At 36.3% G+C, this 72,089-nt stretch overlaps 2 protein-coding genes across 2 annotated transcripts; both read left to right on the plus strand.

Annotated features, from left to right (window-relative positions):
* Positions 1-18,878: 18,878 nt before the first annotated feature.
* On the plus strand, positions 18,879-30,887 carry LOC145782577 (MAP kinase-interacting serine/threonine-protein kinase 1-like). The gene is made up of 11 exons (XM_082594389.1): positions 18,879-19,069; positions 21,013-21,354; positions 21,738-21,811; positions 21,984-22,166; positions 23,061-23,217; positions 25,722-25,882; positions 25,982-26,178; positions 26,405-26,512; positions 26,953-27,100; positions 27,298-27,438; positions 27,745-30,887. The coding sequence occupies exons 2-11, from the start codon at positions 21,219-21,221 to the stop codon at positions 27,901-27,903; spliced, it is 1,464 nt and encodes a 487-aa protein (XP_082450515.1). The 5' UTR covers positions 18,879-19,069; positions 21,013-21,218; the 3' UTR covers positions 27,904-30,887.
* Positions 30,888-42,510: 11,623 nt separating this feature from the next.
* LOC145782411 (histone deacetylase 11-like) lies at positions 42,511-47,402 on the plus strand. Its single transcript, XM_082594193.1, has 6 exons — positions 42,511-42,667; positions 43,112-43,212; positions 43,894-44,130; positions 45,455-45,627; positions 46,110-46,275; positions 47,250-47,402. The coding sequence occupies exons 1-6, from the start codon at positions 42,511-42,513 to the stop codon at positions 47,400-47,402; spliced, it is 987 nt and encodes a 328-aa protein (XP_082450319.1).
* The last annotated feature ends 24,687 nt before the right edge of the window (positions 47,403-72,089 follow it).

Here is a 72,089-nt window from a genome sequence, read left to right on the forward strand (position 1 = left end):
ACTTTCAGAGCTTGTTCATTTCACAATAACACATTAAATAATTTCTATCAAGTCTTCTTGTGATAATATCATAGCATAATAGCCTATAGCTTATACTGTAGAAAGTATGGAAGACAGTTATGTTATGATATGTACTGTACACTGTAGTTCAAGATGATCATTTGATTGCACAAGTCTTGCAGAGAGTGATGAAAGATGACAAACAGTTTGAAATATTGGCAGATGCATAGTTCATAGGCTAACATTCTGCAAATTGCATTTATAGTTTAAATTTCTTGCTGCTGAAGTAATACGATATAGCATTTAACTTAGATATCAAATGGTGGAGTACGCCAAGGATGTGTACTTTCTCCATGTCTTTTTAATTTATATACAGAAATGATTTTTCGATCCATTGATGATATGAGAGGAGTAAAAGTTGGTGGCTTGAATATAACAAATTTACGCTATGCTGATGATACTGTTCTGTTGGCTGAATCACAAGAAGATCTTCAAGAAATATTGGACAATGTTAACTCAATTGGTAAAGAATTTAATATGAAATTAACGCTAAAAAGACTAAATCAATGACAATCTCAAAATCACCAGACACTTCAGTACTCCAAATTATAATTGACAACGAAATTATACAAAAAGTAAAATCTTTTTCATATCTTGGTCATTTAATAACTGAAGATGGGAGGTGTGACCATGAAATTCTTAGACGGATAGAAATTGCAAGAACTACATTTGGAAAAATGAAAAATATTTTAACCAATCAACGTTTAAATTTATCAACTCGTCTCAGGATATTAAAATGCTATATTTGGTCGACCCTATTATACAATTCCAAAACTTGGACAATGTCACAAAAAATGGAGAAACGGATCGATGCCTTCGAGCTCTGGACATACAGGCAAATGTTAAAAATTTCATGGAAACAAAAGATCACTAACGATGAAGTACTCTCCAAATTCAATTCAAGCAAAATGCTCTTACAAACAGTCAAAAGAAGAAAATTGAAGTATTTCGGACACACAATAAGGCAAAATTCATTACAAAGATCATTAATAGAAGGGAAGATAAACGGTAAAAGAAGTAAAGGCAGACCAAGAATGATTTGGACAACAAACATCACAAAATGGACAAAATTAACTTAGGAATGTGCAGTACGCACAGCTCATGGTCGAAAACAATGGCGCATTGTATCCAACCCTCCATACGAGGAAGGAACAAAATGATGATGATCAAATGGTAAATAAATGTGTTGTTTACGAATGCAAGTCTTGTTATGACACAGGCGAAAATGTTGCATTATTTCGTTCTCTTTTCTTCAACAATGTCCAAGCATACCAATTCGTGCTGCTGCCCAGTTTATTTTGCGTACCCAATGCAACAATGCTTGTTTTACCTGCGCTGCTCACTCTTCTTGGGGCAATCAGTTAGCACAAAAATCGTCATCAACATATTTTTTAACAATAAACAAAACATTGTTAATAGTTCTATAAGAAAAAAAGCTGTAATAGCATTTAAAAAGTGGCAAAGAACGAAAGACTTATAAATGTGAGGCGGTGGGATAGCGCAGCTGGTAAGGCGCTCGCTTTCCAATTATGCAATCCCGGTTCGACTCCCGGCTTATGCTGGTTGTTGACAAACACCGCTCACCTCTACCCAGGGTGTAATAAATTGGGTGGGCGTAGTTGCTGAAGTAAAGGCTGCCGAGAGAAAGGAACTGGCCACCTTACTCTGGATATTGCCGAAGGCTTTGTATACTGAGAACCTTATCTTCTCATCCCCCGATTCTTGGATTCAAGTGTGGGACTCAATCACCTTTACTTTTTTTTTGTCCCATCTCGTGTTATTCTCCTGTTCTAATAAGAGCGGTTGGCACTATATATAAGACGAATCCCCCCAATCTAAATTTTCCAATTGATTTTGATATCTTCCCAATTAGTACGATTTGATAGATTATGTCAAGCATGCATAGATATTTTGTAAAAGTGGTGAAAAACGTCTTACCCATGGATGCAACCTCGTGACTTAAAATGAGCAGAACTAAAAACATTCAGTCTTTAAAGTATTGTCTGTTGTAAAAAGAGATGCTTTAATACTCTTTTTGGCCATTGATCATTATTCTATATTTCAGTGTTCATTTCAATGCGAAATCATCATTTGTGCTTTTGGTGTTTTTGATTTACAGTGCAAATATGTATCAAGAAATTAATAACGTAGGATTTTTGGATAAACACTATGAAAACTGATTGGTTTGGTCGTTTGTGGCATTTTCCATCCTATCACGACAAAGAGAGGGAGGGATTATATTTAGAACTTGTACTTGAAAGTGTTATCCGAGGACACAACAACGGCGACTTTGGTGCGAGTTTAACCAAGATCTTTGAATTGTTATATCATTAAAGCAATATTGCAGATTTTTTTGTTGTGGAAATATTCAGCAAATGGCTCCCTCAACAAATATTAACGTTTGAAGGGTTATAAAACACATTTTTGTATGGAAAGCGAAATGCATAAATCAGCCTCGTAAATTTTGCCTCTAAAATGCGACATATAAGGCCGTATCTTAAGTAGGCCATGTTCTATCTCATTTATATCAGGAAAGCCAAAAGAAGAACATTTTCTGTTTAACATGAATGATTCAAAATTTACATTTGAATTTGGAATTTTAGCTGCCATTGAAGTTCCAATATTTGTGAAGTAATTATTTAATAAATTAATGAATTCATTAGAATCTGTTTTATAGCTTTTATCATTTATAGTCATAGTTGAAGGAAGCTTTTTATTATTCGAATTTCTTTTCCCCTCTATCATCTCATGAATGATCTTCCATGTTTTCTTGGAGTCACTTTTTGTTTCTTCAAACTTTTTTTTACAATGTTGATTTTTCAGTGATTGTTTCAAATGATTCAGCTTATTGCAATATGCTTTGTATTTCCTCTTTGCTGATTCATTTTTATTTTTTATCCAATATCTAAATAGTCTGTTTTTTGTTTTGATAGATTTATGAATGCCTTTTGTTACCCATGGTTTGTTAGAGAGCTTAATTTCAGTTCTCGACATGTTTCTAAGTGGTGCATGTTTATGTAGTGTTACTTGAAATCGCATAATAAAAGAGTGCATCAAGTTGTCTGCATCATCACAATCAGTATTTACTTCATTCAAATTAGACTCTAATCGCATAAGAAGCTGTCAAGACAAAAGTTTTTTAAGCTTCGAATTTTTTTAGTGGGTGAATTATACACTACATTTTTATTTTTAACACATAAGAAAATAGGTAAATGATCAGAGATGTCATGTAAGCAAATGCCATAGGCATTTTGGTTACAAGTTATGTTTGTGTAGATGTGATCTAGTAGGCTTGGATTAGATTCTCCACAAAATCTAGTTGCACTTGTTATCAATGACTGGCAGCCTGCAGCTTCAAGGGCTTCTTTATAATTTAATACTGCAGGAGACTTTGCAGCCTTTAACAAGTCAATATTTATATCTCCACAAATTATGTATTTACATCGAGAGTTTTCTAATTTATTTAAAGAATCAATTATTTTGTCTTTGAATGCAGAAAAAGCGTAACTAGAATGACGATATATGACTCCTACAATAATACTTGGTGAGTTTTTTTGCACAATTTCAACCCAAAGATTTTCACAATTGGGTATATCAATCGAAAGGTCTTTTCGCTCATTAAATACATTGCCTTGTTTTAAGTAAAGTGCAACACCACCAGCACTGCTACAAGAATCCTTATGTAGCATGACATAGCCTGGTAAGGAATAATTAAAGAACGAGTTAGGACCAATTTTTGTTTCTGAAATGGCAAGAATATCAGGAGAATGATTGACAAGTTGAATAAATTCTTCAATGTTTTCTTTGTTTTTCCCTAGACTTCTTGTATTAAAGTGAAACAAAGACAAACTACTTTTGAAACTTGTAACAGTTTCTTGCAATTGTTTATAGTTAAAATATTGAGTATTTGGTTCTGGTTTTAATTGGTTTGTTAAATTTTTTGAGCATTTTGGTTGATTATCCTCAACATTTGATTCCAGGCAGTTGCTGTCGTGTGATGTGTTGCACTTCCCTTCACAATCAACATCAATGTTAATTAGGTTTAGCAAATCATTATCAGAAATTTTTTGAAATGGTAACCCATCCTGTAAACAACTTGCACAAAAAAAAGGTTGGTTACTGTTCACAAGTATAGAAAACTGTTTAGAAGTTAAACCAATGCATTTTAAATGTAGCCAATAATCACAAATATCACATTGGACAGATCTTTGCTTTGGTTTACATAGTTTGATACAAACTTTACAAGAATTTTTGGATGCCATAGTTATCAGAAAAGGAGATTTCAGGATAGAATCACTAATTTCAAAAAATTTATGAGTTCAAGTTATGTATGAGTGGCTCATAGTTCAACAGTTTGAAATCAACATCAATTTTCATTTTAAACAAATCATCAGGAGTTTCAATAACATACCATCTGTCTTCGCTTTCTTCAAAAACAATTATCTTTCCTTTAGGTTGTTTTCGTTTTTTTACGTTTACAACAGTAGAATGAACAAAATCGGAAAAATGTTTACTTGATTCAGTTGGCAAATTGGTCCAGGATTTCTTTGGGCGATGTGCGAGATTCCCACCACAAACACGATAACAACCTTTAAGCAGATATTTTGTACGTTTTTGATTTACCACGGAGCTAGATAAGAATTTTGAATCTCTCGTGTGGTGAACCACAAAGACCGCTTGAAGGTTTTTTGTCTGGTTAAAACCTGTTCATACCAGTTTGGACGTGATTTCCACGAATGAAATGTCGCTTGCATTTTCATCATAAACTTGTCAGCTTCTCCAGAGCACTGTTGACGCAGTCGGATGAGTGACAGTTTTGAAGTTAGATAATTATGATTTCATAACTTTTGCTTTGCTTGACTCTATTTTAATACTTTTCAAGAATGATAGTTTTCAATTGCTTGAAAATTCTATGCCAGTCAACTTATATGCTGAGCAGCAGCTTATAACTTGGCTTATGGAGTAAAGTAATCCACCCAAAAAAAAAGCAACTTGTTTTTGATTTTGACTCTGATGGGCTAGGCAGGGCAGATCCAATAAGTAGCTTCAGAAGCCGCAATTTTAACAAAACATTAATCTTTCCTTGCAACTACAAACTGAATAAAGTTACTTTTCTGCGTTTCCGGGGGGACATCACCCCTCTCCTCTTAGATCCGCCACTGGGGCTGAGTTACTGTTAACGCGTAAAATGTAATTTTTTACGTTGATAATAATTTATTGTGAAAGCGTCGTTCATTTTAGATACACAGTAATTTGTTGGTAAGATTAACTTTTCCTTACTCCTCCACGTTTCTCATGTCATGCTGATGGCTGTTGAGAGTCTCAGCTGGCAAGCTTGCAGATGTTGGCCACTGGGTTGACGCCGATGGTTTGCTCGCATTTCAAACTTTCACTGAAATGTTGCATTAGTTTGCTTGAATTCTAACGTTGCTTTGAAAAAACGTTTTTGCACATATCAAACCAATTAGCGTTATATGTAACATTTTGCAACAGATACGGTTTTAATGAACTAGATTCCGAGGTTGTTCATGTCAACGTCTTCGTTGTTGTGCATTGTTTTCTCCTAAAGTGTTATTTCTTGATTGTTTTTTTTTATTTTTTATTTTTATTAAACTAAACGGAAATCTTGTTCTTTGTCAACCACAGGCACATCTCCGAAGGAAGTCGTCAGCGAGGCAAAGATTCTGATACACTTCTGACGATGTGTCCTAGGAATTTAAGTGTTGTTGAGCTATGGTGTTCATAAATTACAGGTGCCCTGCCTTGTTTAACGCTGTTCTTAAAACTTGATCTAATTGTTCTTGCCATATGCGCAAACTAAATGTTAATTCAAAGACAAGTAGCCTACTAAATGCATACGTCACTTTGCTATTTCAAAGTCATACATTATGAAATCTTTGCACACAGTTCAATTTTTTTTCAATTTTACAGAGGATGTTACGCAATGGAGTATTTGTAGAATGCCAAATTTCGAAAATGTGTATTTTTGCTACAATTCTGCAAAAGCAAATACGTCAGCTTTTCCTGTTACTTCTTAATGACGAGGTCTGACATCGAATACACGTTTTTGGATGGTTCGTAACTAATATAATCAATATTTGAATCAGCCAAAGCTTTGCGGCATTGGCAGCATAAAAAATCGTGCTTTGTGTGCAGACCACAAATATTGCAGTTTTGTTTATTTTTGTTTCGTTCAATGAATTTTGTAATGTTTTTCTCTCACCAATCACGACTTTTTTCTAAAAATAACCTTTTCAGTGTTTTTGTCAAAATCATCCTCTCAACAGCCCTGGTTCCCCATCGGACCTCTTTTCTGATTGAGCCATCGTCCCTTGAAGAACTTGAACTAAGCCAATCACATCTTAATCTTTACTTGGCGCTGTCTAAACCGATTCCTAGCAGATGTGCCTCATTGGAAGATGGATCGATTTGCTTGCTCTTGTGCCAGTGAGTCTCAATCTCAACCTATGGACCTTATTTTTGTGTGCTTCCAGATTACCACCCAGTGAAGCAAGAGGGCCTCTTTGCTCTGGTAAAAAAAAATAATGTATCAGCATGTAAAGCACATATGAAATTTAGAAGACTCGTCATGGAATGAAGTTGGGCTTTGTGTTTGTTCACGCAATCAATGAATTATTCTCATTCTGTTTTTCACTCAATATTGCAACAATTAACAGCAAACAGTAGTAACAATAATAATTATTTTATTTTTTTAATTAATTATTTATTGACTCTGCAAATGCAAATACAGTGTTTTATATTGACTGGCCATGTTCCCATTTTAAACCATTGTCGTACGGACAACCAGTGGTGTTGACAGGAGATTCAACAGATACTTTGGACTCGGGCACTGGATAATTTTAGGGGTCAGGGGGCAGAAGCATAAAGAAACCACAGAGTATTCGTTGGATACAGTGCGATTGTCTTATAAATGTCTTGAATTGGGGACCAAGAATCTCATTGGCACAGGGCCCAAAATATCTTCAACGGCCCTGCAGATAACCGCATTGTTTGCTTTTAATCAACAATCAACACAGCGTCAGCTGCGTAGCCGAGTGGTGGGAACGTCTGCGCGACGTTCGAAAGGACGTGGATTCGACACCGCTCCAGAGCACGCGGCTGTGTCTCGGCAAAGACACTTAATGGCAAGCCAAAATAAGGGAAGCAGCTGACTCGAAGACTATATGTCACTTCGCTGCTTCCTGTCGTCTGCTGTATCGCATCTGTGATCGCAGTGTACTGTATGTTACCGCAATGGGCGCAAACAAAAACACGATTATTATTTACAATATTGTACTTATTGTAAGATTTACAATATCATTCAGGCTTGGTTTTACTCCACTTAATACAATGCCCAGACCTGACAGTAGCAATGGTTGGGCAATGAGCAACTCTCTCACTCTCTGAGATAATTTCAATTACTTGGTGATGAAATCTAGACATTGCAGGGATAAGTTTTTCGCTGGTTGTCATTTTACATAACATTTTGTCACATTACTTTGGTGTGCACTTCCATGTACTCTTCAATGGAAAACTGACAAGATGTAGTTTACACTGATGGACTGCATAATCTAATTAAAAAAAGAACCGTTACGGGATTTTAATCCATAAGCACCTCATGAAGTTTTACCAGCGGTCTTTCACCACCGTTGTAAACTGGTAAAGTACCATCTTGTGGCTATTGTGGCCTGCAACTTTCAAAGACTAACCACTTCCTCTTTGTGGAGAAGAAACAAAAATGTTTTTAATGCTATTTTTATTGTTTATGTTTATAAATAACGTTGAAAGTGCGTTTCAATTTTTTTTCAAGAACATAAACGATTGTAAAAACAATTTTTGTTTTGCTTTCATTGCAACATATCAAAAGAGTTATTTTTAGTGAATTGTTGCATCATCTTTATTTTGCTAAATCGATTTGAACCAAAAATAGTAAATTAATTTGGCTGAATACAGTTGTACGTTGGAAGCAGCCTATAATAAATAAGTCGAAAGGTTATCACTAAGATCTGCGCAATTCGTGAAACGCCTGTTTTGCTTATATGGAGCTTCACTCAAAACCTATCACAGTTTATAAGAAATATCTGCCAAGCATCATGAAATGAAAATATTAGTGGAGAAATACATGTATAGAGTTTCTGCACTGATTATTATCATTACGTTAGTTTTTGTTACGAAGTTAAACCTGCGCTGAATGCTCAGTTTCTTAGTATTGGTAGTGTGTAGCTTGGCGTGATCAGTAAGTCCGGAAACTGTAGCCCACATGCAATTGAAGTTGAGGAGATGTCTGTGTGTGACATGACAGCAAATGATTTGGCGCCGTTCAACTTTTTGCAGGGATAAAAGGTGGTCAACTGATCATGACTATTGCCAAAAAATGGCGCTAACGACAATGATTGACCGGATTTAGGTGCAATATCATCTTTTTCTAGACGCGACTAGATTCGATCAAGGATTGTTATTTTTATGCCATCGCAACGTCACCAGACATGAAGACATGAAACTGATGTAACAACGACATCACTACTTGGGATCTTCGTAAAGCTTTGAGAAAAAGTATATCCAGAACGACTTCAAGCCTTTAATTTGAAAGCAAGAAATGTGCAAGGCCTGCAACTGTGTCTCAAGCAACCTGCAAAACAAATTGTTCACCAATTTCAGTGGTTTCATTGGCTGTGCAAGTTCTTACAACAGTTATCTCATCGCTTTTCCTTCTTGCATCTCCACCAGTTTGGTGGCCGAGTGGTTTTGCCTTCGGCTCTGGTGCTCATATAGCCGTAGAAGATGGCTCTCCTGCTGAAAAAAAACATCGCGAATTTGGGCAAAAATGTTCAATTGTTAGGGCAAATTAATCTTACCGCGATGTTTCGACGTCTCACCAGTTTACAAACTTTACATAATTGTTATAATTTATGAGATACATTGATATTTTCCAATGAATGTAAAATGTATTATCATGGAGTTTGGAAACAATTCATGTGGTATTGCAATTTGGGCAGAATGATAAGTTTCTATTCAACATTTGCAAAACGTAAGTGTAAAAGAGGAGAATTGGGGAGCAACGGAGAACGGTAAGCGTATTCACTATAGGCTATAGCATGTAAGCTTCACGAGTAGAATCCAAAAGCCTGCTGGATAGGCTACTGGTAACCTTAACATTTTTTTTTCTATATTTTACTAATGCAGTTATTAATAAAATCATTTGGGCAAAAATGTTTAGCTATTTGGACAAATTAATTTTTACCATTAGTTCAACATTTTACCAGTTTAGGAACTTTGTATAGTGTTATATTTTGAAGTATATTAACATTTTTCTTAGAATGTAAAATTTTTACATCATCAATTTTGGAAGCTTTTGTATTTTATATTGCAATTTATGCTGAATGGCTTCGATTCAGTATCTGCAGAAATTAAATGTAAAAGACTGCAATTGGTAAGCAGATGAAAGCTTATTTCAGATATTCATTAGGATTCTAGCCTACATTTCTTCATCCATACAACATTGAAAGCCTGTTAGGTACTGGTAACCTTACGAGGTTTTTCATTTAGCATTGGAAACCTGTTTAGGCTTTTTAATTTGATTGTCCATATCCTACTAACGCAGTTATTTATAAAAATATTTGAACAAAAATGTCCAGTTATTAATGTAACAATGGTACTAAAAGAACATTGATTATAATTTCATTGTAATATTGCATCAAATAATAAAAATAGTTTTGTTCAAAGGTGCAAGTTTGATGCAAGAAAGGTTTAATTTGATGGTTTATTTAAGGTAATTGGAACACAGACAGGTCCATGAATGTAAATTAAAGTTAAGTTAACCTTGCTAGTTGTTTACCTAAGTTGAACGTTTTGTTGCCTGTGTTTTCGTACACTGCCAAGTTGATGACTGTGGAGTTATTAAACCAGGGGTCGAGAACCCATGACTTGCAAGCCGTATAGCCAATGGCTCTTCGTGGCGGCATCTGGTTCACAGAAAGTTTTATCGTAACTTTTCATTACAATTTAAAGCTGAAAACACGCTCAGAATGCACCAAATTAAACGCATTTTTTCAAGAAATAAAATTGGGGAAAGTCCCCCAGACCCCGCTTTGTTTTTCTCATATTCAAAAAACACAAATGCTAATGCTGCATAGCAAGGAAGTGCAGTGAGTGGTCAGGTGTTGCTTCTTATACTTCGTCTACCTGCAAATCATAAATAAGTTTGACATTGAAAATGTAGCCAAGGATAGAGCAATGGATAATTTCATCGCAATTTCCAGCATATGTTTGTTCGCTTAATTCAGCAAGCCGTCTTTTTTTTAAAACCATATTGCCACTTAGGCTAACCGCTGAGCCTAGTTTCCGCGCTACTTGTAAAACTTCCGATAAATGCGTTGCATATTTCATGTAGGCTATAGCTTACACACCATTGATGCGTGTGAGCACTGAGCAGTCTTTAGTCAACTGCAGTAAAAAGTGTGCAAAAGAAAACTATTTATGTTAATTCGGACCTCTGAGCAGCCCATTCGTTCTAACTTCTAACTATCGTAAATCAGTCTTATAAGAATTAATTTCTCTTGTAAAATATGGTATGCCGATGTGTTTTGCTGGCACATCCGGTATATCAGGTAATAAATTAAGTAGGCTAAACGGATTGTAAATTAAATCGTTTTTGAAGTAGTTACCCAATTTTAAACCACAAATACGTTCTGTTTTCCTTTTTTCAGTTCTAGTCTTTGTAGAATGTGCAACATCCGATTTATTCATACGATTCATCTTCATATGCTGAGATTTCTAAATATATCGCCCTAAGTCAATTGGGAATAGATCGAGAAATCATTATACCCATGGGGCCGTTCAGAGGGTAATTTGGGTCCAGTGCCAATAAGATTTTCAGGTCCTAAATCAAGACAATTTTCAGAAAAACGCAGTGTATCTAAAGAATACGCATCGGTTTCTTCTCGTTTCCAGGCTCATGGGTTACGAGCCATTGAAGTCATTCCCAAAAGTAGGCTACCTCTTGGACCCCCGTGCCAACGCCACTGCATACCCGTACCGCTTTTGCTTTTTGTAAAATTTACAAGATAGAGTAAATGCATGACCATAGTGGTCTGTAAGCTATATGGCTTAACCAAAGTGATTTTCAATGTGCAGTGCCAGTGAGTAAGATCTCACCAGTTGCTATAAATGTTCCCCATAGGAAAAGCAAATGAAACAGGTGTTTGTCTGAGCGGTTGATTTACTTCTTGTAGTCATTGATTTATGCCAACATCAACGAAACACAAAGAAAATCAGTTTATCATTTCAATGCCTTTTGATTTTTTATCCATGAAATTTGTCAGAAGTTTTCTCTAGGGCAAAACTACATTACTTCATCAGCACTTTTCCTGATGCCGAGTTACCAACCTATTTTTCATCTGGTGAATCATAAAATAACCAACGTTAGAAAACTAACTTTTTATGTCGATTTACGTTTCTTGATGTCAAATTCGCATCGATGTAAAAGAATCCTGCTGAGTTGATTTTGAAACTGCGGAGTTTCCAATCAAATTTCAAGTCCCACAGGTGAGCCATCGACATTATTTGCGTTCCAGATCATGAAACGTCTGTTGATGTTCAATTAATGTAACAGCGTATTCAGTGACTTTTCAATACCTTTGGTTTGTTGAATGAAGCAATATTGTGTGGAACAGTAACGGGCTCGTGGGAACAGAAATAAAGAGGATATATATATCAAGTTTCCACTTCTTTGTCTTAGCAAATTGTATTACGCTTCAGTTTATTAACTGTCCCAAACATGCTTTATTTTGCTATGTGATAGCACTTGAAACGCATAAACACGTGTATTGTGAAGCTAAGCAGCGAATCTTGTAAGTGTTACATGGTTTCATCGTCTTTTGAGGTCAAATCAATGAAAAGTTTACAAATTCAAAATTAATTAGTTTCGCAGAGGGGCGGAAACACTTTTGCTAACGTCTGTGCTTAGTTGAACTGTGTTTTTGTTTACCAGCGCAAAGATTGGGAGATTGGGAAGAGAAAGCTTCAATGTTTGACTTTCTTTGCTTTCATAGTCATGAATAAGAGCTTTGTCTTGCAAAGGCATTGCCGACATTGACTATGCTATCTGTAGCTCTGTACTTTAGTAACCTCAGTCAACCCAACTTTGGCCGAAAAGTCGAACCTGACACTTTGATTACATTGTGACGTTAATGAACGTCTTTGTTACGATTTTGGAATGTTGTTTACAAGATCGCATGATGTTGTCACCACGAAGAAAACATGAAGCCGTTGGGTTAAAAAAAAAACTTTCAAGAAACGCTATTCTTTCAACATGTATGTACGTCAAATTGTTGAAAATTGCAATTTATTGAAATTAAGATTCTTTTTGCACTAGCGGTTTGCGGTTTAAATGCCGCTCGGCTATCTTTTGCTTTTGATCTCCATGAAACTTAATGGCTCAGCAAATCAAATCGTTAGTCACGTGTTTAGGTCCGTGGTGTGTTATTTATTGTTTGAGCAAACCTTCTTCGCGTGTTTCCACTTTCCGGCTGTATTTTTCCATTCCGATCAACAATACCGCACAGTGCGTGATTAAATATTTTCAGCTATCAATTGTGTTTTGTAGGGAGTTCTCCCTTTGCACTGGCAAGCTGAATGCAAACAATATTTTATGATTATGGACAATAACATGGTACGTTCTTCTGGTGTAAACTACGCTAAACTATCACAAGGTGTTTTGTGCGATCTGTATTTGTTCCGACTTTTCGTCAGACAAAACTGACTTCATCAGGGGGACTAGATCAGGCTATGACTACCTGCCTGGCAAGTCAGTCGTGCCGGGTTGACGAAATGTTGGAATAAACGCAAATTATCATCTCATACATCTTGTGATAGTTTAGCTTAGTTTACATCAGAAAAATGTATTACGTTGTTGAATTAAATGCCCGGTGAACAGCCTCATTCAATTTTTTATCTTATGGACAGTTTGAAATTAAACATTTCTTTGGTGGTTGACGCATTTGTTTTGAAATACAAAAGGTTTGCTTCGTTTTTTTGTGCTTTTATTTGTTTGGTGTCTTCAGGATGAAACGCCTGCACATTGGCTACCATAAACAGTCATGCAGCCGCTTGAATGCAATCCTGTGGGTGGTCAGGTAAGCGGGGTTCACAGCATTTATCTTGTTGTGGTTGCTTTTTTACTCATTTTGTTGCCCAGCCATGCTTTTTGTTATCGCGTACACTTCGCATTTAACATCATCCATCAAATCAAACTAAGATTTGTGTAAAAGTTGGAGTTATGACGAAAAGATTTCCATCACTTCTATTTTAGACCCAGTTTTGCATAGTCTGATCTTGTATTGTGTTGCAGGCTATAATCTATATAACCGTGGTGTCCCCAGGTTTGTTTGATTTATTGGAAACTATCGCGATCAAATGAGCAAGGTTTATTTGGTCTACGTTGTTTCAGGCTTACTGTAGCACTGCTTACAAAAGATAGTTTTAGCTCCTGGAAATGGTACTGCTATTTTGCATTCATCAAATGCTGGCATTTGCACAATGTCATTTTACTGTCGCTATGCGTTTTTTCTGCATCTCATTGTGGACTGAAATCCGTAAATCAACAGCTCATTTTCGTGCACAGTTCAGAACTATATTGTAGATTACAAGTTATATCTCAGACAACATATCAATCGTTTTTTACATTGATTCAACGTCTGCAGACACTGCCTGGGATAGTAAACATGCACGATTGCACGTAGATCTCATATTACTGTATCCTGGCATTCGAAAAACTTTCGAAACAAAGCGCAATTTTACTTCATCGTAAAAAATGTTTTGTCTCTAAATCGTTGCGTTCCCACTTCTTGTGAAGAAACGAAGAACGGTCGCCAAAAAACTCTTGCTTTTGTAGAAGAACATTTGGCAAACTACCATAACGTTATTATTCTGCATTTGAACGATGGGTTTGTGCTTCACTTGAGAAAATCTCGATGTAGGTTATTAGCCGGGTGATTTTGATTTGCGATTAAAAAGCATCGAGGTATGTGATAATGATTGTTAGGTAGTGTCGAAAGAACGTGACCGATATAGAATGAACTGGCCGAACTGGCATGTTATTCCAAGATAGCAGTGAGATCGTGCGCAGCGCGGTAATTCCAAAGTTTAACGTTTTTCCAATGAACTAATTCCATGAATTGTCGTTTTAGTTCCTTGCTCAAACGTTCAACTTTCACAATTATTTTCAATCTATTGCAGTGCTAAAGTTATTGAAATGGATGCACACCGTTGCGGGAATAAGCACCAAAAAGACACCTAATTGTTGCACCAAAAAGACACTGGTATTGTAATGAATGATTCGTTGTCGAGGCTGGCTGTTTGTTGCTAAACAGACAACTATTATTATCATAGACATTAAATATGAACCATAGGCATACGAAGCCGAGCAACGTTATCAAGTTTAACATATTAAAGATTATTTTATTTACAAAAAACACAAAACTACGCAACAATTAAATATCGAACGTTTTCGACATCACAAGATGTCCTCTTCAGGAATAATATACATACAACTTAACTACATCTGAATAAAATACAATGGATAACTAAATCTATAAACAGGAAAAAGACAAAAACTGCACAGTATTTCTGACTAGCTCAAACTCAACAATAGGCTCCACGAGAATCAAAGGTAACTGCATCAAAAGGTGTTAAACAGATCATATGATATGGTAGAAAGGCAACGTGCGAAAAAACTAATTTTAAAATACAGAGAGCAAGAAAGACGAGCCGCAAGCATACAATTGTCTGTTCAAAAGTGGATTGTAACGTTTTATGTATAAGGCTTCCAAGATCTTAGTTTGATACTCAGACCTGCCTCTAGACATGATCTCAAATTGCTTGATAGAAACGTTGTTTTTGACATTCTGTACATGAGAAAATGTGATCTTTAAGATCACATTTTGTGTGATCTGCAGTTTTTGTCTTTTCCTGTTTATAGATTTAGTTAACCATTGTATTTTATTCAGATGTAGTTAAGTTGTATGTATATTATTCCTGAAGAGGACATCTTGTGATGTCGAAAACGTTCGATATTTAATTGTTGCGTAGTTTTGTGTTTTTTGTAAATATAATAATCTTTAATATGTTAAACTTGATAACGCTGCTCGGCTTCGTATGCCTATGGTTCAACAAGACAAACTCTCTACCGAAGCTGTAACATTAAATATGCCACAAGAAAAGACCATTTTGTGATGTGTTGCAAAACATTTCATTGCATGTTGGCCATTCTTTGCTGTTTTGGCTGTGTTGCCACTGAAGAATCTAATCTAAAAGCTTACGTTGTCCTCACGAAGAGTTTTGACAGAGCCCTTGGATGGTGCTTCTAACTGTAAACAAATTCTGTCAACCCTTCATATCGTACATCAAATGGACGTAATATTACACAAATTGTTAATGTTTGTTAGTCTGCGAGCAAAAAGGAAACGTCATCGTAAACACGTCGCCGACTTACGTGCCCAACTCTCGTTCTCGGTTCCAACGATTGTGATGCGGCGTGACTTTCGGATTACTCATGTGACATAACGCTCGTTCGGCCCAACTCAAACGGTCACACAGACTCCATTTTTTTTTCAGAACAAGTTGTTGAAAGAAACAGTTGGTTGAGAAATTGATGCAAATCAGTGAGTTGACTGAACATCAACCGTAACTATTGTTTGTTGCATTGGGTCTACTATTTTTAAGCCTATTTAAAAATATTCTTGATAAGTGAGTTTGGATTTAGAGAAGAAGTAGGCCCAGACACAGGCCATACTTATTTTTTGACTATTCCCTGAGCTTTTATCTAGCTTTTCTAAAAAATGTGTACCAGCTCATTGAATTAGATAGGGTTTTGCTACAGCTCCTGATGGACTTTAGTTTGACTTTGGGCCTGGCTACACTAAAAATCAAACCGAATGTGCTTATTCTTGCATGAAGCAGTGACAAGTCAGATATGGTTAATTTTATAAAATGTTGTGGTCTTCAAGCTTGTATTGTGCAAATGGTTGACGCAACCAGGGACGAAACTTTGCGTCTCGGTTTCGATGATCTCGAAACAAAACTTAAAAAACAAAGCTGTATATTTACACTGACACTAACCAAAAGATTTCAAACAGGGAAAAACTTACTTCTTGCCGCGTAGGTCTCATCTACCAAGAGGGTAAACTTACAGCACTACAGTTTTCACCAGAAAATAAAAGTGAGGATGATGAAAGATGAAATAGAAATGAAAAGATGAATGCAAAGAATGACGACCGAGATTTGATAGAAAGTCATGATATACAACAAGTTGAATTTTTCTATCCTAGCCTGGAAGACGAGAAAGATTGGTTCTGACCAAGTAGCACAATGCAAACTCACGACTTTTCAAAATCACATCATGAGAAGCATAACCAAAAAAAGGCTAGGCTTACTTGAATACACAAAAACGGAAAATCTGTTAACTATGACAAAGCTACATCGAATTGCATCAAGAATAAAATCGAAAGTTCTAAAACTGTTCGGCCACACTAAAAAGATCAAAATTCGGAACTAGCAAAGTTTGCACAGAAGGTAAAGTCAAAGAAAACATGGCAGACAACCAAAACAATGGCAAGACAACATCCAAGACTTCGATCGGACTCAACTCAGCGACACTGGGAAGTTAGCTCAAAATTGCCACTCCTGAAACAAATCATCCATGTTGATGTGTAATCTGCTGCGAGCAGAGATGGAGGTTGATGATGAGCCATGAAAGCAAGATCAGAGAAAATTGTAAAAATACCATGGGAAGAAAAAGGCAAACTTCAACCGTTCTAGGAGACCCTACAGCTACAGTACACTGACACCATCTACCTTTTGCCGGATGATTTTTCCAAGCTGTGTTTTGACGAAAACGTAGCCTATCTCATTACAACTGAATCTGAGGAACATTCATACAAAACAGAACATCAATTAAGTTATTTATTTACACTACCGGATGCAAGTTAGTATTTTCATGGATAGGCTACGGTACTACTTAGCGGTTATAACTCCCTCCATCAAACACGGCTGTATTGGTCAAATGATGAGGATGTTGGCATTAATTTCAAGTCAAAAAAGCAATGTTCAGGCACAGGTTTCAAGAAATAATGCAAGCTACTTGCATAAGTTAGCAAAAATTGACAAGGTGACACAATAGAGTAAGACTAAGCACCAGTGACTTTGAACAGCCTACTTCGGACTTGGGAACCCTACCGTTTAACAAAAACTAACAAGAAATTTAAAAAAATCTAACATGTTTAGTGTGAGTAGTTACTGCAAGAACATTTAAGACATTTTTACATTTTACCTGTATCTGAGTTTGGAAACTCAGGGGTTGCTATGAACAAAGCTTACCTGTATTACACGGGTAGGTATTTTTTCGTTATGTACTGAAAAAGTAGACGTCAAAAGTCTTTATGATGCAAGAATTACGTGGTGCTGGACACTGTAAAAGGTAGGCCTACTACTTATGGCAGGCGCAACCTAGGATACTTTGCACAAATTCGTGATTTCATTAAAATTTGCTCGTTTTCAGCGCAAGCAAGCTTTAAAGTTGTTTGCAAAAGATTTGCAATCCTTGTAAAATCATCATTTCATACAGATGCTTTAGTTTTTACTAGAATTGTTATATGATAAGCACATTTCCTGCGCTGTTTTTCAACAATGCATAGAATGCACAGTGCTAGCAGCGGAAACAACAAGCTCTGCTGAAAGGATGTTTATCACGTTAGGCTAATTTTAGACCCTAGTAGCCCACTCATAGTAAATCTGATGCAACCAAGCTAGCTTAAGAGGCCTGTTCATTTCGAAAATGAAGTTTTATGATGCTATATTATAAGCTAAGGCTAAGCAATAAATTAAGAATTAGTTTTTTTGTCAAATTTTTGTTACAACGTTGAAGTGGGCCTACATCTTTAACCTATAGGCGGCGACTTTTATCAGTATTGCTATTCTTCACTCAAAACCGGTCATAATCACTTTGCTATTTGCAATTCGCCCGTTCGATGAAGTGTTTATTTGATGGATAATTCTTGCAAAAAGTTATTTTTGTTGCATGTTGTATTTCCTCTATGTTTGATTAGCCTACTACTACCAAAACACATACATCAATCAAAATACGGTGAAATCAATCAACGGGTCAACGTATTGCACTAGTTGATAACTTTTTGTCGAAATAATGATTGATTGCTGACGTAATTTTGTGAGATGTGTTTTCAACCAACTTTCGTGCAAACAAATTTCATTTGTGTTGTGATTATTTCAAGGAAAATTTGAAGCAATTACAAATGTTACAAAACAGGTGAACTTGCAAGAATTTACGGGGGAAGGTCCGTTTTGGATTTTGGTATTTAACCAGTGTTATGATTCAATATTGTCTTCATACTTTTGATACAGTAACTTATGTATAAGGCCTATTGGGCCCTACTCTAGTCGTTTATGTGTAATATTACGCTAGACCTATATCTTACCCAGCTTGACCGAAAAATCAAGTCTTGTCCTGGGTATTCTGCGATATATTTCTGCTTGACAGCGGTAACTTACTGGCCTGCTTGCATTTGTGAAAGGTTTTTGAAAACAAAAAAGTGGAAAAAATCGCGTTTGGCAGTTTCAGAAGAAAGAGAATTTTTTTAATCAGAAAAAAGTATTGAGCTCGCCGAGGTATTCACGTTTTTCTGAAGTGGACCGGAAATATTCGGAGGAGAAAAGATAATAAAAGAAAGAAACTTCCTCTTTTCTCCAAATAAGAAAAAGGCAAATTGATGAGAATTTGAGTTGATTGGACTGGTTCGACGTGTCGCTTTTCAGTTCACTTCAGTTGTTTTCAGTGCTGTGTCTGGCAGAATGTATGGACAAAAAGATCAGGTCTAGATGAAGGACTGCGCTGGCACGAACTTCCGTGCTCAAACAACATAAACTTTGGTACTGTCTCAAAATCTGGCAAGACGTTTAAAACATTTATTCCGATTCTACATGCATGAACTTTCATAAGGTAAGTCTTTCATGTTTGGCCTAGTTTTTGCCAATAGCATAGCATTACTAATATTGCACAATTAGAAAAGTGTGTTGCAACGCACGGACTCAGCTTTAGAGTGAGTAGGTGAAACTTATTGCACCACACATAGGTAAAAATTAAGTATTAATGTAACAGAAGTGACTGGAAGCACCTTTTTTACACAAACAGTCATCAGGACTTTTAAACTACCTTCAAGTGTTTGACTATGCCTGAGGAGTGAGGTTATAGAATGTAACCAACAATAGATGCATATCATTATACCGTACATCACTGTATATCTTTTGCACTAAGATTTATATTATGTTCTAAAAATGTTTTACACTGTAATGTGTAAGTTTTAATTTTAGATGTTATCTGTATATTTTTAAAGTTATTAATGTTGTTAATGACGTTAAACGCGTTAATGACGAAAAATAAAATGATTGATTAATTGATTTTATATCGATTTGTTAACTAATTGTGGAATTGGTAAAGTTTACAATTGTTAACTAGACTTATGCTTGTAATGTCTGAAATGCGCCACAAAAATCACAAAACTGTTATGCAATATTTAATTGTCAATGTATTGGTGAAATTGTCACAGTGTGCAGATGGAATAAGTTTGAAAGCCCACTTTGTTTTAATTACAGTAGCAAAGATCATCATCATCATAATCCATCGTCGGTTTGTTCCCCACTAGTGGGGGTGGCCGATTGTTTCCGCGCAGCAATTGTTTTAATCCCCTTTCTCCATTTCACCCTGTCCCTTGCATCTTCCTCCTTCAGTCCGACTTTTTTAAATTCCTCCTTCACTTGTTGTTTCCACGTTCTTCTTGGACGACCGCGTTTCCTCTTCCCATCCACCTTTAGATCTAGTGCCTTTCTAAGAAAACTTCCTTCCTCCCTCCTTATCACATGTCCATGTCCATACCAAAGATAGTATCGATATTTCAAAATTGTTGTCGATTTAATTGTACCAAATGCAATCAGGTTCATACAAAAGAGATAGCCTAAATGCAAGTACATATGCTGAAATTGGTCATGACATTTCACCAATTTCCAAAAAGTAGTTATATTTCTTTGCTGGTGTGAAGTTTGGTAATTTCTTAGCTACCATAACATGAAACACATTTTTTTCGATGCTGCAATGCAATGGAAAGTTGAAAATCTACAAATAATTTTGCTGTATTTATGCGATATAGGAATGGCTTAAGCAAAACATAAGTAAGCTTCTAGATGTAGAATTTAGCATTGAAAGCCTGTTAACAATGATGACTCAGTTCGAAAGAGGCAGAGTTGGCTTTCCTTATGCTACCAGTGTATTGAATTATATTGTGTTGTATTGTGTTAGGTTGTTGAGTGATGGTATCAATTAAAGTATTGTTTGCTTAACTGTAGTGATTAAGCTTTGATGCAAAGTTGTGAGTAAAGCCTTAGAAAAAAGGTTTCAAAAGTAATTTTTTTGCAGCTATATTAATTCTACACAATACAGCTCATTGAAAATATTGAATGGGTTTACCCTGACTATTGATAAATAAAATTACGTTCACATGTGATGCCAAATGTCCATTTTTGCAGCATAGGTACTGTGCATAATATTCTTAAAACTATAACTGTCCATCACACGTTTGGTGTACAAAAATATGAAGTTTTGTTTGTTTTTGATTATTTTTATTGTTAACTGATGTATAATACTTCCTCAATAAGCCTTTTATTGTTAGTGTAAATAGAATATGGTTGACAACAAGGTTGTTTTATGTTTGTTTGACATCTTGAAAATTGAAGTCAGTACACAAAAAGTGCTTGTGTCTACCCCTACTGTAGAAATATTGTTTATGGTTGTGTGATTTTTATGCTGTTCAAGAAAAAGTTAGAAAATTTCACTTATAATGTATATCTGAAACATATATTAGGCCTAATCATTGCCTTTTATTTTTGCAGTGCTGCATCTTCCTCATGATAAAAACTCTGTATGTCTAAAGAAACGTTCATTGTCAAATTCAACATTATCAGTGTTCATTGAACCATTCAAAGAAACTGTTCTGTTCACAATTGATCATTTGACTAATCAAGATACCAAAGTCACAATTGTATTTTTACATGTGATTTGCAATCAATTTCTTCTCATCCAATATCTGCTTTAAAACATGAAGATGCAAGTCAGTAATAATTCAACATCGACAACAAGCCCAAGCGAACTGAGCAGTGATGAATACTCTTTAAAGGAAAGTTTAAACAGTGATGATCCATCACCAGTGCTAAAGCCATCTACTTCATCTGCAGGTGCATTTGCTTGAGTGTATGTAATGTTGTACTAGTTATAATAGTATTTTTGTTTAAATATAAAAAATAAAATATATTAAATTTGTTATCAATCATTTGTGTATGTCGGCTGCATTGCCGAGTAGTGAGAGCCCTGGAATGAAAGGGCGCCGGTTTGACACCGCTCAAGGGCTATGTCTTTGACAAGACACTAAAGGCATGCCTGAAGGTAGTTCACAAAGATTGGCTTCCTTGTCTTCCCGTCCACTTAATCTAAATCTTCAACCACTGGGCATAAGCTTGGATATGACAAACAAAAAATCATTTGTCTATAATATATGAAATTTTTGATAGAATATATAAATATATATATTATGGCAAGTAATGTGTGTTGCACTTTTCAGAGGACGATGTGATCATGTCATCAATATCCAGCATTAGCAAGCCGATTGAAATCAACCAAACTTCAAGGATGCAGGTATATATATCTCACTAATGTCAAAGCATCTTTGAGTTCTTGTTGAAAAAGTTTGTCTAGTTGTATTTCAATGAGCCAGTTTCACATTTGGTGTCAAAAGTCCCTCAATATTAGTTTTGCATGATACTAACAACCTACATGATGCATAGTACCTTTAATGTTATTTTACCAGGTTGCTGCTCAAGCTGCAAGACAAAGACGACGAAAAAAGAAAAGAACAAGAGCTGCCGATAGCTTTTGCAATGGTAATTTTGATGATCTGTATAATATCACTGAGGAATTGCTTGGAGAAGGTGCTTATGCAACAGTGTGGACTTGTGTTAACAAATTCACCAACAAAGAATATGCAGTTAAGGTAAACAGTACATATATAGGTCAGGGATTCATAGTATAGGGATCGCCAACTCGGTTGAATATCCGACAACCGGAGTGTAAAAGTGCTGCCAGATAGTTTTTATATTTTTAGAAAAAATATTATTTTGGCATTTTTAAAGTAGTAGTTGCCCAAAACTTGCCAGTAAATAAATATTTTAAAACTGATCTAAAGCAATTTTATTGTTCACTTATCAAACTATCATATTTTTGGCAAATTTACCTTCTCTTGTACATAAAACATATTAAGCCTACTTGAAAAATAATTACCGGCTTCCAACACTTAAAACATGAAGCCATTTATTCCTGAGGTGTATTTTAATTTTCTCAATTTTTTTTGTTCTTAACTGGTTTCTAATAATTTTGTTTACACTTGCAAGTTTTATTTAAGTTTGGTACATAAATTTAGAACATTCTTATTGCAAAGTTACACAACTACAAACTACTTTAACTCAATCTTGTGCAACTTTAAACTTCAGGTTAGTTTTAAACGGACAAGCTTTGGACGACCACTACTCTTTTAAAAATGCCAAAATAATAATTTGTTCTAAAAATATAAAAAATATCTGGCAACACTTTTACACTCCGATTGTCGGATTTTCAGCCGAGTTGGCGATCCCTATACTATGAATCCATGATATAGGTAAAATAAGATTCTATTTGAATAAGGACCTTCTGATGATCCTCCTTTAAGTGAAACAGGCTGTCAAGTGTTTAGATAGTAATAGCTATATTTGATTTAGATAAAATAAGTGTGTACTATATACATAGCTAATTTATACAGTTTGATATTAATACCTGAATTTGTGGCTCAACTTATTTTTATGAAGTAGTGGATGAAATGTACTCAACCTACTCGTGTTTTATTTATATATAGGTTATAGAAAAGCATGTGGCAGGCCACAGCCGTGTGAAGGTTTTCAAAGAAGTTGAACTCTTGCACCAATGCAATGGATCTTCAAATATTCTTCAGTTGATAGAGTATTTTGAGGATAATGACAAATTCTACCTCGTTTTTGAAAAAATGTATGGAGGTAAGAAAGGATCAACATCAACTCAAATTTTAAAAAAGCATCTTATTACTCAAAGCTTTCTAATGTAGAACTTTGAATTTAAATAAATTCATAATTGAATGAAACATGTAAAAAATACATAAATCATCAACAAAGTAAAAACAAGTTGATTACCAACTTTTACATAGCTTTTAAATACTTCACAAACCATCCACAACCAAGGGTTTTTGTACAGTATTTTGTCTTATGAACTTGAAATCAATGAAGAGTCCTTTTGTTGAGTGGTAGTTGTCATTTGTCTGAGAGCTATTTCTTCTTGCAATAAGTCTCCATATAAAAGCTTAATTGTTAGGTTGAGCACACTTGAACCACATGATATGCCAGCTAGGCTATTCAATTTGCTTTGTGAAGTTGCCTTATTCTGTTTTTTTTTGTTATTTCAAAGCTCATGTATGAGATAAAGAAATTTAAATGGACAATTGTTTTATATTTTATGATAAGAGTTTTGATAAATGATTTAGTGTGGTATGTCGGTTATTGATTGTTGGTTTATGTGGTTTTATTTTTCAACAGTTTTAATCCGTATATTTTTTTATTTTAAATGCCAAAACATTTTTTTTTTTTTTTTGAAACGTTAGCAAATCAACATGAAACGAATTCGTTAACTAATCTAATCTTAACTAGCCTAATCTTTATGTGTAGAATGTGTCAGCCACAATTTCTTGTAAAAAAACGTTCACAGGATGTTTGTTTACACAAAATAAATGTTCACATTATAGACAGTGCTTGATGCAATCGATTTAAGTCATTTAACCATGCCATGTAAAAGCATGGTCTTTTTCTTGTCAAGATTTGAGATGAAACCATGCTGGGATCAACCATTTTTACATTGATTTAACAACGTCTGCAGACGTTGAATCAATGTAAAAACGGTTGATTTACTGTGTGGGTTGCAACTGCAATCTCAAATCTTTTCTGAATTATACGCCTCTACTTCTTTAGCCAATGAGAGCCTCAATAAAACGTGCTATTCAAGTGCATAAAGAGCATAGAAGATTATAACCTTGCCTTGTAGAGAATAGCTTGGAGCTACATTCTTGCTGAATCAACTTCCTTGTTTTCTCTTCAGCCTTTCTTTAATATATATCTTCACTTTTGAGCATGGGATAATTAATCTTTGCAAGGTTTGTTGCTTTAACGTTGATTCAATGAGGAAGCAGTGTTCAATAGCACTGAAGATGACAAAACAGTCTAGTTTTTAAAACGTTTGCTGAACATTATATTTCGTGTCCAACATTTACCAGACGTTCCAAACAGCATTGCAATCCGCTTTTGAAAAATCACATTGTTTCACCATCCTACCGAGATGTAATATTTTTGGCTGTGTTGCGGACGTTTAATCCATGCGAAAGTGACAACGTTTCCTCATTCATAAAATCAATGCAGTGCAGTTTCTTATCGTTATTTCTTGTAACGTTTCTTCATGTGACGATGTATTTTTACCATCGTTTTGACGTCAAGTTTTGACGGTCTGAAGGGGTTACATTCCAACAGCAATGTGAGTTGTGACGCAAATTTACAACTCAAACAACAAAATAGAAACAAACATTGCACCATTGCCGAACAATCCCCAGTGTATGATTTGCTCCTATTTCTGCTGTTTCCTTTCTCTTATTTACCAATCTCTCTTTTTGACACTTTGCAGAACTTTTACAGCACCGCATGTCTGAGACCCGAAGACATTAAATCGATATAAAGCAATTTTTGTTTCTTTATTCATTCTAACATCTCATCCCATTTATCAAAGTATCAATTTTACATTGAATATCATGCGATGGTATGTCCGATTTTCTTTTATTAGTGTGAAGGGTCCTTTAGCTGTCGCCTGTTTTCTCTCACATTTTAGTCTCAAATCAGCTCAATCTTTGCGTCATACTTGTTTTTAGAAATGATAAACAGAAAGAAAAAAGGAAAGGAAATAAGAAGAGAATCACCTCACATGCCCGAACACGTTTCTTGTTTTCAAAACAAGATCTTGAGAGGTTTTTCTCTTTTGAAAGACTGCCTTCATTACAAGCGCTGTTTTTATAGGAGTCTTTGCACTATGGTCCTCAACGGCAGTTGAATTTTACCTGTGATTAGAGAATATATTACCTTCTGGAAAATAATTAAACAATTTGTAAATTGCTTGATTAAAGTGGCGTTGTGCAGCAAGACTATTCAACAGACCTACTCAAATTTACACATGCAACTGAACAATAGGAACATACCAAACTAACCTTTCAAGTATTTGTTCATTTGATTACTCTGAACAAATAGAAAAAAAAAAAATTAATGACTAGTTGCAAATAACATCAGTGATACGTCCCCGTAATTAATGATCTCAGCCAATGTCTTTAGTTGTGTTTCATTGGTCGCTTTACATTTAAGCAATTGAACAGGCCTTCCTCGGTTTAGCTTCACGGAAAGGTTTTGCAGAAAAACTTGAGTTTTACTTGCTAACAACATGAATGTTTTCTTTCTAGGGACCTTGCTGCACCGGATAGAGAAATGTCAGCACTTCGACGAATGCGAGGCTGCGCGTGTAGTTAAAGATATAGCAACGGCTCTGGCGTTTTTACACGACAAAGGCATCGCGCACCGTGACCTCAAACCTGCAAACATTTTATGCGAAACCGCTGACAAGGTTCGTCTAGAAATTCCTTTGTAGAAATGTTGTTTGAAGAAATTTTAGTTTGATGCATGTTTGTGTGAAGCAAATAAATTCAGCTTGCAAAACTTACAGGTGTCTCCAGTCAAAATCTGTGACTTTGACTTGGCGTCTGGTTGCCGAAGCTTTATAGAGCCAATCAAAACCCCCGAATTGTCGTCGCCTGTTGGCAGTGCCGAATACATGGCCCCTGAGGTTGTGGACACCTTCGTTTTCGAAGAGGCGCTTTCGTACGACAAGCGGTGCGATATTTGGAGCTTGGGTGTTATCACGTGAGTGTTATGTGACGTCATCAATCTTGCAAAACATTTCGCTTGGGTTATGCCAAGGCAAACCAATCATATCTGCATGTAATTAATCATTAACTGGCGAATTGTGTCAATCAAACTCGCGACGACTTGTTTGAAAAGGAAGCGACTATTAATTCGCAAACACTCAGCAATTTAAAAAATGTGATTCCGAGCGATCATTTTATAAGTTGTCTCCATTTCATTGCAGATACATAATGCTGTCAGGCCATCCCCCGTTTGTCGGTGCTTGCGGTAACGACTGTGGCTGGGACAACGGCGAGGCTTGCCAAGCCTGTCAGGATATGCTGTTTAAAAGGTAGCCTCTTCACGCTTGCGCTGCTATGCATTTTTTTACGTTAGACACAATTTAAAAAACGCCTTTAACACGTTTCTGAAGTACAAGCAGTGGTGAAACATCGGGGAGTAAAATATACGAAGTTGTTTAATTAAACGGCTGATTCTTTTTTTTGTCCCTTCCTGCCTGATGACACACGATGCAACAAAAATAACACGCCATCGATGTTAGTTTAATTTTGTGTGACACTTGTGAAAAGCCACCAATGTTATCCTCGGTCTACATTATATTGTTTTTCTTTTTTTCTTATGGCCTATGTATACTTCCGTTTTTTACTACCAAGTGTGAGCTCAATGCGAAAAACGCCAACTACTGCGTGCAGTGCAGTATTGATGAAATACCACCCACTCGCTTTGTTCACAACGAAGTGTATATTTTTATACAATCTTGCAATTTTCTAGCATAAAGAGCGGAGAATATACCTTTCCTGAGAAGCAGTGGGGAGGAATATCCAACGACGCCAAAGACCTCATTTCAAACCTGCTTGTTCGTGACAGATCTCTTCGTTATGACGCCCACCAAGTGCTGGCCCACCCCTGGATTAAAGGGGTGAGTACACTTGAATGTGTTTTTAAAACTACGTCGCTGATTGATTATATGAACCAGTCACTGCATCATTCTTTGTGATAAAATTAGTATTTTCTTACATCAACACAACGCCTGTATACGTAGAAAACGTTGTTGAAAAGATGTTTCGCTCGCGAAGCTTGGAATATTATTAAGTTGGCTGTTGTTTTTTTTACCAGACCGCTTCAGAAACTGCGCTATCCACCCCCCACCTTCTCTGTCGAAGAAACTCCTCTGCACATGACCTCACCCAGTTTGCAGCTCATCTTGTCGCGTATGAACGCAACCTGGCTTGCAACGACAACAACTGCGTGGCTAAGGTGAGTTAGTTAAGCCTCAATCATGAATAGTTTGCTGAATTGATGCTAAGTAAGCAAGTGTGGTACAACAAGAGCTAAAACGGCTTTGTTTTGTGGGTTTTTTGAATCGAAACGTTGCAGTTGCGTTTTCTTTTTTTTTTAATACAATAAAACGCGTTTGTAACTTGCCGAATGATGAATGAAGTGTGTTTGAGTTTTTCAACGCAGACTGCAAAATTACATTCTTGTACATTTCGTGCAATGCTCATTCTATGTCGGCGAAGTCATACCAGACCGTCCCATAATGAAAACTGTTTGTCTGTTCAGGGTCTGGCAAACCTTCGGCTGACCACCCCTGAAAGTTCAGCGCTGGCCAAGCGCCGTACAAACGTGGCGCACGGGAAGTCCAGCTTGTCCACTATCTTGGATGTGAACATGAACGGCGATGCGCCTACAGACGAGTCGGTCTTTTTCAGCCCCTTTTAGCAATTCCGTTCTGGACTTGTCACAGAAACACTGACTTTGAACTTGGCTCTTTTCCCGATTGCAAGATGCAAAAGACTGTAAACTCTGCCTGCTGCCCCGTTTTTGTTCCTACTATTCAGCTTCCGTGGCCAAAACTTGTATAAACCATTTTTCTCAATTTTTTCTTTGCTTTTTTTAAGAGCTTTTTCGCATGCGTGGTCGAATACTCCGAGACGTTTTTCCATCTAAGCAAATGACTTGAGAGCTGCAAGCGATTCCAGACAGCAAATTAATTGTCTTTTTACATTGATTCAACGTCTGCGGACGTTGAATCATTGTGCAAGAAGGATTGATTTTCTGTCTGGGGAGTTTCGCATTAACGAAATCTCGTAGTGATCGACAAGTCATTGCTGTTTAACTTGCTCCTGTGCACAAATGTACATACGAAATCTTCGCACGAGGTTATAGGGAATGCTTAGGCATCTCTGCATCTCATATGTGATACGTCGTTTTGTAAATTCAAAGTGGTGAGAATTCCCGTACCGCGTGTTAAAAGCCTATCCAAGCTAGAAAATGTTTAGCGACGTTGAATCGCTGTAACAACGGAAACTTTTGCTAGCTGGTAATGCTTTCAAGTGTACGTGTTCTTTCGCTTCAATTTCTCTCTGTTTCAGTGAATTCATTTTCGTCGATTGCGGCGCTCACTTGCATTAACTAGCCTTTGCTTTTGTACCCCAGCCAATAAATCCTGTTAATTTTTTGTTTTATTCAACGTCTTCGCATGTAAAACCGACTGGATTTGCGGCTGGCTGAAGCGCGTAATTTTTGTGGCATAAAAATAAAAATTCTCGGAAAAAAAAAAGTCAGAATATCGTTTGCACAAAAGTGCGAAACATAAGTTCAGCCATTTCTTTGTGATTGTCTTTCCGCTGCTACATTTTGTATATTAGTGGGTACTTGTGATTATTGCTCGCCGATCCAGCACAATTTGCCTTTTTCTGCATTAATTTAACGTCTGCAGACGTCGAATCATTGTAAAAAAAAAGAATGGATTTTTCCAGTTGGACATCACTAAACAGCATAAGCAAAATGTTCAAACGGCTTTTCGAACGTAATGCCCAAGAGAGGTGGGTCCCGTTAATTTACCGCAGTTACTTTTGCTTGATATCAATGCGTTAGGATGGTCACCAGTCTTTTTTTGTGAAATGGCAACACCACTTTGGTGCTAGGGTTACAAGTCGCTTGAGACATCCAGTTGTTTTGAATTTATTTTTAATGTCTGCTTTTTGTCTCTTAAAGGTGTAAATTGTTTGCAATCAATCTTCGGCTCTGAGCCCGTCGGTGCTCGAGGCTTGTTTTAGTTTCATTCTCGAATTTTTTGTTGCTTTTTTATCGCCTGTCTTGTCTCCATTTTTGGACAATGCCCATGGTCCACAGTTAGCAAATTAGCCTTTTTTACATCGATCTACAGATGTTGAATCGATGAAAAAAAACGGCTGGTGTGTTGGTTGGAGGAGAGCTTCGGAGTTTTGTTTGAATGTTATGTTTACACTCCTTGACCGTGAGTCGACGTGATAAGACCGATATTCTAAAAATTGAGCTCTTCATTTACTTGTACTGTACAGACACTGTGTGAAAATAGCATATGCTACCGCCAGTACTCGGATAGTACCCAGTTTTCAAAAAATTACCTTTTTACATCTTTTTTGCGTCCGGAGACGTTCAAACGACGTAAAACTGGCAACTTTTGTTTGCTGGATGCTGGAAACCCCACTACTTTAAGTTAGTAGGCTATGTACATCAGCTCCATAAATTACCGTTGTGATATGAATTGCGGTTTGTCTGACCAGATGTCTAGAACCATCACAAAAATGTGCTTTTTGGTTAATTATTTTTTAGTTTCATCAAAATATGAACGTTTTTTTACAATTAAAGACTTTTTTGTTGGAAGAATTTCTCCAGAAATGTGATATCTGAATATGTCCACTGGCTTAATTCGTCCACTTTTGCATCGTTTTAACGTATTGTGACGGTAATGCAATGTATAGGTGATGAAATCAGCCAGTGGAATTTAGCAACACTCTTAATCGTCACTGTGTTTACAGGCAATTTTGTTTAAAAAAAAACACACCTTTGTCAATTCGTGTTGTTTTCACCGATCATTTGTGTTCGTTTTGTTACTTCGTTATAATTCGTTTAAGTTGAGATCCCAAGTTCGTAATTTGAACACTTCTGTTTGTCGTGCGCTTCAACTCAAGTTTCTTGCCCAAGGGGAGGGGCTCAAGCATATTTACAGAACGGAAACGGGCCGTTATGTAACACTTTTTTTTTTGACCATACTGGTTTTTTATTGTACATTACTGTCCATTTGTACAAATTATATATAGGCCGTGTTGGTAGAAATTTTTTACATTTGTTTGCTTTTTTTCACCAAAACCAGCAACTTCAAAATCCAACACCGACTAGCAAGCTCCAAGAATGTTTTAGCTTTCAAACTACAGCGCAAACAGCAAATCAATGTCAAAAGCGGTTGATTTGCTCTCTGGCGAAAATAGAAAATTCAATTTGAATGTTTATTTTGAATAAGGTGTGTTGGTTCGAATACAATGCGTTGCTGTGTCGCCCCATATGCTTGGTGATTTTTCATGGTCGTCTTAATGATCAAGTCGCTTAAAAAAGTTAATTTCACGTTTATTCAACGTCAATCAGTGAAAAAAACTTGATTTTTTTTTGTAAAATTTTAATTTGCCCACTTTCAAGTAAGACTCAATCATTTCTCCCGGAATCAATTGCACTGTGTCCATTGTTCACTGTAAACAACCATAAATGTTTTTCTCCACCATACGGGATAGTGCCTTCTACCAGATAGGAATATCTTCGAATCAAGCTCAATGGAATGGTTTAGTTCGTCGAGTTCCATTTGTAATTACAGTATCAGGATAATTTCACGTTTTCTATGTTACAATTGCGTGCATGCAACGATAATAAAGAGTTTTTAAAATGGATACCACGTTTGTGAATATTTATCTGTCTAGTTTAATGCTTAGCCAAGGAGCTTTAAGGTATTTCCTGAGCAATTTTGTATTGACAAATTTTCTCGAAACGATTGTATAAAGAACAGTAACACTTCATGTATGTGAAGTACTGTTAACTCACACGGAATGGCTGCACGTCCAGGAGCAAACAGACGGCCTCTTAGGGTTGAATGTAGAAACTAAACTTAACCTGTCTTTAGCCATAAGAACTACTTAAGTACTAATCATGTCTTAAAACTGTATGCAGAAACTAAACTTTTGACTAAGCAATACTTAAGTTCTTATCAAAATGTTCAAAAGTTAAGACTGCTACTGACCAGTCTTAAGTTGTGATTATTTCTGGCAATGCCTAAAGTTATGGTAGCCTACACGTTAGGCTGATACGAGGTGATGGGGGGATTGCTTTTATACTGGTAGAGTTGCTCCGTTCGCTTTTGGTTGATTTTCTTTGGAATTTTTATGGTTTTGAGAAAACTACAGGAAATTTCCAAACTACCGACGGCGACCTCATGGGATTGCGCCAAAGCACAGTTTGCAGAGCAGTTCACAGGATTTCAAAGTGTATTGCTAAAAGAAAATCTAATTTTATGAAGTTTCCTACCAACTTGGCGGAAGTCAAGCAAGCTTTTTTTTCTATTGCTGGGTTTCCTTTAGTTGTGGGTGCAATCGATTGCACGCACATACCCATAAACTCACCAGGTGGAGACACCGCCGAAGTTTTCAGAAACCGCAAAGGTTACTTTTCTGTAAATGTGCACGCAATCTGCACAGCAGATCGCATTTTTACGAATGTTGTTGCGCGATGGCCTGGGTCAACTCATGACTCCAGAATTTTTGAAAACAGCGTCATACGGGACAGACTCGAAACCAATGAAATAAACGGTCTCTTGTTAGGAGACAGTGGGTATGCAATATGCATGTAAGCATTACATAATGACGCCAGTGCTGAACCCAGCTAACGGTAGGGAACGAAGATACAACAGGAGTCACATTAACACACGTGTTCGAATCGAACAGTCATTTGGTGTCCTGAAGCAACGCTTCAGGTGTCTTCGCGTTCCACTGCGGACACATTTCAGTAACTCCTTGGTAATAATAATAGCAGTATTCTGTCTGCACAATTATGCAGTTAAACGTGGACAACCACTTCCAGAAGATGTTGTTGAAAAAGATGACCACAATCAAGGACCCGAAGTAGATGATGCTGCTCCTTTATCTTCCTCAGCAACAAGCTTACAAGGACGTGCGGTTCGCTTGCAGTTAATAAACCAATACTTCCAATAAACCAATACTTTCAGTTAATAGACCCTTTGGCAAGAGTATATGCGACTATGCATGCTTGAAAAAACTCAGATTCATGGTAATAAAAAACTGGTATCAGGGAATTGAAGTGATTTATTATCATCGTTACCTTTAGAGGTTACAATGATGGTTCAGCAAAGTTGACCACATTTAATAATGAGGCATGTAAATTCACTGCAGGGGGTAACTACAATTTGCAAAAATGCACAAGTATTGTAGACTTCAGTTATGTAAATACAAGAGGAAAATACTTCACCGCAGTAAATTTTAGCGCGCTAATCAAATTGGAGGGGGGGCTCGAAAGCGCGCAAATCAAAGTGGGGGGGCCCTGAGCAACTGCCCAATTTGCCCATTCTTATATCCACCACTGCAAACGGCTGTCGCTCCCAGTGACCAGTATGTAATTTGCAGTACTATGTCAAAACTGGATTGCTTTATACATTATTTTTAATTCTTGTTATTAGAAAGGGTTATTACAGCATACAAATGACCAGAATTAGAAGTTTCGTATGCGCAGGTGCTGCTTTGCAAGTCTAGTGTCGGTGATGTATCAGCGACGACGTAAGAAATTCTTACGCAATGCGACACGTACGTAGACTTAAGTCATTGACTGAAAACTTAAACAGAACTTAACTAAGAAGAGATTAAGAATACTTTCTGCAACAGGAAATCGACCAGGACTTAAACAATGCTTAGCTAAGTTCTTCTTAGCGTTAAGCAGTTCTTTAGTTAAGTTTAGTTTCTACATTCAACCCTAAGTCTCGTTTTTGAACAATACGTCACAGCCTCGCTACGGCAACCGCAACCCAGACAGCAATGAGTAGACATCAACAGTAACACTGCCATGGTAAGGGGTGAGTGAAGTCGGAGATGAGGGGCAAATATAAACAACTCTTGTTGTTCGCAGAGCCATCTTCAATCTACGCTATTTTGTTAGAGTTTCTGGGAGACGGACCCCCCCAGCAGCCTACAGAGCTTTTAAAAAAGCCCCGCTCTCCCTTATTTATGACCTGACATAGGCCTACAGCCTACACTTGGGTAACTTTGCAGTGTACTCGGTTTAAGAGCATATAGCCACAACAAGAGAGACTTGAGCCGTAAGGAGAATGATCAACGTCTAAAACATAACTTTAAAGCCTTGGAATGTTATATTAGGATCCCTTAACAGTAGTTGCAATATTATGTAACATTACTGTCAGGACTGTGTTACCCGCCTTCGTAACTGGGGTAGGGGCAGGGCCGGATTTAGCCTAAGTGCTGCTCTAGGCAGATAAGAAAAGTGCTGACCCCAAAAAAATTTTTTCGATGGTGATTTTCAATTTTTCGATACATCACAGGCACGTGTCCTCATTTGTCCTCAATGCCACCATTTTTATAAAACTTCATGGAACTAAAGTTCTTTCGTATACTAGTCCTACTTTTTGGCTTGTTTACATACTTTAAGCATCAAGGCAAGTACACAAAATAGCCTGCAACTTTTCCATCAACCCAACATTGACTAAAAACATTTTTTCTAGGCTCCTTTAAATTTACTAACAGTGAAACAAACCGAACAAAGATTAAAAAAAATTGCACAGACAAAGCCAAGTCCTCCATACCCAGTGATGGCGATATCGGCGATATCGGCGATTATCGGCGATAATTTATCGGCGATAAATTTGTATCGCTTATCGTTATCGCTTAATTATTTTTTCAGTTATCGTTTATCGTTATCGCTAAAGGCAATATTTGATTATCGCCGATAATTAATCGCCGATAAATTTTAAGTGGAAAAGTGGAAAGACCATGAAAAGTAATATTTTTACTAGCCACCTAGTTCATGAAATTAAAATTGAAACCAGTTCTTCTTCAGTGCCTGAAGTGTGTGTGCACAGGTCGTTGTCATGGGAGGGGCACGCCCCCTGCAACGACGGCCCTGACAACACAACAATTTTTAGAGTTGCAAATTGCAATGCAATAAAATGCATGCAACAAGTCTCTTGTTGTTTTGCTGCAATCGGCAATCGCGAGTGAATTTTACAATTAAAATGTAAGCGCACATGGGGTACAGATTCCTTTGAAGCGAAGCGAAAGAAATTGGCAAGTGGTTTATGAAATTGTCGCAATACGAGGCCGCTTTTACATCGGAAACATGGTCTTTCGCGCCACCATCACTGAAACAAGTCATTGCAGAATATGATATTGCTTGAAGCATTTGACATGCAGACCGACATCACACTTTTTGCATCTTGTAGTAGTTTTTGCATGACAATAGGCGCATCGAGTTGCGTGGTAAAATTATGCTAAGTACAGTATAACTTTTCTCATTTACCTATGCTGCATAGCCGAGTGGTGAGAGCGCTGGAACGGCAATCGAAAGGGCAGGACACTGTCTTTCGCAGGACACTTAAAGGCATGCCTGAAAGTGGACATGAAGATTGGCTTCCTTGCCTTCCCGTCCACTTAATCTAAATCTTCAACCACCGGGCGTAAGCCTAGATACGACGACGATTTACCTATGTGACATAGCCAACGCTCAATCAATTATTTTTATTCCCACTAATAATACAGTGCCTATATTGTAATTCTTATCTCAACAACTCAGCGTTCTGCCATTGCTTTAATGATGGTGTTCACAAAGAAAACAGAAAAAATTATCTGAAATTATCAGTAAATTACGATAATTATGTTATTGTTCTTGAACAAACACGACTAATTTGACAAGCTTGATGGATTTCACAGTAGCCTATGCACATTTTTACTACTAATAACGCTTAAGATTACTGATAAATTTTCAAGCATTTTGCGTTTTTTGGATTTTTTCAATTATTGCTGACTTTGCTGTAAACAGCCTGTAGAAAGCAAAATACAAAGTTTGGAATTTTTTAGGGTATTTTCATTTGATTTAATTATTTTGCCTACTGCACGTAAGCGGCAGTGTAACTCAATTGATAAAAACACCCAACTGGTATCTGAAGGTATAATTATAAGCGGCGGTTACCTCAGTGGTTTGATTCTGGATCAAGAGGTTGAAGATTCGATACCTACTGCCGCTGTTGCGATTCTATTCATGCATAACTTACAAAAAAGTTTTGTCCCTTTACAGCAGTGTTTCTTAACCGGGGGTGCTAGCACCCCTTGGGGGTGCTGGAATAGACTGTAGGGGGTGCTAAATGCATGCAATATAATATCAAAAAATTCCATTTTACTTTTCTGCATTTTTTCGTCTTTCTGCCAGTATCAGCAGTTGTCACATGAGTTGCTGTTATTGTAGTCATCTCCTAGTCAAGTCCTCAAATTGATCCTGATCGAGTAGATTGTGCGAACTTACCTGGTGGGTGCTTTGTTGTAATATTCTTGCTCACCTCTCGCTTCCAAAAACCACCATGGAAAAATACGTTCCCACAAATCACTCATATCCAGAGTGAATACAGCAGCCCTTCTTGGCAGTACATGAGTGATGATAATAGACTAAAGGAGGAGCTGATTGACATGCAGGTGAATCAGAGTTGTCAACCCTAACCTTATTTCTTTTTTCACCAATGATGACAGTAGTTTTGAAGAATAAACAAAATGATCAGTTTGTGTCGATAGTGCAGGCCAAAGTTTAATAGCGTTGCCGAAATTTTGACATGCTTTTTGATCGCTTGCGGTATATTTTGTATTTTTTGTCGCCTAACAAACTGTGCTGTTGTTTTAAGAGAGTTGATTCACTTATATATGGTTATAATTGAATTTCTGTTGGTGAATGAAAGCCAAATACCAAATCTTGAATCAACTTCATTAAAACAATTGCACAGTTTGTTAAACAACAAGAGACTTCATCACAAAATATATCGCCAGCGATCTAAAGGCATGTCAAAATTTTGGCCTCTACTAAACTTTTGGTCGGCACTGTAGTAGCCTAGTTGTGTGGCAACGATAGTTAGGAGGTGCTAGACTGTTCAGGCCTATTTACAGGGGTGCTAGAGTCAGAAAAGGTTAAGAAACGCTGCTTTACAGTATATTATGTTCGATTTTTCGTCATGTTGATGAAAACAGTTTGTGCTGCATGGGATGGGGCAGCGCTAATCAAGAAAAAAAAAATTATCGTTATCGGACATTATCGGCGATAATTTATCGTTTATCGTTATCGCTTTAGGCATTTTTCGTTTATCGTTATCGCTTAACTGAAAAATGAGTTATCGCGCCCAACACTGTCCATACCAAGCGATACAGATAACTAAAAGAAGCGCTAAGCAGCACATATTGTTGAAAACCAATCAAGCGTGAAGTGATCTAGGGGCGATGACTTGCCGCACTGTTTATAAATGTGTGTGATGTGATAACATATTCATTAATTGCTATATATTTGAATATATCTGTTGTGAATTATTATATTCACGTACAGTATTATCATTTATCAATGTAATATATTCGTATATTTTGCGACCCCAATAATTTGCCGCCCTAGGCAACTGCCTACTCTGCCTACTGATAAATCCGGTCCTGGGTAGGGGACATGGTTCTTTACGGACCTACTCATTTCAGTTTGTGTCGTGTTTTTAACTATTTGAAATAAAATTTGATGTGAATAGCCTACTGCCACAGAAACTCACTATTTAATAAATTATATAAAGTCGTGTTTATCGTTCCCAAAACTCTCAGTTGGGGAGCTCACGTTTGTTTAGGATCGAGCTCACCCATGTTTAGTTGGTCCAGCATTTTTCGGCTACTTGACATAAAAAATGTGAAAACACTGCTACAAAACTCGATATTTTGTAGCTTTGGCTGCATCAATTGGGTTTTGTATTGTTGATTATCATTATTTTGGAATGACCAGTAGGCCTAAATCTATGTTATTTTGTTTCTCGGCAGCCGATTGTTTTCTCGGCAACTGCTCGCTGTACTAATGAGTGCTCAACCTTGCGCTGATGGCCGGGAAGAACGTTTCTTCACTCACCTTCACTCACACTTCACCCCTTTCTTCACTCTATGTTATTTTGTTAGAGTTTGTAAAAGAAGAAACAATGGGCTACTACCCTCACGCTTTCTTGAAAATGTCTTTCAACGATTGATAGAGTAGAACTTGTTTAACATTAAAAACTCGTGAAATGGCGATGATGTTCGATATTGGCAGCCAGTAGCGTTGGAAGGGTTGTCCAAGGTAGCCTATGCTTTTGCATCCGATTCCGAGATGATATTATTAATTTGGAAATATTTAATGACGACTTGCATTCGAAAGGGAACTCTACAACCATGGGAGGATCTACAACAAATAAGGTTAGGAGCGGGGGGAGGATTTCAACAAAATACAATGATGTGTAGGTCAACATTCATCCGACCTTGTGCATCTGTGTAGGTCTACATTCATCCGACCTTGCAAATAAACCGTGAATAAAGTTACTTTTCTGTGCTTTAGGGGAGCAATCACCCATTAGGCTACGAGAAAATCCTAAGATAATTAAGCCCAATTTACGCAGGCTAGCCTACTGCTCTTGGCTTCGTCGGTCAGCGTTTTGTCGAAACAAGAGAGAACACACGTAGTCTGCACAATGCATAGATCTATGTAATCCCTACGTAGGTACCTACGTAATTGCTTCACATTTGTCCAAAATAATATTGATATTGATGAAACTTGCGGACAATCGCATATCCAGAAGGGTATGGTGAAAGTTAAAATCACTTTTTGAAACGTGTATGACGTCAGTATAATTGGATCAATGGTAATCGAATTATTTGTCATTATCGTTGATTCAATTGCCGTGATGTCATGCCTGTTTTGAAGGGGGGGACTCTTTTTTCTACGCTACACCTTATTAGCGTATCAATAAAACTGCTGGAGAGATGACTTTGCTTGGAATTTTGAAAGTTTAATCTGTGGCGATCCCCACTGCACAATAAAAAATAGTAATATTTATTTCTGGCTGCTTTGTTTTTGTAAACGAAATTCACTGTCATAAAACCCGTCGGAACCACAAGAATGATTTATATTTGCCTTCTGCAACGTCAAACTCTGGTAAGAAGATGCTTTGTTTTAATGGAGTGAAACTATGGAATCAAATACCAAAAGAAATACAAGAAAGGTCTTATAATGCTTTTAAATTTAAATACAAATGTTTAGGCTATTAAAGAATTTGTACAATGATCACTCCTGAAACATATCATCTGCTTATTTCTCTTCACAGTTTTTTTTTTATATTGCTCTGTGTTATTCCACTGTTAATGTATTATGTAAAGTGCTGGTATTGTGTTATATGTGTTCATGTTCTTAATTTTGGGTATTTTGTTTAAATGTTTGGGTGGCAGCTGACTTTGGTGACCTTTTGGTCTTTTGCTGCCATCCTTGTTGTGCGAATTACTTGTGTTTATTGTGTTTTTGTATATTTTTTCTTTGTTTTCTTTCTTTTTCGCCAACAAAACAAAAAATAAACTTAACCGGCAACACTGCTTAAAACGAGATGACTAGTTTTTACTTTTTTCTGCCTCGTTTAGCCCTTGATCCTCATTATTTTACTGGTTCTCGCGACTGTGGAGTGTGTGGAGACAGTGGAGTTTATCTGTTTTGTCTGGGTTTCTTGCGCGATGTAAAACAAAAGAAATGGAAGCAGAACCATCTTTGAATTTGAAGTGAAGCAGAAGAACAAACATTTTGTAAAGAAAAGACAAAGTTTAAGTCATGGCCACCTGGAGATGCGGCCTGATTTGTCACATTTTGCAGATTTTGATTACAGCTACTGCGAGTGTTTGGGATGCAACCTAGTTCGTACCATGAACAGTTCGTACCTTGAAAAGATCAAGAGAAAAAATTAAAAAAGCCAAAGTCGTTGATCGCAGTTTCCGCAATCATTTTAAAATTTTCCCTCTGAAAAGATCGTGAGAAAAATTAGCTCAAAGCCTAAGTCCGCTGATCGCAGTTTCCGCAAAAATTTTTCCGCAGTTTCCGCTAACCCTAACCATAGAGTAATCTATGCTCTAACCCTAACCTTTGTTGATCGCAGTTTCCGCAATTTTTTCTGCAGTTTCTGCTAACCCTTACCCTAATTCTAACCATAGAGTAATCTATGCTCTAACCCTAACCCTCGCTGATCACAGTTTCCGCAAACATTTTTCCGCAGTTTCCGCTAACCTTTACTGGTACCCTAGCCATAGAGTAATCTATGCTTTAACCCTCGCTGATCGCAGTTTCCGTTAAACGCAGTTTCCGCTTACCCATGGATCACGGAATTAGAAATTAATTAAAATTAAAAATACGAATTAAAAATCTAATTAAAAGAATTAAAAATCTAATTCAGTGATCCATGGCTTACCCAAACTCTAACCATAGAGTAATCTATGCTCTAACCCTAACTGATCGCAGTTTTCGCAAACATTTTTCTGCCTTTTCCGCTAACCCTAACCCTCGAGTTTGTTTCAGATTGTTTGGGGAAACTGCGATCAGCGGACTTAGGCTTTGAGTTAATTTTTCTCACGAGCTTTTCAGAGAGAAAAATTTAAAATGATTGCGGAAACTGCGATCAGTGACTTTTTTTAATTTTTTCTCTCGATCTTTTCAGGGTACGAACTGACTGTATGAATGGTTCAAGGTACGAACTAGGTTGCACCCGAGTGTTTGGCTGACATTTTCTGAGATGTTTTTACTTTTTGCTGTCTCCTAATGATATAAAAGCTTTTGTTGCTTTTGGAAAGCAGTAGCAAATGACCGTAATCTGTTTATAATGATGCCCTTTTGAAAAGTGGTTTTACGGAGAGAGTTTGCTACAACCCTGCTAATAACTTGCGTACATCTAAGAAAAGGAGTCGGAAAATATTATGGTTTAATCCTCCTTTCAGCTTGCAGGTTGATAGCAACATTGGTAAAGAATTTTTCAAACTCATTTCTACCCACTTTCCGCCCCAACATAGATTGCATAAAATACTCGGGTGCAACCTAATTCTTACCACAAACAATTCGTACCGTCAGTTCGTACCTTGAAAAGTTCAAGAGAAAAAATTAAAAAAAGCCGTAGTTGCTGATCGCAGTTTCTGCAAGCATTTTAAAAGGGTTAGGGTATCTGAGTATTGGTATCTGCAAACAAACAAACTGAAAAGATCGAGAGAAAAAAATAGAACATTGCTGATCGCAGTTTCCGTTTTTCCGCAGTTTCCGCAAACATTTTAAAAGTTCCTGTAATGCAAACATTTTAAAATTTTCAGTAATGATCCTAAGAGTTTGCCGAAGTCGCTGATTGCAGTTTCTGCAAACATTTTAAAGGGGTTAGGGTTGATCGGAGTTTCCGCAAACATTTAAAAGGGTTAAGGTTTAGGGCTAGGGGGATGCAACCTAGTTCGTACCATGAATAGTTCAGACTGTCAGTTCGTACCTTGAAAAGATAGAGAAAAAAATTAAAAAAAGCCGAAGTCGCTGATCGCAGTTTCCGCAATCATTTAAACATTTTACCCCTGAAAAGATTGAGAGAAAAAATAGCTCAAAACCGAAGTCCGCTGATCGCAGTTTCCGCAAACATTTTTCCACAGTTTCCGCTAACTCTAACCATAGAGTAATCTATGCTCTAACCCTAACCCTCGCTGATCGCAGTTTCCGCAAAATTTTTTCAGCAGTTTCCGTTAACCCTTACCCTAATTCTAACCATAGAGTAATCTATGCTCTAACCCTCCTTGATCGCAGTTGCTGCAAACATTTTCCCGCAGTTTCCGCTAACCGCAGTTTCCGCTTACCCTAACTCTAACCATAGAGTAATCTATGCTCTAACCCTAACCCTCTCTGATCGCAGTCTCTGCAAACATTTTTCCGCAGTTTCCGCTAACCCTAACCCTCGAGTTTGTTTCAAATTGTTTGGGGAAACTGCGATCAGTGCCTTCGGCTTTGTGCTATTAAACTGCGATCAGCGACTTCGGCTTTTTTTTAATTTTTCTCTATCTTTTCAGGGTACAAACTGACTGTATGAATGGTTCAAGGTACGAACCAGGTTGCACCCGGGCTAGGGTGTTTCCGCAAACAAACTAAACTGAACGGCCACAAAAATGCGTAGCCTAACGATTGAGTCACTTCGGGTTCGACTTTAGTTTGAAAAAACAAACACCTCTTGGTGGTATCGAACTCATATCCTTGGGAGTACGAGCCAGACAAAGATCGCACATGCCACGGATTCACTTTGCAAAAGCGGTTAAATTTAGAAGTTAATAATAATATGCACTTTTTTCATTTGTTCTTTTGAGAAAAATAAAAAAATACGCACCAGCGCGCATGCGCAGTAAAAGCGATGTAAAGATTAAAAAAAAGTCATGGAACGGCTGTATTTACGGCGCCGTAAATGTAGCCACTTCCTACTTTATCCTTATGGCATTTTGCTTCTTTGTGATGTTACAGGTGTTGGCATCAATATGCTTGGTTTCAAGCTGAACATTCTAATTGAGTTTTTGTGGTAACAGATGGAGGATTGGAGGTAGCCCTTTGTAATTCTGAAGTTTTTTTTGCAGATTGGATTATGGTTATAATATTTAATATCTTTTCAGGAATTACAGGTTTAAAAGTTTTTTGCAGATTAAATTACAGTTACAATATTTAATATCTCTTCAAGAATTACTGATTTATTGTTTTTGCATGTTTTTTGACCGTCTGATAATCCGTTAAAGGTGAAACAGGCTGTTAAGGATTCAGATAGTAATAACTATAGATATATTTGATTTAATTCGCTCTGCTTTGTTTTTTTTGCTTAGCATTCAGCACTTTTTGTAGTATTAATAGTTTTTATTGTTTTTAAACAACTAATTAGGTTTACTCATGGCGATCTATACTACTGGCCTTCCCAACGTGGCAACAGCCAAACAATGTGGGGGCCTATTAAGTTTTGGCAACTAACAGGTATTAGGCGTAAAAAAGGCGTTTTTTCATCAATTATTACTAAAAACAAATACTTCTGGATCAGAAAACGAATTTTTTAACATACTGAGTGTTTTGAAAGTTGGTTCACTCTTGATTTCGTGTACCTTGATTCTGTTGATATCTTGATTCTCATGGTATTCTTAACATGTATATATTGTCCTGCTTTCTTGCCACTTATTTAATAATATTACATCTTAATTACGTTTTGGCACTGTATTTACAATTTTTAGGCTAAAAAACATTACTTGACCAATGAAAATTGCTGATTTCATGTTGTAACACTTGTCTCAGTCGGTAAATTGAAATTTCGTATAGGCACCCACATTATTTGGCTGTTGCCACGTTGGGATGGCCAGTAGAATAGATCGCCATGGGTTTATTTCATGTTACTTTACCAGGCACTTTTACTGTATATTGTTATAAGTTTGTTTACTGGTTTTGTATGAAATGGGTGGGTTCAGAAGGTCTACACAAGCCCCAAACCCAATGAAGGCGAAATGGCCAGTGGTTTACCACAGTGGTTACAATATCTCGTTTCTTGGAATGGAAAAGCTCCACCCCTTTGATGCAGGAAAGTGGGGAAAAGTTTATCAGTTTTTATTAGGTACCGTACATTCCTTTTTTGATGGCTTTATCATGGCATTTGCTAATATGTGGTTGCAGATTTTTTCTGACTGGTGTGTGATTTTTGTGTAGAATGGTGTGATATATGCAAACTCCTACAGATATATTTCAATTAGTAAACTCTAAGCAGTTAAGCACTGTCATGTATCATTCAGGGTCACTGCAAGATTTAACTTTGTGAACAACAACCTAATCCGGGTTTTCCAATCCTGCCTAAGGTTCTATGCTAAACATAGGTTATATGAACTTTAATGTATTCAATTTTATACCACATTGTTATTTAGTGATTAGTGGCAGAAAAGAGCTCCGTCTTTTGATGTTTCTCACAATAAGATTTGTCACTGTGATAATGTTTGTCGTATTCAAGCAAAAATATGTTATTTGCTCAAGTATATATCTGATCATGCAATACAATAATTTTCAGATGCAAACATTCTATCTTCAGAAGATGTTGCTACTCCTACTGAAGTGACGGATCATCAACTCCTGATTGTGCACACTCAAGAGTATTTAAACAGCCTCAAGGTATTTGGGCCAAAATAAGTCTTCATCATGCTTAAAAAAAGTTATTACTGTATTGCGGTATTTTAGTATGAAGTTATTAGTCAACCTGGTGGCATTTGGGTACGGTATGTTTCATACAAATTGTATCATTTGGGCTGCATCATTGTACAGTCAACCTCGCTTAATTAGACCACAGCAGGACAAGGGCAAGCCAAATTGGTCCGATTAAGTGGGGGGAATGAATTTTTACTAATTATGTTTCATTTTTAGTTAATGACGAATTGATTATATAGCCTACCCAATAATATAGTCTAACTTCCTCTGCAATAGCTATTCTTTTATTCAAATTTTCATTCAAGGCCTATAAAATTTAGGCCTAAAAATATAAAATCGAGAAGTATTAAATTTATTAACATTGTAATGCTAAATATTGATGTTAAATACAGTTGTTTGAAGTTGTAACGTTAATTATTGATGACCCTGTGGCCTGTAGATTTGGATCCAGGACCATCAAAATTTGGTTCGATCAAGCGGGGTTGACTGTATCATGGACTTTGTGAGCAATTTCGGTGTCCGGTGCTATTCACGGTATAATATTGATACCGGTACTTAAGGTGTTCGTTTAAATTTACTAAATGCAATGTTTGTTTCGAGTTTGACTGTTTATATATGTTTTAAAATTCCATTATATTGTGCATACAGTGGAGTGCTTCAGTTGCAAGAATCACAGAAGTTCCACCTGTGGCGCTTCTACCAAACTTTATCGTTCAAAGGAAAGTGCTGCGTCCATTTCGTTTGCATACTGGTGGAAGTATTTTGGCAGGCAAATTAGCTCTAAGTCGAGGTTGGGCTGTTAACATTGGTGGTGGCTTCCATCATTGTTCTGCAACAAAAGGAGGGGGTTTTTGTGTCTACGCCGACATCACACTGTTAATAAAGGTATAGTTTTCAATTCACAAGAAAAAATATTATATATTAACAATAACATTAAGTTGAGTAAAAACAATTCGATTTGTGTTACAAGACATCTGTTTGGGGTCCACGTCGTTTAGGCGCCTGCCAAATAGGTGCGCAAAGCCGCACACTGTGGCGACAGGATGTTAATGTTTAGGTGCTGCGCACTGTGGCGCCTGGTCATTTAGGTGCTACTCGGTGTGACATTTATCAGAAATGCGTGATTTTGCGACAGTTTTCCCCGCTGTGTTACAAAGTGAAGTTCACTTTAAAACATATCAGTGTGCAGTGCCTGACCATGCAAGTAGCCTACAGCCCAGAACCATCTACTACTGTTAATATAAACACATCTCCACAGGACAGGACATATATTATGCACCCTGGTTACAAGTTGCAAGCATACTGGTGCGACTTTGCTTAATCGAAACTGTTTCGCAATTCTGCTTTGTTGCAAATGACTTGCTGATATGAAAATTACCAAATTTTTTGCCTGCATTAAGGTAGGCTATGTTTTATCGTCTTTAAACCTAGTCGGGGTTTTTGACGGAAATCTAAATTACCCTTCACTCAAGCTTGAACATGTGCAATGTTTTTGCTGATATTTAGTGTACTGTAGCTATTATTTGACTTAACTTAAAGTGAACTCAGTCATGTTCGGAAATTTAAATAATTTCTTGATAAAGCTTTCTGGACTAGCATTAACATTAAACAACGCATAAATGCCGGACACGCGCATCAACATAACTGTGTATTTATCTGTTCAATATAATATTTTGTGTGAAAAGCACTGCCTTACCTGCCAAGCTGATATATATAATCTGCAGTATTGCGGCTATTGCCATCAAGCACCTAATGAAATAGCCTATAATGGGAATGGCACCTAAATATCTTGACGCCACACTGTGCGCATCTATTTAGCAGGCGCCTAACTGTGACATGCTCTGTCTGTTTGTGTCTATGTGTAAAGTTTGTTGACTTTAGTGTGTAGCCGCAGGGAATAGGGATCTCAGATAGGGTCCACAGCATTCTGTGTCCCTTTGGCATGTGCCGGCGTTTTCACTTAACTGTCCTATATAAAGTTATGTCCACCACTTAAACAAAAATAGTGTAGGTTGTTTTGATTCTACTAAGATTTTGATTGATTCATGTAAACACAGGTACTTATCAAAGTTAGATTGAATGTTAAAGACAAATTGATTGCAAAGTTTTTGTTGTCACATTGATTCAACAATAAGACTTCATATTTTTTGCATGGTACTTTAGTGAAGACAGGTTATGTTTATCACTAGTTCAACTTTTAAATTTTTAGTTTGCCCTCAAAGACAACGAAGACATTAAAAAGGTTATGATTATTGATTTGGATGCACATCAAGGGAATGGGCATGCTAGGGATTTTATGGAGAACAACAATGTTTACATTTTAGATATTTTCAATCGAAATATTTATCCACACGATGGGTATGCTAAAGCAGGAATCTCAAGGTTTGTTTCTTGTGCTCGTAGCTTATTTTCATGTTTGCTATTAGTTATATATTATATATATGTCAACATTACACAAAAATTTGTAATTTCTCAGTGGTTATAGTTATTTAGACATCAAAGGGCATTGTGTTTGATAAGTAGTTACTATTAATCTTTATTCTACCAGAGCAATACAACATTTTTTTTGTTTCTGGTGCAAATGCATTAAATAAGCAAAAAAAAAAAAACTTTTGTATAATCAAGGTTATATAATTATTATGTAAAATATTTGCTCAGGGTTACTTTTAGAAGTTTAGAGGTATTTGTTTTCATGATTCTTTGAAAGGATTTTGTGACTACGAAAATGAGCACTGTGTTTTGGTATGTTGTGATTACAAAACAGAAATTTCTTTATTTCAAATTGCAGTATTTCAATAAAAAAATTATTGTTTTTCAGCCGAATCGTTAAATCGGTTGTTTGATACTTGACTACTTTTTTGCAGAAAAGTGGAGTTGCAAAATTGGGTTGACGATCAAGAATATCTTCCCTTGGTGGAGAAACACGTCAAGGAAGCCATTAATGAGTTCAGTCCTCAGTTAGTTGTCTACAATGCTGGCACAGATATCTTGGAAGGAGACGCTCTCGGACAACTCAATATATCGCCAAGAGTATGTATTCTTTCTACCATTAGAACGTCTTTCAAACTTTTGAAAACCATCACTTGGCAGTGTGACAATACACCACTCAACGCTCAAAAGTTATAAATCCTTTCGAAAGGATTCTTAAAAGTTTTTGAGGTTGCACAGTACACTGTACAGTGCTGTTCTTGTATTGATGTTAGGTTTTCAAGATTAAAAAAAAACGATGTACAGGTAGTTTGATGGGGTCTACTACTATTCGGTGAGTCCGATTCGGTGAGTTCCTAACCTCTAACCCCTAACCCTAAACCGGCAATGATAATTAGGCTACGGTACCCGCTAATTTAAAAAAAAAATTGAAAAAATCCCCCGTTAAGGGATCGGACTCACCGAATCGGACTCACCGAAACGGGCCATTCCGAGTTTGAGGCACAACAAACCTGCTCAAATCGTGGTTTCTGCTAGCATCAGTTATGTGACTTTTAAAATTCTATTGACTTAAAATTCAGTTTAACAACTTTCCGGCGGGCATGGCTGGCGGGAGCTGAGAGGCCTGGACTGTGGTTAATAATTTCGTTTGAAATGTTGTATGATTATTTCACAGCATTTATGAGAAGTTGAGAACCACAAGGATGCTAGAAAGATAGTAAAGAGATAAAGTTGAATCAGCACTGACTTCATATTTACTACATGGAAACCGATTTTTTTCTTATTGCTTTTTCACGTTTGAGCATTATTAACAGAGACACTGAAGCGAGCGCTGCAAATGTTGTATCTGTGGACATTTCTCAAAACAATCCTAAAAACAACTTTCAAAAATGTGTAAAGCGTTCCTGATTTCTTTAAATGTCTAACTCTATCATGTATGCTGATGTCTTATTGGTTACCAAACCTGACTGATTTTATTTAAGGATTTTAAAATGTAATAATTTTTGCGCCTTCATGTCAGTAGTGTGTTCAGAATCAACATCTTAGTGTAATTCTTTCCTTCATTTCATTCTCAGGGGATAATCCAACGGGACAAGATCGTGTTTTCAGCTTGCCGTACCAACAATATTCCCATAGTGATGCTCACATCTGGGGGTTACCAACGATCAAACGCCCGAATCATTGCCGACTCTTTGATCCAACTGGAGAAGGATGAGTTGATATTTTAGAACTTTGAAAAAGTGTTTAATTATATTGCTTTGATACATTATATGAACTTGCATGTGGGAAAAGAACTACGGTACGTTCTATGGTGAAGGTTTATTTTTACAGATTATTTTTGTTTAGAATTGTTTTTGAAAAACCATTGCCCAGTGGGCAATGCCCACGCCCCACGTGTTAGTTTTATTCTTGTACTGCACTTCATGTTGTGTTGTCTCTGTTTATTCAATTATATATGTTCGTTTTTTTATTTCTAGTTGCTTCTGGTGCATTAGATACCGGCACAGCCCACATGGCAACAGTAACATTGTTGTATTGGACCATGGCGACAGACCCACATGATTCTTAACGTTTTTATTTGACAAGCATATTTTATTTATTCGAATCTAAATGACTTTGTGAATCCATTCGGTCAAATATTTGGGCAAACTATTGGAAGCAGTGTTGCCAGTTTGGGTAAATTTGCGTTGGGAAAATTTGGTGTTTTTTTAGAAAGTTCTGAGCGACAAAGATCATAGAACCAATGAATATTGCTCTTAGAAATACATTAGGACAGTCTTACAGTGTGCTGTTAAAGTTGGGGAAATTTGTATGGTATATGATGTGTTTTTTGTGTGGTGCTAGTAAAATTTACGGGTGGGCATCTGGCAACACTGATTCAAAGTTTGCCAGTTCATACAGCGTTTTTACATTTATTAGCTGTATGAAAAGCCTTTTCATGCATTTATTTTAATATTTCCTGTTCCTTAAGATCGGAATTATCCAACTTTCAACATTAATGTATGGCAAAGTTCAAGTAACAAATAGCGGTTTAACTGGGCGTGTAGCCGTGTAGTTGCTCTCAAATACGTTAAATTGCCAACCCCATTATTTTTGCATTTCCATACTAAGACCGAGTACAAGCAATGTCTTGTTGCAGTTGGTACTCACGTGCGTAGGCGGGACAACTCATGCGCGCAGATGGTAGAGCAAACTTTTAAGATAAGTGGGAAAGATAACTGGAAACGGCGATATATTGATCGATGAGTCTTATTAGAATTAGATGAAAACTGCGGTACCGCATCATAAATGGATAATATGATAATACGGATAAGCGATGTTACACCCTTTCAACCGACTGTAACAGCACTCGTATGCAGGAAGAAAAGGTTGATTTAATTGAGATAATTCGGTTAACCATTCATATGGTTTGTTGTAGGGGAAGGTGGGGTAAGTTGATCAGGTTTTTATAAACACGCGTTTCTTGAAAATGTGTCAGGCGTCAGAGAATATTTTTGTCATGGATGTTAAAGGTATATATGCTCTTTGGCCCTGATTCAAAGCGAAAATATTTTTCTTGTCTCTTATATTTCATCTGATCTGAATAGTTTTGTAAAAGTTGCTCAACTTACCCACCCTTTTTTTAATGGGGTAAGTTGAGCAACAGCATGGGGTAAGTTGAGCAACAATGAATTAAGGCGTTGATTGCTTACATTAATAAGAAATCAAGACAACTTCAATTTCTTAAGTTGCAGAGTTAGTGTTAATACATGTTTTTATTGCAACTGAGCAATTGGTTTATCACTCAGAATATGTTTTTGGTCTTCGTATCTACTGTAGGGAGGGGGTGGTTGCCCCAGTTTTCAATATATCACCATATAAACTATGTAAATGTTAGGCTATAGTGAGGAGTTTTTGGAAAAATCTTTTGCAGACCGATCACGTAATGCTGTAGTAGGCCTACGACTTAAACGGTCCGTACACAGCCTTGTCTAGAGGCTGTAGTTGATGCGATGTGTGGGGTGGTATGGTTAGCAAAACCATACCGCTAGCTCTGCATAGCTCTACTGACTGAAGTCACATTATCGGCAGCGACAGCATTCTTCACTCGATTCATGTAACGAGTCAGCGTCATCAGTTTAATACCATGATCAATAGAAGCAGCATTTACGGATTTTCCATTTATATGGTAACATTATCTGCTGCACTCCTCAGCACAGCATCTTGAATGTTTCCCCTGATTGTTTTTCTTCGGTATATACGTGGCATTGTAGCCTACTTAACTGACCAAGCAATATATTTGAAAAGGTAACCTGTACATCAATTGTAGCTTTAACATGAAAAGGAAAGAAAAAACAGGATAATTAGCTGGCTTGACTTGATCAGCTGTCTTGTTATTTACTGGGGTAAGTTGAGCAACTGCTCAAGTTACCCCAAGAGCAATTGCTCAACTTACCCCATCTCCACCATTTTTTAAAAAAGTTAATTTTTTCAAAGACTGCTAGAAAACTATATTGCATTGTTGGCTACAAGCCGAGTGAGATGTAACGTCTACCTCAATTGCAAAACGAATTTCATCTATCTCTACTAATAACTCAATAAACAGAAATTTCCGCCGCTGCCAAATATTTACTCCTAAGCACGTAAACTCAAAAAAGTGGAACCATTCCTAAACAAAGCTTCCAGTTGTTTAGATCGATATAGTGGCTTAAAAGGCATTATGGGTAAAATAACTTGGTGGCGGAAAAATTCGTTTTAGCTTTTCCGTTTTTCCGGAACTAGGGGTTGCTCAATTTACCCCATTGCTCAACTCACCCCACCTTCCCCTACTTCGTATTCTGGAGCAATGTAATTCATGATGTCATGAAATTTTAAAGTGGGTGTTTTGACAAACATGAAACTATTTTTTCTTTTTACTACAAAATCAATATCATTTTTGGAGCTGCTCAAAAAATTCTTCTTTTACCAAATGCAAATCATAATTACCACCACTGTTAAAACGAATAACAGGTAACTCTTTTAAATACGAATGCAAACGTTCAATCAATTCCTTAATGGGTTTGTTCTTTGGATACTTTTCATCAGGTGAGCGACGAGATTAAGTTCTTCAAACAAATAGCTAAAGTTTCTAACAAGTATGTCATAAGCAGCAGAGATTTGACCGAAGTAGTTTAATTTTTTAACAACTAGTTCTTTTACATTACCTTCATCGACAAAACATATGTGATTTTCAAACCCTGGTACATTACTGCAAACACTCACTGAACATGCCCGATGCTCTGCTTCCAACTGAATTGTTTCAGATCTGTTGGGGAGTTGATAGTAAACTTCTCAGATTTTGGGACGTAAATGTTGATTAGTTTTAATTAACCAAATTTATTTTGAGGGGTATTGTAAACGCCCACTACAAATTTATTTTTAACACTCATATCGCATGTTCTCACATGTCTATTGTAAAAAAAACCTTGAGACCAAATCTTGTTACATTTTTGACACACAAAAGGTTTTAAAGTAAAGTGACAAGTTGTAGATAAAGCTGAAATGGTTTTCAAATAAATTTAAATGCATTGTGTCTGAAAACCGCGTTGCGCTTCTTGCACTAAACTAGTAAATACTTGTTCTTTCATTTCCAGTTGTACACATAAATATTAACTTGGGTGAAATTGAGAAGTTTTTTCAAGTCAAGTTCAATCATTCAATCATTTTATTTTTTGTCATTAACGCGTCCGGGACGAAAAAGATACTAACTACAAAAATCGATGTAAACCTACCAGCACGTTAACAAACGGGAAAAGGTGGCAAAATCTTGGAAGTATAATGAAAAAATAAAAAAACAAAACCTTGAAAGTATAAATAATGAGATTCCTGAAAATTGCATTGGATCAATATGAAAGTGTGAACAATATGCATGAAACTTTTTGGTTACGAGAGTAGGAGCTTATTGCTTGCCTACTATCCCTCTGTCTGCCTCAATTATGCTTGCAATCATTTTTTGTGTTTTGATTTACTGAGCCTGAATCGATCGATTGAGTCGCGATAAAAATCTGATTTTTGCACACACTTATGATTCTTCACAACGATTAAACTCAAATCCGAAGTACACACATATCGCAAAGTTCTCCTGGCATTCCTCTCCCTTGATTTACTGATACTGGTTTAACACAAAAAGATAAATGGTCTCCAGACACAACGGCTCCCGGCAGCAAGTTTCGAAAAGGTATTCATTAAAAAATCCCCTTCGAACTTTGTTTGGTAATCACGGTTCCAAGAAAAAGGAGCATAGCAGTGGTGGGAATCAAACCCATGTCAATGCAATGACTACCACTGCCCTAACCTTCCTCGCCAAGTCAGCCAGTGGCAAACCGATGAGTCAATTTAGCTATTATTTGCCTTTTTCCTTTGTTGGTCGAAGGGGATTTTTTTAATGGTATCGTTTAGAAGTTGCCTCCCGGCACGCAACAAAGCAACAATTAAGGGTGAAATGGCTTAGTCACTGGGCAAGCCATGTCACGGAGAACAAAGAGTCACTTCAATCAGCCAACGAAGTTACAAAATTCATCACAATTACACAATAAGAGAGCAATTGACCCACTGGAACACTTTTCTTTAGTAACTGTTTTTAAATTATCACAGGTGTATCACATATCACAGGTGTATCACATATCGTAGTATCACAGGTGTATCACATCACATATCACAGGTGTATCACAGTTTGTAATGCTAAACAACGAAAAAAACAAATTGTCTGTATACGACTGATGGGATTGTTTACTTTTGATGAGAGCAATGGACTCCATTCTTATTTGCAATGAAATCTGGTAATTCCACAGAACAACCAATACTATGATTACTGATTAGTGATTACTAATTTGCTAACAAAGATTGTCACATTGGTCACTTCTTCAACAACCCAGCTTGAGTTTGTTGGCCGTTGCAAATGTGCATATTCTAACATGTTTTGATTTATCAAAGTGTCTAAAAATTCTTCAAAATCTCGAGCATTTGAAATAAGGAGTAGAATTTGCAAGACCAGGTCACTTCTATGAGAGGCATGCCAGAAGCGCAAACTTCTGTTCACTCTATGTCTTAAAATGAAACCAAAACTATAATTAATTTTGAAATGGGATTGTTGTGATTCAAACACCACACGGCGAAACTCATCTCTCCTGGAAGTCAAATCATTGTCAAAGCAATCTTGAGTCGATCTTGCACTTTCTGTTTTGTGAAATGTTTCGCATCTTCTTCTTGTGTTTGAGGCCGCCGCAGATCACGTTGTTACAATGTTTCGCATAAATGCTGGAAATGTGTTGTTTTCGAAATTCTCTGGAATTAAAAAAAACACTAATGAACAACTCGAGTTAAACCATTCACTGTACTTAACAACGTGGCTATTAATATAGAATCTGATTCTGATTCGAAAAGATGAGTGTTGTCAGGTATAGTGGCGCTATTTAGATAAATAATTTACAACTAAAACAAGTTAAAGGTGTGTAGGCACCTACTGAATGTCTTGTTCATTGGATGGTTTGTCTTGATGAGATGGTGGTCTAGAAAAAATAAATTAATAAGAGTGTCAGCTTGGGTTGTTAGTTCAGTGTGGAATGTTATGAAGATTACCACTCGAACCTTCAACAGGATACATTTGGAAGAGGGATTAATTGTTTCAACAAAATGACACATGCCTTGTGCTAATCCAAAAAAGGTGCACATGACTTGAGTTTGCACGTGATGGTAAATTTCATGATTTGCACTTGATTTAAAAAACGTGATTTACTTTTAGAAAATACTCACCCAGTGCCAGTTTATCTCCGTAAAAAAAGAATAAGCTTTCAAAATGACATACCGTAAAACGAGGTGACTTTACATGATTTTTTTTAACCTTTTTAAAATATCTACAAGGCTGCCTACTAATCATTATGCCTTCAAAGCTGGCATAAATAAACCTTAATATATAGTGATTGTAGTACTAACATTAAAATTATTCTTTTGGTTTATTTATTGATTTTTTAAAATTTGAAAACTGTGTAAAGTCACCTCGTCAAACAGGTGACTTACACAGCTTCTGAAAAACCTCATTGAGTCATTGTATAATGTAATGGCTTTATTGGGGTGGCTTTACACATTTTTGAGTTTTTGAAAAAAGGTTTTTACTGAGTTAGGATTACAAATTCATCAGATACAGCTCACCATTCTCCAGTATGGGTACCAGTACATTCTGGAACATTGCAGAGAGTTTAAATTAAAATTGTATATTTCAGAGATCAAAGGTCAGTTCATCTCGTCTACCACTTGATGGTGATTGCAACACCTTGTCGATTAACTCAAAGACAATGTCACAGATATCATCTTCCTTTGGCCATGCGTATATGTTTTCTTGCAGATGCCACATAAACTTCACCGAAAAATCAGCATCGTCTTCATCTGTGCACGTCTTCAGCATGGTTCCCCTGTAGATTTTTTTTCTGTGAATCTAACCGATACCCAGTCTTCAACTTTGATGTTTCCACGTTTTGGAATAGAACTTGCTAAATGATCTCCAGCACTGTTACTCTCCTGATCAGTCTCTACAGCATCCTCGGTATTCTCTGCAGCCTCTTCGCCAGACTCCTCTGATTCATTTTCTCGTTCACTGTCATCGTCTTCCAGGCATTTCCTTCTTCGTTTAGTTCGTATCTTGGACACAACTGGTTTCTTTGAAGTTCTAGGGATATCCTCAAATGCCACAGATTTTCCAGGCTGAACATTAACTCTTTTTCTCCGAGTACCAGTAACAGGAGCTTTTTCAGGACAGCAAATTGCATGAAGATGATCAAGAACAGCGTCATTGACAATCTCTTTTGCTGTTGACTGACGTTCAGCAGAATCAGGCAACCTTTTCAAAACGTGTTCTGTCCAATGGAAAGATCCCTGTTGCCTTGAAGCCAGATATCAGACTTGCATTCTTGTGAAAATCAATTTCTTCACACAATTGCTTCAATAGGGGTGCCATCGCATCTTTTGGCAGTGTTGTTTGTCGTCTGTTTTGCTCTTTTCAATTTGAGAGAATTTTTTGCCACTTCATCTTCAAGGGTTGGTAAAACCAGACATCAAGTGGTTGGGTCAAATGGGTGCTGTTGGGTGGCAGGAAAACAAAACGAATATCATGTTTTTTGCACAAACCGATGATATCAACGTTCAGGTGGGAAGATAAATTGTCACTCACAAGGACCTTGGGTCCATCAAGGGCCCTACAAACCAGAAGAATAACTGTTGTGAACCAGTCATAAAAGCATGTACTATCAAACCAACCACTCTTCGAGCTCTTTGTATATTGCATCGGGTGGTCCACCATTGCATCATGAATCCCACATATGTTCGGCCTTGAACACGATGTATGGAGCAAGTACATATCCCGCAGTGGTTCCAGCAAACATAACAGAAGTCGAACTCTTTGTCTGGTTCATTATCCTCTCAGGGTATTTCGTTTCTCTCTTGAAAACCAATTTGGATTTTCCAGGGTCATCAGACATGTTTGTCTCGTCATAGTTAATGATGTGGGTTGCTGGAATATTGGCGATGCTTTTGGCTAAATTATCGAAATACTTGTTTATGCAATCTGCATCTGTCTGAGCATGAACAGTTTTTATGTTCTGCGCTTGTCTCCCTTTTGTGTTGTGTTAAGAAGCTGTGAGCCCATTCTGTACCAGGGCGGTTCTTTTTGAAACATGAAACATTTCGACCTTTTTTGTTCAGCATTCCCTGAGCAATCATTCGAATTTCTAGTGTAGATAATGGACGACTCCAGTCTCCGCATACTTGTATCACTTTCACCAACAACGCTTCTTGCTCTTTTGTAAACAGTGTCTGGCCACCATACGGCATTTTGTGTAAACCTTTGGCGCTTTTTTGAATTGTACTAAATGGTACACCATGCTTTTCCTCACATTTTCGGAGAGAAAGTCCATTCTTGTAGTCATTTACAGCGACAGTAAGATTCTCATCCTGGTAGTTCCGATATTTCCGAGTTCCCAATTCTCGATGATATGTTTGTGGCATGTTTTCATTACTTCTTCAGCTACGTTTTAATCACTTAATTCAGCCTGAAATAATATTTAAAAAATCAAAACTGTGTAAACTCATCGGGAGATCGCCCACTTTTTTTAAAGTGTGAGGCATACCATTATAATTCAACAAATCCAAATAACCACTAAGTCTTCAATTTTGATGACTAAAGCATATGGCAAAAAAAAAAAATTTGAAAATCGGACAAGCGGATTTCGAGATATCGCGTTCTGAAGTTTTGTGGCTGTCACTAGGTGGCGCTGTTGATGTTCCCAATGTTTTTTGATTTTAGGGTTATATTTGAAGTAGAAAGTTGGTTGAAGTGTCTGTTCCACCATTTTTCATGATGCAGAATTCAAAAATGATGTCAATTTTAGTCTACAAGAATTAGCTAAGGAGTTGTGTGGCATTTAAAAAGAATTGCGGGACCAAATGCCAACCCCCAAATTTCCATGTGGGTAACAAGATATCCCAAAAATTTTTTTGTTCTTTAAAGTTTCTTGCGTATACTTTATGATAATATACTGTTTATTTATGAGACTTTTGTCCTTTTTGCACTATGCAACCTTTTATCAAAGACTTGCATGAGAAGTTATATGATCTATTAATGCAATATTTGAATGATGCGTGCTTATGATGTCACAATAACAAATTACAAATTTTCCCAAAAAACTTTTTTTTGTGAAAATTGCTCGGGAAAACCAGCCCGTGTTTCAAAATTGCAGTCAAATTTTGTTTTCCCAGGCAATTTTCACAATAAAAAAAAGTTTTTTGAGGAAATCTGTAATTTGTTAATGTGACATCATAAGCAAGCATCATTCAAATATTGCATTAATAGATCTTTGATATAAGGTTGCATTGTGCAAAAAGGACAAAAGTCTCATAAAAAAATATTATACTATCATGAAGTATATGCAAGAAACTTTCAAGAACAGAATTTTTTTCGGGATATCTCGTTACCCACAAGACAATATGAGGGTTGGCATTTGGTCCCCCAAATTTTTTAAAATGCCCCATAACTCCTTAGCTAATGCTTTTAGACTAAAATTGAGACCATTTTTGAATTCTGCATTATGAAAAATGGTGGAATAAACACTTCAACCAACTTTCTACCCCAAATATAACCCTAAAATAAAAAAACATTGGGATCATCAACAGCACCACCTAGTGACAGCAACAAAATTTCAAAACGCGATATCTCAAAAACCACTTGTCCAATTTAAAAAATTTTTTTTTTGCCCAAGTTCAAATTTTGAAAACAACAAAATATATCAAAACCAACACCTTTTGAAACCTACTGGTTACATTTCTTTCTAAAATTTGTTGAATTATAATGGAATGCCTCGTGTGGAATAACAAATAAATTGAAAGACAATATCTTTTGGAAATGCCTAATCCTGAAAGCCAATATAATGGACAAAAAAAGCTTTATATTCCTGATTTAAATAATATTTACATTATATGTGAGTGAGCCAAAAAGAAGATTAGCCGCCCGTCCGAAAATTCTTTTTTTTTAAATTTTCTTAATTATTTTTTATTGTGATGACCTAATACTCAAAACAACTAATCTATACCTGTTTATTATAGACTAATTACACTAGCCGACAAAAAAAAAAAAAATTTGTGGTGCCGGCGGTTTTTGAACTGATTTAGACTAACTTTGGGGCGCTGAATTCGAAAATGCAATCAGTTTTTCTCCATCAGGTCAACTTTTTAAGTTACAGTGATTCCACTGCATGAGTGAACTTGTGCATAAGGGCCATTCCGTGTCGATTCACACAGTCAAGAGATTCAACCTTTCGATTTTCTTTAAATTTTACACACCTTTTTACTATTCTATATGATGAACACTTGCAAAATTTGAGTGAAATATATTGAGAAACACGAGAGTTATGAACCATTTAGTTTGGGGGGTCTGCTGAGGGGGCACAATTTTTTTTTTGGCCATGTTTGAGGCCCTATTACTGCCAAAATAAATTAGGTAACAACCCAATTTTTTTACAGGTGATAGTACTTCTGCCAAATATTGAAAAAAACAACATCGTTCACTTTGTCACTCTAAAAGGTCAAAGGTCATAGACTCCCAAATTTGGCCGTTTCCAGCTCTCGGCTAAAATTTTCCAAAATTTGAAAAGCTCACCAAGACCCCACTTCTGATTGATTTTGGCTGAAATTTGGTGGAAGTGTTGTTTACAGGATTCTCTATGAACTAAAAAATTGTAGTAGAAAATATTAAATAGGTTGGGAGATATTTTATATGAAACATGGGTCAAAATGGAAAAAAAAGCTAAAAGTGGGATCCTTTTAATATCCCGGTTACCCATAACCCCAGAGAAAATTTGCACTAAAATTTTATCCACATATTCACTAAGACATGACAAGTCTACCATGCAAAATTGATCCATGGTTCTCAATGTTTTATAGAAAATATGCGTCAAAGTAAATCCAATTGTGGCAACCCTTCAAAAACAGGAACAGGAAGTTCTTCACTGTGTACAAGTGTGTAGCACTGGCCTGATTGCTGAAGCTAGGTTTGGATATTGCAAGAAAGTCCTATTTTCCTGTTTATGCCTTTTGTGTTTACTGCACAAAAACAGCAGTCGCTATTATGATATTTTAGCTCATGCCACACCATTAGACTTCTTTTGTTTCGTCCATTGACGTAAATGTTCTTTCAAAGTTTTGCGAACAATGTGGAGAGCCCAAGACTTATCTTGATCCCCAACTTCACTTTACAGTAAAGTAAAGGTGTGGAGTCTGAAGGTGTTGTGTGTCCACACCTTTACTACTGTTTACTTTAAAGTTTTCTTGCTTACTTTACTGTAAAGTGAAGTTGGGGATCAAGATAAGTCTTGGGCTCCCCACATTGTTTGCAAAACTTTGAAAGAACATTTACGTCAATGGACGAAACAAAAGAAGTCTAATGGTGTGGCATGAACTAAAATATCATAATAGCGACTGCTGTTTTTGTGCAGTAAACACAAAAGGCATAAACAGGAAAATAGGACCTTCTTGCAATATCCAAACCTAGCTTCAGCAATCAGGCCACTGCTACACACTTGTACACAGTGAAGAACTTCCTGTTCCTGTTTTTGAAGGGTTGCCACAATTGGATTTACTTTGACGCATACTTTCTATAAAACATTGAGAACCATGGATCAATTTTGCATGGTGGACTTGTCATATCTTAGTAAATATGTGGATAAAATTTTAGTGCAAATTTTCCTGGGGTTATGGGTAACCGGGATATTAAAAGGACCCCACTTTTAGCTTTTTTTCCATTTTGATTCATGTTTCATATAAAATATCTCCCAACCTATTTAATATTTTCTACTAAAATTTTTTTAGTTGATAGACAATCCTGTAAACAACATTTCCACCAAATTTCAGCCAAAATCAATCAGAAATGGGGTCTTGGTGAGCTTTTCAAATTTTGGAAAATTTTAGCCGAGAGCTGGAAACGGCCAAATTTGGGAGTCTATGACCTTTGACCTTTTAGAGTGACAAAGTGAACGATGTTGTTTTTTCAATATTTGGCAGAAGTACTATCACCTGTAAAAAATTGGGTTGTTACCTAATTTAGTTTAGCAGTAATAGGGCCTCAAACATGGCCAAAAAAAAATTGTGCCCCCTCAGCAGACCCCCCCAAACTAAATGGTTCATAACTCTCGTGTTTCTCAATATATTTCACTCAAATTTTGCAAGTGTTCATCATATAGAATAGTAAAAAGGTGTGTAAAATTTAAAGAAAATCGAAAGGTTGAATCTCTTGACTGTGTGAATCGACATGAAATGGCCCTTATGCACAAGTTCACTTATGCAGTGGAATCACTGTAACTTAAAAAGTTGACCTGATGGAGAAAAACTGATTGCATTTTCGGATTCAGCGCCCCAAAGTTAGTCTAAATCAGTTCAAAAACCACCGGCACCAAAAATTGTGTCGGCCAGTGTTATTGATGAACCATGCTGGAAAGAGAGAAATTGAAAAAACCTATCAGCAAAACAGCAAATTGATTTTTTGAGCAAAACCCCGCTTTGTGTAAAGGCACCTGACAAGTGTAAAGTCATCCCGTTTTACGGTATAGCAATAATTCTTTTTAGTCAATGTTGAACCGCTGATTTTAAGTTACAGGTTGAACTAACATTTTTAAGTAATTTGATAAAAATAAAATAGGATAAACATTAAACTGATAAATTCATTTAATATACTCACTGCCATAAATCAGGAATTTTCAAATCTTTTAATTCCCTCACTGCTCCCCAGTTCACATCTCTGCAAGGAAGGGTTTGTAATGAGCGTCATGTAATTTATTAATTTTTTTATAAATAGTTTTAAACTTATAAGTCGCTTTATTTCAATGTGTTTACTAACTTGACATTACTAAAATATTAAATCTTTAACATGGAGCTTACCCCCAAAGCTCAGGATTGAGCAATTCCTCAGTCTCACTCGTTTTCGAACACTTCCCCTTCTCCTCACTACCACCACCTTTTTTAAAACGAAAAAAAAAATTAAGTCAGACAATTGCATAAAAAATGTCGCTCTCGTTTTCGAACAATGCCCCCTTCTCCTCACTACCACCACCTTTCCTAAAACGAAAAACAAAGTCAGACAATTGCATAAAAAAGATATTCTAGAAAAATTAATGAAACTTACTTGTAAATTCTGTCCTCATGCCTGCTTCTGGAAATGGTCTGGGTAAACGTTTTGTCACAAAATCGACATGGCCAGCAAATGTTTCTATGGTTCAGCATGTGTGACCCTCTCCCACTCTTTGACTTCAATCCAACACCACGGATTTCACAGTTATACATTTAAAAAAATATTATATTATACCCTATCAACTCCTAATAACCTGAAACAAACGAACACCATTGAAAATGGCATTACAAACAAACAAACACCACTGTACAAAAAAGAAATCACACAAAACAAAAACGACGAAAAACACAGTTAAGAATAGACACAATTAATAAAAAAAATTGATCAGTCCGGCGTTTGTTAATGCTTCCCTTAGAAGCTCTCCATACCCTAGTGGTATGACACTAACGAGTTGGACAAAGTCCCTCATGCTCCAGCCATCACACATATACAACATTAAGTTTCTAAATGACCGCCAAGATAGGCGGCCAGCAGAGGTGTCGTCTTGTGCAAGCTTTAAAGCGACGGCTGGATGGGATGAAGTACCCTAAAAATGAAAATAAAAACATATATAAAATTCCGGTTTAAACTTGAATGTGGTGTGAAATATCCCCTGTTTACACGTAGTTTCAAAACATGGTTTACTTTTACAACATACTAAGCAAAAAATTTAACAAGCGATTTGGACAAAATAACTTTAAAGTGGTTGGAAAAAAAACTAACCAGAGTATGCCGCGATAAAAATTGGGGATATATTTATCTCCTTCAGTCTGTCCGCGGCCTCCGATAAACCCCACTCAACGTCGATGTGGTAGCTGTGAATATACAATACCTTTCATAAAAATAACCGAAAAGAAATGATAAATTTACAGTAAGCTCTAAATAAATTTATATAGTAATATAAACTTGAAAATAAAATCAAAATACTACTTACGTTGGAGCTTGACATCTTGGTTGACGACTTTGGCTGAACTGGACTGTGACATTTTTTTTGCTGATATAATTTAAAAATTTCTAATGAGCTAAAAATTAAACAGATAATAATAAACACAAGGAAAATCACATAACATTTCAAGTTTCAAACTTCTCATAGTTTACAAATCAAACAGGTAACATTAACATCACAAAACTCATGGAGAATAAGAAAACTTTTTGTCTAGAAACTTGAAAATTGCTTAAAACTGCATTTCATCACATTGACGAGAAAAGACACAATTTTCAATCATTTTCTTAAAAAACTGTGGTTGCTTGACAACTTTTTCAAAATAACTTTGTGGATTACACAATCGATTTGTTTTAAACGAAATCGAAAATCCTTCAGACCTAAGTTGTTTAGTAACTTGTTCGCAGTGAAATATTTGAGCACAATACAATTTTAAACACTCAATGTCCCAATGCAATATCAATTTGAAGTCTTCTCCTTGATACAAAAAAAAAAAAATTTTACACATTAACTGCTGAGCAACTTGACATAACAGGTCAAAATCAAACCCCTCAACAAAAAGTAAACATTTACATAAATTAGAGTTCTTAGGAATAGGATATTTTTCAAATCCTCTTCTAATTCCCTCACTGCTCCCCAGTACACATCTCTGCAAGGAAGGGTTTGTAATAAGCGTCATTTAATTCAATTTTTTTTTTCTTATCAATAGTTTTAAACTTATAAGACGCTTTATTTGAATGGGCTTACTAAATTGAAATTGCCAAAATATTAAATCTTTAACACTGAACTTACCCCCAAAATTCAGGATTGAGCAATTCCTCAGTCTTTCTTGTTTTTTGAACACTCCCCCCTTTTCACTACCACCACCTTTCCTGAAACGAAAAAACAAAGTCAGAGAGTTGCATAATGATCTCCTTTTTTACTGCCAGAATGTCACTAGCCTTAGAAGTAGCATCAATGTTGGTAATATCCAGAGAAGGGAAGTTTGTGTCAGCTGTCACAAATGTGGGGGAAGCGATTTTTTCAGAAACAGACATTTCATGGAAAATAGCAATATGTCTCTACAGCCTTTTCAATTTGACCACTCCCTTCAAAATACTCACCCAGTGCCGGTTTGAGCTTGTGACCATTCAATATCTCTGTAAAAAAACAAAAAAAACTTTCAAAATGACATATGGCAATAACTCTATTTAGTCAATGCTGAAGTTGGTATGAATTCACGTGTTGAATCGCTGATTTAAAGTTACCGGTTGAACTAACATTTTAAAGTGATATGATAAAAATAAAATAGGATAAACAGATAAATTCATTTCATATAGCCGACTCACTGCCATAAATCAGGATTTTTCAAATCTTCTTATTCCCTCACTGCTCCCCAGTTCACATCTTAATTCATTATTTTTTTTATAAATAGTTTTAAACTTATAAGTCGCTTTATTTGAATGTATTTACTAAATTGAAATTACTAAAATATTAAATCTTTAACACGTAGCTTACCCCCAAAACTCAGGGTTGAGCAATTCCTCAGTCTTCCTCGTTTTCGAACACTCCCCCTTCTCACTACCACCACCTTTCCTAAAACGAAAAAAAGAAGTCAGACAATTGCATAAAAAATGTTTGTCTTGTTTTCGAACAATCCCCCTTCTCCTCACTACCTTTCTTAAAACGAAAAAAAAGAAGTCAGACAATTGCATAAAAAAGATATTCTGGAAAAAATAATGAAGCTTACTTGTAAATTCTGTCCTCATGCCTGCTTCTGGAAACGGCTTGGGTAAACGTTTTGTCACAAAATCGACATGGCCAGCAAATGTTTCTATGCTTCAGCCTGTGTGACCATCTCCCACTCTTTGACTTGAATCCAACACCACAGATTTCACAGTTATACATTTAAAAAAATATTATACCCTATCAACTCCTAATAACCTGAAACAAACGAACACCATTGAAAATGACATTACGAACAAACAAACACCACTGTACAAAAAAGAAATCACACAAAACAAAAACAACAACGACAAAAAACACACAGTTGGGTACACACACAATTAATAAAAAAAATTGATCAGTCTGGCGTTTGTTAATGCTTCCCTTAGAAGCTCTCCATACCCTAGTGGTATGACACTAACGAGTTGGACAAAGTCCCTCGTGCTCCAGCCATCACACATATATATACAACATTAAGTTTCTAAATGACCGCCAAGATAGGCGGCCAACAGAGGTGTCGTCTTGTGCAAGCATTAAAGCGACGGCTGGATGGGATGAAGTACCCTAGAAATGAAAATAAAAATATATATAAAATTCCGGTTTAAACTTGAATGTGGTGTGAAGTATCCTCAGTTTACACGTGGTTTCAAAACATGGTTTACTTTTACAACATACTAAGCAAAAAATTTAACAAGCGACTTGGACAAAATAACTTTAACGTGGTTGGAAAAAAACTAACCAGAGTATGCCGCGATAAAAATTGGGGATATATTTATCTCCTTCAGTCTGTCCGCGGCCTCCGATAAACCCCACTCAACGTCGATGTGGTAGCTGTGAATATACAATACCTTTCATAAAAATAACCGAAAAGAAATGATAAATTTACAGTAAGCTCTAAATAAATTTATATAGTAATATAAACTTGAAAATCAAATCAAAATACTACTTACGTTGGAGCTTGACGTCTTGGTTGACGACTTTGGCTGAACTGGACTGTGACATTTTTTTTGCTGATAATTTAAAAATTTCTGATGAGCTAAAAATTAAACAGATAATAATAAACGCAAGGAAAATCACATAACATTTCAAGTTTCAAACTTCTCATAGTTTACAAATCAAACAGTAACACACAAACATCACAAAACTCATGGAGAATAAGAAAACTTTTTGTCGAGAAACTTGAAATTGCATTTCATCACATCGACGAGAAAAGACACAAATTTCATTCATTCTTTTTTAAAAACTGTGGTTGCTTGACAACTTTTTCAAAATAACTTTGTGGATTACACAAACGATCTGTTTTAAACGAAATCGAAAAACCTTCAGACCTAAGTTGTTTAGTAACTTGTTCGCAGTGAAATGTTTGAGCAGAAAACAATTTTAAACACCCAATATCCCAATACAATATCAATTTGAAGTCTTCTACCTTGATACAAATAAAAGGTTTTTTACACATCAACTGCTGCGCGACTTGACATAACAGGTCAAAATTAAACCCCTCAACAAAAAGTAAACCTTTACGTAAATTAGAGTTCTTAGGTTTAGGATATTTTTCAAATCCTTTTCTAATTCCCTCACTGCTCCCCAGTTCACATCTCTGCAAGGAAGGGTTTGTAATGAGCGTCATGTAGATTATTATTTTTTTATCAATAGTTTTAAACTTAAAAGTCGCTTTATTTGATTGTGTTTACTAAATTAAAATTACCGTACTAAAATATTAAATCTTTAACACTGAGCTTACCCCCAAAACTCAAGGTTGAGCAATTCCTCAGTCTCTCTCGTTTTCGAACACTCCCCCTTCTCACTACCACCACCTTTCCTAAAACGAAAAAAAGAAGTCAGACAATTGCATAAAAAATGTTTCTCTTGTTTTCGAACAATCCCCCTTCTCCTCACTACCTTTCTTAACACGAAAAAAAAAAGAAGTCAGACAATTGCATAAAAAAGATATTCTGGAAAAATTAATGAAGCTTACTTGTGAATTCTGTCTTCATGCCTGCTTCTGGAAACGGCTTGGGTAAACGTTTTGTCACAAAATCGACATGGCCAGCGAATGTTTCTATGCTTCAGCCTGTGTGACCCTCTCCCACTCTTTGACTTGAATCCAACACCACAGATTTCACAGTTATACATTTAAAAAAATATTATACCCTATCAACTCCTAATAACCTGAAACAAACGAACACCATTGAAAATGACATTACAAACAAACAAACACCACTGTACAAAAAAGAAATCACACAAAACAAAAACAACAACGACGAAAAACACACAGTTGGGTACACACACAATTAATAAAAAAAATTGATCAGTCCGGCGTTTGTTAATGCTTCCCTTAGAAGCTCTCCATACCCTAGTGGTATGACACTAACGAGTTGGACAAAGTCCCTCGTGCTCCAGCCATCACACATATATATACAACATTAAGTTTCTAAATGACCGCCAAGATAGGCGGCCAACAGAGGTGTCGTCTTGTGCAAGCATTAAAGCGACGGCTGGATGGGATGAAGTACCCTAGAAATGAAAATAAAAATATATATAAAATTCCTGTTTAAACTTGAATGTGGTGTGAAGTATCCTCAGTTTACACGTGGTTTCAAAACATGGTTTACTTTTACAACATACTAAGCAAAAAATTTAACAAGCGACTTGGACAAAATAACTTTAACGTGGTTGGCAAAAAAACTAACCAGAGTATGCCGCGATAAAAATTGGGGATATATTTATCTCCTTCAGTCTGTCCGAGGCCTCTGATAAACCCCACTCAACGTCGATGTGGTAGCTGTGAATATACAATACCTTTCATAAAAGTAACCGAAAAGAAATGATAAATTTACAGTAAGCTCTAAATAAATTTATATAGTAATATAAACTTGAAAATCAAATCAAAATACTACTTACGTTGGAGCTTGACGTCTTGGTTGACGACTTTGGCTGAACTGGACTGTGACATTTTTTTTGCTGATAATTTAAAAATTTCTGATGAGCTAAAAATTAAACAGATAATAATAAACGCAAGGAAAATCACATAACATTTCAAGTTTCAAACTTCTCATAGTTTACAAATCAAACAGTAACACACAAACATCACAAAACTCATGGAGAATAAGAAAAACTTTTTGTCGAGAAACTTGAAATTGCTTGAAACTGCATTTCATCACATTGACGAGAAAAGACACAAATTTCATTCATTTTTTTAAAAACTGTGGTTGCTTGACAACTTTTTCAAAATAACTTTGTGGATTACACAAACGATCTGTTTTAAACGAAATCGAAAAACCTTCAGACCTAAGTTGTTTAGTAACTTGTTCGCAGTGAAATGTTTGAGCAGAAAACAATTTTAAACACTCAATATCCCAATACAATATCAATTTGAAGTCTTCTACCTTGATACAAATAAAAGGTTTTTTACACATCAACTGCTGCGCGACTTGACATAACAGGTCAAAATTAAACCCCTCAACAAAAAGTAAACCTTTACGTAAATTAGAGTTCTTAGGTTTAGGATATTTTTCAAATCCTCTTCTAATTCCCTCACTGCTCCCCAGTTCACATCTCTGCAAGGAAGGGTTTGTAATGAGCGTCATGTAGATTATTATTTTTTTATCAATAGTTTTAAACTTATAAGTCGCTTTATTTGATTGTGTTTACTAAATTAAAATTACCGTACTAAAATATTAAATCTTTAACACTGAGCTTACCCCCAAAACTCAGGGTTGAGCAATTCCCCAGTCTCTCTCGTTTTCGAACACTCCCCCTTCTCACTACCACCACCTTTCCTAAAACGAAAAAAAGAAGTCAGACAATTGCATAAAAAATGTTTCTCTTGTTTTCGAACAATCCCCCTTCTCCTCACTACCTTTCTTAAAACGAAAAAAAAAAGAAGTCAGACAATTGCATAAAAAAGATATTCTGGAAAAATTAATGAAGCTTACTTGTGAATTCTGTCTTCATGCCTGCTTCTGGAAACGGCTTGGGTAAACGTTTTGTCACAAAATCGACATGGCCAGCAAATGTTTCTATGCTTCAGCCTGTGTGACCATCTCCCACTCTTTGACTTGAATCCAACACCACAGATTTCACAGTTATACATTTAAAAAAATATTATACCCTATCAACTCCTAATAACCTGAAACAAACGAACACCATTGAAAATGACATTACGAACAAACAAACACCACTGTACAAAAAAGAAATCACACAAAACAAAAACAACAACGACGAAAAACACACAGTTGGGTACACACACAATTAATAAAAAAAATTGATCAGTCCGGCGTTTGTTAATGCTTCCCTTAGAAGCTCTCCATACCCTAGTGGTATGACACTAACGAGTTGGACAAAGTCCCTCGTGCTCCAGCCATCACACATATACAACATTAAGTTTCTAAATGACCGCCAAGATAGGCGGCCAGCAGAGGTGTCGTCTTGTGTGAGCTTTAAAGCGACGGCTGGATGGGATGAAGTACCCTAGAAATGAAAATAAAAATATATATAAAATTCCGGTTTAAACTTGAATGTGGTGTGAAATATCCCCAGTTTACACGTGGTTTCAAAACATGATTTACTTTTACAACATACTAAGCAAAAAATTTAACAAGCGATTTGGACAAAATAACTTTAAAGTGGTTGGAAAAAAAACTAACCAGAGTATGCCGCGATAAAAATTGGGGATATATTTATCTCCTTCAGTCTGTCCGCGGCCTCCCATAAACCCCACTCAACGTCGATGTGGTAGCTGTGAATATACAATACCTTTCATAAAAGTAACCGAAAAGAAATGATAAATTTACAGTAAGCTCTAAATAAATTTATATAGTAATATAAACTTGAAAATCAAATCAAAATACTACTTACGTTGGAGCTTGACGTCTTGGTTGACGACTTTGGCTGAACTGGACTGTGACATTTTTTTTGCTGATAATTTAAAAATTTCTGATGAGCTAAAAATTAAACAGATAATAATAAACGCAAGGAAAATCACATAACATTTCAAGTTTCAAACTTCTCATAGTTTACAAATCAAACAGTAACACACAAACATCACAAAACTCATGGAGAATAAGAAAAACTTTTTGTCGAGAAACTTGAAATTGCTTGAAACTGCATTTCATCACATTGACGAGAAAAGACACAAATTTCATTCATTTTTTTTTAAAACTTTGGTTGCTTGACAACTTTTTCAAAATAACTTTGTGGATTACACAAACGATCTGTTTTAAACGAAATCGAAAAACCTTCAGACCTAAGTTGTTTAGTAACTTGTTCGCAGTGAAATGTTTGAGCAGAAAACAATTTTAAACACTCAATATCCCAATACAATATCAATTTGAAGTCTTCTACCTTGATACAAATAAAAGGTTTTTTACACATCAACTGCTGCGCGACTTGACATAACAGGTCAAAATTAAACCCCTCAACAAAAAGTAAACCTTTACGTAAATTAGAGTTCTTAGGTTTAGGATATTTTTCAAATCCTCTTCTAATTCCCTCACTGCTCCCCAGTTCACATCTCTGCAAGGAAGGGTTCGTAATGAGCGTCATGTAGATTATTATTTTTTTATCAATAGTTTTAAACTTATAAGTCGCTTTATTTGATTGTGTTTACTAAATTAAAATTACCGTACTAAAATATTAAATCTTTAACACTGAGCTTACCCCCAAAACTCAGGGTTGAGCAATTCCCCAGTCTCTCTCGTTTTCGAACACTCCCCCTTCTCACTACCACCACCTTTCCTAAAACGAAAAAAAGAAGTCAGACAATTGCATAAAAAATGTTTCTCTTGTTTTCGAACAATCCCCCTTCTCCTCACTACCTTTCTTAACACAAAAAAAAAAAGAAGTCAGACAATTGCATAAAAAAGATATTCTGGAAAAATTAATGAAGCTTACTTGTGAATTCTGTCTTCATGCCTGCTTCTGGAAACGGCTTGGGTAAACGTTTTGTCACAAAATCGACATGGCCAGCAAATGTTTCTATGCTTCAGCCTGTGTGACCATCTCCCACTCTTTGACTTGAATCCAACACCACAGATTTCACAGTTATACATTTAAAAAAATATTATACCCTATCAACTCCTAATAACCTGAAACAAACGAACACCATTGAAAATGACATTACGAACAAACAAACACCACTGTACAAAAAAGAAATCACACAATACAAAAACAACAACGACGAAAAACACACAGTTGGGTACACACACAATTAATAAAAAAAATTGATCAGTCCGGCGTTTGTTAATGCTTCCCTTAGAAGCTCTCCATACCCTAGTGGTATGACACTAACGAGTTGGACAAAGTCCCTCGTGCTCCAGCCATCACACATATACAACATTAAGTTTGTAAATGACCGCCAAGATAGGCGGCCAACAGAGGTGTCGTCTTGTGTGAGCTTTAAAGCGACGGCTGGATGGGATGAAGTACTCTAGAAATGAAAATAAAAATATATATAAAATTCCGGTTTAAACTTGAATGTGGTGTGAAATATCCCCAGTTTACACGTGGTTTCAAAACATGATTTACTTTTACAACATACTAAGCAAAAAATTTAACAAGCGATTTGGACAAAATAACTTTAAAGTGGTTGGAAAAAAAACTAACCAGAGTATGCCGCGATAAAAATTGGGGATATATTTATCTCCTTCAGTCTGTCCGCGGCCTCCGATAAACCCCACTCAACGTCGATGTGGTAGCTGTGAATATACAATACCTTTCATAAAAATAACCGAAAAGAAATGATAAATTTACAGTAAGCTCTAAATAAATTTATATAGTAATATAAACTTGAAAATAAAATAAAAATACTACTTACGTTGGAACTTGACGTTTTGGTTGACGACTTTGGCTGAACTGGACTGTGACATTTTTTTTGCTGATATAAATTAAATATTTCTAATGAGCTAAAAATTAAACAGATAATAATAAACACAAGGAAAATTACATAACATTTCAAGTTTCAAACTTCTCATAGTTTACAAATCAAACAGGTAACATTAACATCACAAAACTCATGGAGAATAAGAAACTTTTTGTCTAGAAACTTGAAAATTGCTTGAAACTGCATTTCATCACATTGACGAGAAAAGACACAATTTTCATTCATTTTTTAAAAAACTTTGGTTGTTTTACAATTTTTTCAAAATAACTTTGTGGATTACACAATCGATCTGTTTTAAACGAAATCGAAAATCCTTCGGACCTAAGTTGTTTAGTAACTTGTTTGCAGTGAAATGTTTGAGCACAAAACAATTTTAAACACTCTTCTTCATCGTGTGAGCTGTTCTTCTGGACTATATGTTTGGGCATGATGTCATCAGCCACTCGACAGTCTCGTCATCCAGGGCCTTCAGTCCAGGCGCTCCATGTGGTGGTTGATCGATTGGGCAGTCATGGACGGCATGATCTACTGTCTGGTCTGTGGCGCCACACTCGCATCCCGGTGAGGGAGCCAGGCCCCATTTGCACATGTCTGAACGAAAGCGACCGACGCCGGTTCGTAGGCGGTTAAGCCGGACCCACGCAAGTCTTGCGAGGGACATTCCCTTGATGGAAATTTTTTCAAAATAACTTTGGGGATTACACAATCACTCTGTTTTAAACGGAATTGAAAAACCTTCAGACCTAAGTTGTTTAACAACTTGTTCGCAGTGAAATGATTAAGAAAACAACTTTAAACACTCAATACCCCAATACAATATCAATATCGATTTAAATCTTCTACCTTGATACAAATAAACGTTTTTTTACACATCAACTGTCGAGTGCCAGAATGTCACTAGCCATAGAACTTAAGAAGTAGCATCAATGTTGGTAATATCCAGAGAAGGGAAGTTTGTGTCAGCTGTCACAAATGTGCGGGAAGAGATTTTTTCAGAAACAGACATTTCATGGAAAATAGCAATAATGTCTCTGCAGCCTTTTCAATTTGACCACTCCCTTTGAATATTTTTTTCCTGAGGAGTTGTTTTGGTCTGGCATCTTCAGGAAAATTTTCATATACCAAGTCTCTGCTCAATTCGATTTCAGGAGTATAGTAATCACCACCAACTTTATGATTAGATCATGCTGCAGTTGCTTCATCCTCTGGTGCATGAACCATAGTGTGGATTTAACCACAATGGTTGACATCTTACCAAAGTTGGACAACAGCCCTTAAGCAAACCACAACATCATTTACACAATTACCAGTTTTAATTAAACTTGATTAATCACCCTTATTCAATACACCTTATTCAAATAGAATCTATTGCAAAAATATATATAAATATATATTTTGCAAAAAATGTTATAACTCAACCTGTCAACCCCTAATTACCTGAAACAAACAAACGTCATTGAAAATACAAATCACAAATCAAACAATCACAGAAAAATCACATCAGAAACAACAAAGCAAACACCACTGCGAGTGCGAGTATACACAATAGGGTGCATCATTTGCCAAAAGTTTTTTGATAAATGAGCTTAAATTTTTTTTACATATGAGTTTAGCTAAAAAATGACCTGTACAAAATTTCACCCTGATTGAACAAAGTTTAGACTCCCCACCCGACCCTTAATTTTGGACTCTGGAATCATTTTTTCAACGTTTTGCCACTTGCTGGTGCTATGTTTATTCTACACGCATGGGGTTACTTTTTAAAGATGGCTCTTCAATTTCCTCATCATATTAAATAAAAACTTTTAAAATCAGTCAAGGGGTTGTCGAAAAATGGGTAAATTGATGTTCTATTTTAGTCAGAACACTGCAGTATGACATCTAGTGGCGAAAATTGAATTCGGGATATCAGTTAAAGTTGTTATCCAAAAAAGATAAAATTGGTATCTAGACTCCCATTTTCGAGGGTGGAAAGTCCATTTTTGCTGTTTGTTTTGCACATTTAGGACACTAGATGACGCTATGGAAGTCTTTAATACAATACAAGACACTTTTTTGAAAGTTAATAAGTTTTATGCAAGAGTAAAGTACAGTCAAACAATAAAACACAAATTAGTATGCAAGCTGAAAAAACAATTCTGGTTCAACAATTTACAGGCACAGAAACCACGATGAAGATTTAGTTTGATTAAGTAGAATTTTTTCTGGAATTTTCATGACTTGTAGTATGTTTTGGTAGTGATCCTCTTTTTGTGCAGCTCCATGGAAGTCTTGTACCAGTTTAACACCTCGCTCTGCTGCATCATTGACTACTCTGATGTTGTCCACAATATGTTTTGCATTTGTGTAGGCTTGGTTGCTGTTCCATGTTAACAGGTTGTTTTAAAAACGATGTGTCAATTCTTAAAACATTGAAAAATACCCAAGAATCAACGCCAATGTGTAATTCTAAATCTGAAAAAGTGTCGTTTGGTAAATTTGGAAACTTTGGTTTTTCAAATCTGTTCTGACACACACCATCATTTTCTTTAGAAAGCAATTTATTGGCCATTGTTTGTTTGGTAAAATCTTTTATATTGTTGCTGAAGAAGGTCAATGGGACAAGTTCTTCGGTCAGAAACCACATGTGCTTCCCAAATCGTCAAAGAGCTTCATTTGCGATTACTTTATCCATGCTTTTGTATTCTAAGAATGAATGAAGGAGTAGTAGATCGTTTTTAGGAGCG

This window comes from Aplidium turbinatum, chromosome 13 (assembly GCF_918807975.1).
Source record: "Aplidium turbinatum chromosome 13, kaAplTurb1.1, whole genome shotgun sequence".
Lineage (NCBI taxonomy): Eukaryota > Metazoa > Chordata > Ascidiacea > Aplousobranchia > Polyclinidae > Aplidium > Aplidium turbinatum.

Excerpts from the sequence above, each read along its gene's own strand:
- LOC145782577 (XM_082594389.1), top strand. The coding sequence starts at position 21,219 with ATGAAGATGCAAGTCAGTAATAATTCAACATCGACAACAAGCCCAAGC. Across the intron at positions 25,883-25,981 it reads TATGCGAAACCGCTGACAAG|GTGTCTCCAGTCAAAATCTG; the intron begins GTTCGTCTAGAA and ends CAAAACTTACAG. Across the intron at positions 27,101-27,297 it reads CCCACCCCTGGATTAAAGGG|ACCGCTTCAGAAACTGCGCT; the intron begins GTGAGTACACTT and ends TTTTTTTACCAG.
- LOC145782411 (XM_082594193.1), top strand. The coding sequence starts at position 42,511 with ATGGGTGGGTTCAGAAGGTCTACACAAGCCCCAAACCCAATGAAGGCG. Across the intron at positions 45,628-46,109 it reads GCTAAAGCAGGAATCTCAAG|AAAAGTGGAGTTGCAAAATT; the intron begins GTTTGTTTCTTG and ends ACTTTTTTGCAG. Across the intron at positions 46,276-47,249 it reads AACTCAATATATCGCCAAGA|GGGATAATCCAACGGGACAA; the intron begins GTATGTATTCTT and ends TTTCATTCTCAG.